General features: G+C 39.0%; 2 protein-coding genes across 2 annotated transcripts; one reads left to right on the top strand and one right to left on the bottom strand.

The window, feature by feature from the left end:
• The first annotated feature begins 36,077 nt into the window (after positions 1 to 36,077).
• Positions 36,078 to 37,563, top strand: LOC145167031 (Alpha-L RNA-binding motif/Ribosomal protein S4 family protein). The gene is made up of 5 exons (XM_079086111.1): positions 36,078 to 36,205; positions 36,479 to 36,629; positions 36,816 to 36,923; positions 37,000 to 37,074; positions 37,170 to 37,563. The coding sequence occupies exons 2-5, from the start codon at positions 36,496 to 36,498 to the stop codon at positions 37,399 to 37,401; spliced, it is 549 nt and encodes a 182-aa protein (XP_078942237.1). The 5' UTR covers positions 36,078 to 36,205; positions 36,479 to 36,495; the 3' UTR covers positions 37,402 to 37,563.
• A 693-nt stretch (positions 37,564 to 38,256) lies between these two features.
• On the bottom strand, positions 38,257 to 42,040 carry LOC145167032 (AUGMIN subunit 5-like). The gene is made up of 8 exons (XM_079086112.1): positions 41,236 to 42,040; positions 40,473 to 41,157; positions 40,216 to 40,392; positions 39,931 to 40,140; positions 39,527 to 39,866; positions 39,266 to 39,461; positions 38,681 to 38,813; positions 38,257 to 38,597 (listed from the first exon to the last, which is right to left on the bottom strand). Exons 1-8 carry the CDS (start codon positions 41,778 to 41,780, stop codon positions 38,469 to 38,471), a joined length of 2,415 nt encoding a protein of 804 aa, XP_078942238.1. The 5' UTR covers positions 41,781 to 42,040; the 3' UTR covers positions 38,257 to 38,468.
• Positions 42,041 to 72,089: the final 30,049 nt, after the last annotated feature.

A 72,089-nucleotide genomic window follows, 5' to 3' on the forward strand; every position in this document is an offset into this window, starting at 1 on the left:
TTTCTCATTCAGACGATTTCAACCAGATCTATCACTCTAAACTATAGATCTATCATCCCAAGGCTCAATAATTACGTAAAGCTTCGATCTTTAAGTTCATACATGATGCTATTGCTTCAAAACGCCAATACATGCTCTTCATGAAGGTTTTTGCTCATCAACCCTCATTTGGACCACTAAAGCTGAGACATCTAGACTCTAAGGACCTTAGGAGGTCCAGATCTGAGGTTTCCAACCACAACCAGGTCTCATTCGACTCATAGATTCAAAAGAATGGAAGCAAAGCCCTAAAACTCCCAAAATGAGATCTAGTACAAGGAATGAACAAGATGAGAACTTTGTACCTTCTCTTAGCAGCTGAAACACTCAATACCACAGATCCACTGCCTTCCTTTGTTCCCCATCAAGAAGCTCTTCATCCTTCTCCATAGAAATGCACCAAGAACCACAATATGAGCTTCTATCTCACTCTCTAGCTACAATAGCAAATAGGGTTTGCTCTCAGGGGAAGGTAGCCGCAATTGAGGCTATAAATGCCTTTAAGTAGGTCCCAAACCCGGGAAATTAGGGTTTCTCTGCCCAGCACCTACTCGACGAGTCCCTCCTCTGACTCGTCGAGTCCTTTCATTAAATCCACGCGGCAATCTCGACTCGACTCGGCGAGTTGGTCCCTCAACTCGTCGAGTCCCTCCTTAAATCTCAAGATTAACATACACAATAATGTCCCTGAAAATCCGGATGTTACAATTCTCCCCCACTTGAATTAGATTTCGCCCTCGAAATCGCTTCTCAACAACATATAGATCTAATCCAATAATCGAACAGCACCATCCAAAGGATCTCATACCACACAGCTATCTTTCTCTCTGGGCACCTGAATCCAACAGGAACTCCTCCCTGGAAAAGGACAGACTCACTTCCACTATGCTACCCCTCCTGACTCTCAAGAGTCTGGAAACTCTAGTATCTCGATACACAGCCAGACCGCTCTCTTCAGGTGTCACCTCGTTATTCGCTCCTCGAATAATAAACCCCGATAGCTCACTGCACCTCTGATTCTCTGGTGTGGACCGATAAAAACAATTCCATGCCCAAAACTGGCTACCGATCACTCGTCCCATACATGATAAACAACCCAGATCATATACCAAGGAATGGAAGGATCACATCACACCAGGGACTCATCCACTGTACTGCAATCAAATCCATCTGAACAACGAATCCTCAACACCCTGACCTCAAACACAGATAATGATCATGCTTGTTCTGAAGCGTCCTCCGACATCTAACAAACATAAACCTCAGCTCCCCTCTCAAAACTGAGCACCGGGTCCTCACCCGACCCAGCAGCTGAACCTCTAAAGGTTACCCCTTGCATGTCCCAAAACGTCTCGTCTACTTCCTTTCCACAACAACTATCTCGGCCCAGTGTGACACACATCAGTCACGGAGTTCGCTATACCTCAAGCGAATACTGAATTTGACTCACTCTCGATCTCTGTCGTCCACTACTCATTAGTTCCATGCGTTTCACGGTTTTCTCATACCAACGAATTGACCCACTCCGGTACAAGACACCATATGGAACAATACCCCCTTCCAAATGAAATGCATCTTTGAATCTGGAATCTCATTATGTCTACTCGATACACTACTAGAATCGAACTCAACTCGAGAGTCTGATCCGGCATAGAATTGGAACCACTCGTCCCAACGAACCACTCAACTCATGACTCATGACCCGCAACTCATGCGTTCTTCACTTATCCACTTCCCTTTGGTTGCGACAACCATTACTCAATTCAGAATATAACAACTCCCGACAATTATGGAGATCCCAGTCTCACCCCTGATTCGACCACCAGGCTCCCACAAAACTCAAATATTAGGGCTACCCAAGCCCAAAACTCCTCTGTCTCACGCTCTGATCAGAGAGTACTTCGTCGCAACATTCTCTTGCTGACTAGTGGGTACTACGGCTCCCCGCAGTATCACAACAACCTCTCACTGAATAGTGAGTACTACGGCTCCCCGCAGCATCACAGTAACCTCTCACTAAATAGTGAGTACTACGGCTCCTCGCAGCATCACCACAACCTCTCACTGAATAATGAGTACTACGGCTCCTCGCAGCATCACCACAACCTCTCACTGAATAGTGAGTACTATGGCTCCCCGTAGCATCACCACAACCTCTCAATGAATAGTGAGTACTACGGCTCCCCGCAGCATCACCACAACCTCTCACTGAATAGTGAGTACTACGGCTCCCCGCAGCATCACCACAACCTCTCACTGAATAGTGAGTACTACGGCTCCCCGCAGCATCACCACAACCTCTCACTGAATAGTGAGTACTACAGCTCCCCGTAGCATCACCACAACCTCTCACTGAATAGTGAGTACTACGGCTCCCCGTAGCATCACCACCCTTGCTCTTACCACTTCACAATCTCATCCTCAGGTCGACGCCACACTGCGATCATTAACTCATGCCCTGCGGACCAACCATAGGTGTACATACTTACCCAAATTATGCATTGCTATTTCTGACGACATCTGCCATAACAAAACACCTTTCCCTGCTGCAATCCACATTCTCGAATAATCCTGTTTGATGTCAACTAGCTGAAAGGGCTCCCACTGGAACCGTAGACACCTGATACACCACTCGTCATCCCATAACTCAAGTCTCAAAATAGTCCGAAATTTAGAACATCATACTCGGATACCTCGGTACACCATCACAAAACCTCATGATGTCCTGTCTCAACCACTGATCTCCTACTTACCGCATCATACACAGATACAACAATGCGTTCCTTTAGGATTCACCACTAATATTCATGCCACACACGGTCTTCGATCGACAGCCACCTGCCGTGGAGACACTCATCCATTCCTTAACACATACCACATGCACTATCTCGCTCTGCACTTCGCCTTGACCACCAATAACCCTGGTCTCAGGAATCCGCACCGCAGGTCTCTATATCCAGTTCTCCAACCACTCTTGAACAACCTCTAATCTCCTCAAAGGTACCCGGTTCTCCCCCACTCAGGGTTCGAACCATCACCAATTGGTTCACCAACAATCTATCCCACAGACTGTTTTTACCAGTAACATCGCACCTACCCTTGGAAGGTGATACACAATGCTCGATGATCTCCCCGATGGAGATCAAACAACTCCAACTACCCCGAATCTCAGATGAAATCCTCAGAAACTTCTCATCATGACTGCCTCTAGTCATTCAGAATCTCGTACCATCCCACTACCGGACATCTCAACTATCCAGTAGTAATACTGACCCTCAGTCTGAAAATAATGAACTAACATGCTCCTCATCCTCGACTCCTCAACTGACGTCCCATCACGTGAATTATCATAAGAGCAGAGACCTCATTTCCACACTCGATACCCATCATAGACAATAAGAGCCACCGCTCCGATATACTCCTCTTGACCGTCCGTTACTGCAGCTAACACATGCCCTACTATGCTCAAATAGGGTGTATCCTGGTCCTTGACCATCTCAGTCCCCACTGACAACCTACTCATGCTATATCCTTACCTCGCGGCAGACATACTGCCCAAATACTCTGATGAAAGATCGTAACCAAAACTACCCCACAGGGCTCACCCCAAACCTCGGAAACCGAAAATCTCAATATCTCTCCTGTTTCCCATTGGAACAGAAATAGCAGCGCTCAGGTCACAGAAAATGACATCTCCACTATCGTCCGGTCGCTCAGCCCAGACTGTATTCTCCAATAACGCACCATCCCTACTCATCCCTGAGTCTTGCGACTCCAACTGACATCTCACCAAAAATTCCTCGGAGCTAACTCGATTCCCCTTTCAAGGGATGCTCTACTAAAACTCGTTCATCATGGCCCTCTGGCCCCATACTCTTTCACATCTGATCTCAGTCTAGACAATCACCACAGAATAACCGGTAAACCAGAAGCACTAACCGCCATGAGTCAGCGTACTCGAACCATGTGGCCACCTCTTGATCTGCTATGAATCATGGTACCCAAACCACGTTGTCTCTTCTCAATCCGTTACGAATCATGGTACTCGAACCATGTTCTCCCTTCTCAATCCGCTACGAATCATGATACTCGAACCATGAAATCACCTCTCGTTCTGCTACAAATCATGGTACTCGAACCACGAAATCACCTCTCGTTCTGCTACAAATCATGGTACTCGAACCATGAATTCACCTCTCGATCTGCTACTTAGATCCTCCAGAATGTTCCCTGCATCGAGTATGGGTCCTCTGCTTCCAGTAGTATGGGCCCATACTACCTACCACATCTACCCATACTTTCTGCACGGACCATCCCCGAGTTCCTAAGTAGCTGCTCAACCTTCTCGATCACCAATCCTGTCACGTGTGTTCGCTCCTCTGCGAAATGATCTACTCTTGTCAGCGTACTCATCTGACTAGGGTCACCCTTTCCTAGGCTCTTCCTGGGTTCTCACACTTCTCCGCCATCAGCTGCTGAAGAACTCCTTATGATGCCAGCCATCTACCTCATGAATATCGTCATATTCACTTAGTAGGTGACTCCCATCATCAAGAGTTCCACAAAGCATGAAGCAAGCAGCATTCAAGCATCGAATAATTTCTACCAACATGTAAAACCACTCTAGGTTATTACCCACTTACTCTCCTCATACTCAAAGGATATCACCGAACTCAAGCAACTTTACCCCACGCGGGCATCTGACTACTCTCTCAGTAGACTCCTCAAATGCTCATCTAGGTATCTCTCCTAGATTACTCCTCTACTCAGATCCCTCTCTAAAAGGATTCCTGTTGGATACTCATACTCAACACATACTCGAAGGCACATCACATATAACAGCAACTCCTAGGCTAAGGCATCACAAATCAGGCCACTCTAGTCCTAAAATATGAATACCTAGCCTATCTCTAGCATGCATAGCATATCACATAATATCTCATAACACATAATGTAAGGGTATTTTAGGAAATCACCGTTCGGGCGCTGGCTGATCGTACACACTGCTCCGTTCTGATTTTCTCAAAAATCTTGTACTCTTTTTAGAAAAATTCTTTCTTTTATGAAAATTCCCTCAAATCCTCAGTTTGAGTTCAGATACGCCCGAAGGTGCATCCGAATCCCTCAAACCAAGGCTCTGATACCAACTTGTAACGACGTAAATTTTAAAACAATTTTTCATTTTTCAAACATAATAAATCTCATATAATATTCTCTTAATCTCATGTATCAATGTCATCACAATAAAACATATCCCAGAATCTCAACACAGAATCTTCTGCCAGTGTGTACAATTCATGCCGGCACCTTCCCGCGACCCTCGCTGATACTTGAAACACATATCACATAACACGGTAAGCATAAATGCTTAGTGAGTTCCTCAAAATACCACATACAATACATACGCCACTCGAGGCTACAGTACGACCCTCCGGTCGATGTGTCTCAGCGGGACCCTCCAGTCCCGTAGCTCGTTGGACACTCTGGTCCGGTCATAGCTCGTTGGACCCTTCGTTCCGGTCTGTATCGTTGGACCCTTCGGTTCGGTCTGTATCGTTGGACCCTTCGGTCCGGTCTATATCGTTGGACCCTCCGGTCCGGTCTATACAACACATTGCGTACACATAATCTCATACATACACATAGCACACAAGACCCTTCGATCTACACATAGATACCACTCTAGGTAATGAATAGTGAGAAGACTCACCTTGGCTAGCAGGTGAGCAAATAACCTCGCGCTCGGATCTCGAACTAGTCTCCTCCTAACACAAAGGATGGATATCTCTTATTATTACTCTTCTCACAACTCAGATAATCGAAGGCGGGTCTTTCTCTTTCTAACTCATTAAAGTGGGTAAAATACCATTTTACCCCCTCCAAGGTCTCCATCACATATGTTGACCAAAACCCCATGGTCAACAGAAGTCAAACTCGAGTCAACAGCCCAAGTTTGACCCGACGCGTCGAGTGCACTCCTGCGACTCGTCGAGTCCCCTCGTATCCTCAGAAGTCTCAAAAGTCCAGCTCAACTTGTCGAGTTGACCCCTAACTCGCCGAGTTATCGCACAATCAATCCATCGGGACAAACCCTGCCGACTCGTCGAGTCAGGTCATGGACTCGGCGAGTCCCTTTGATATGATTTCTCATTCAGACGATTTCAACTAGATCTATCACTCTAAACTATAGATCTATCATCCCAAGGCTCAATAATTACGTAAAGCTTCGATCTTTACGTTCATACATGATGCTATTGCTTCAAAACGCCAATACATGCTCTTCATGAAGGTTTTTGCTCATCAACCCTCATTTGGACCACTAAAGCTGAGACATCTAGACTCTAAGGACCTTAGGAGGTCCAGATCTGAGGTTTCCAACCACAACCAGGTCTCATTCGACTCATAGATTCAAAAGAATGGAAGCAAAGCCCTAAAACTCCCAAAATGAGATCTAGTACAAGGAATGAACAAGATGAGAACTTTGTACCTTCTCTTAGCAACTGAAACACTCAATACCACAGATCCACTGCCTTCCTTTGTTCCCCATCAAGAAGCTCTTCATCCTTCTCCATAGAAATGCACCAAGAACCACAATATGAGCTTCTCTCTCACTCTCTAGCTACAATAGCAAATAGGGTTTGCTCTCAGGGGAAGGTAGCCGCAATTGAGGCTATAAATGCCTTTAAATAGGTCCCAAACCCGGGAAATTAGGGTTTCTCTGCCCAGCACCTACTCGACGAGTCCCTCCTCTGACTCGTCGAGTCCATTCATTAAATCCACGCGGCAATCTCGACTCGACTCGGCAAGTTGGTCCCTCAAATCGTCGAGTCCCTCCTTAAATCTCAAGATTAACATACACAATAATGTCCCTGAAAATCCGGATGTTACACCAGGAGACTTTGATTATAACTACAGAATACGACCGACACTTATTGGTGTCGCCCGTTATTACTCACTAAATCCAATGAAATTGAATAACCTTGTTGTGACATCCCCATTTTCACGGCCAGAAAAGACCGATTTTGTTTATGCTTTATAGAAATCAGAGTACTTCTTTTAATAAAAATGTTGCGGAATTTGTTCCCAGAAAAAACATGATAAATGCGTTATCAAAGCATTTCCTAAGAAATGTATTTTATTCATTTTAAAACATTTGGGATGTCGTCGTCAATACAAAAACATAAGCATAAACAGAATTATTTATTTACACTAGTGATCTACATCCCTTTAATCTCTCAGTGTAAAGTAGCTTCATATCGACACGTGTGATACAAATAAGCTTGAGTGGGTCAGGTTGGGAAACCTGGTGAGTACATAGGGTTTTCAACCCACAATAATATAGTTAATTTGTTTCTTCACCTAATACATGTCAAACAATTAACCCGATTGCCCATCCCCATTTTCTTCATTTAGTATTCCCTAAAGAATTATCTTAAGGGTCATCTCCTATATCGTATTTACCTCTCATCTCTTTACATCACATTTCCTTATATGTTCGTTCCTAAGGACTTTTCCTGAGGATCATTGCCTACATCACATAATCAGTAATGATTCGGAGATTACCCCCTCAATACACACCTAGTAAGGGTTGGAGTATCATCACATGAATACGTATTTACAACATCGCCTGAACTCGTAATTCATAGTAAGGGTTAGAGTATCATCACATGAATACGTAGTTACAACATCGCCTGAACTCGTAATTCATCACCTACAGGTTATGAGCCTGCTGGTGTTTCCACGGGGTTGTCTAGAATAGTTTGTGGTCGCCATCTATACTCTGGTAGATGACTACATCTCCACATTGCCGGACAAGGTTATGGTATCTTTCATCCTACATCCCTAATTCATCATCACCTATCTATCCTCACCTAATTATCATCACCTATCTCTCATCATTTTATTTCATTACACACCAACTATTTCATCTACCCATGTCATACCCAACATATTTGTAGATATAAAATATATATACAGTTTAAATCATTTTAAAACATGTATAAAATCATTCATCCAACATAGACAGCAAGTATTCAGATAGTATGTATACATAGCATGTAATTTATATAAAATACTTCATATCTATGTGTAAGATGAAAGTAACTATGCACTCACTTGATAAGGTGGTGACTCGGTACTCGGACAGCGCTTCGTTTACTTTAAAATAATTTCCTTCGACGAAACCTAGTATTATTACCACTAGATTTTAGTCTAATATTTACCGTGACTAATTATTAGTCTTATTATTATTATTATAAAAACGTTTAAACAATACTTTCCAACCACTATGTACAGACAGGGGCCAGACATAAAACACCGGAGGGCAGGACCATTTTGGCATATAGCACTTCTGAAATCCAACAACCCTATGCGGCCCTTTAAACCAGATTCCCCGTACCGCGAGTAGTTAAAAAGATATTATAACGACACTTATATAATAATAGCTCAAATATTTATTATAAGTTTATAATAACAATACTAATTTTAAATATAAGTTATATTAAAATAGGGTAAGCATAACTTACTTACAAGGGGGTTTTAGCTAGGAGTCGGGCTCTGCAGGGGCAGAACTTCGTCGCTGAATCTTTCTAAGAAAGATTCGTGCAGCGCTTCAGCGCTCACCTTACTATACTAAAACTACAGAAAGAGAAGTCGAATCACGAGGGACCGAAATGCTCGGGGGATAAGAAGAGAAAGACTCTTGAATCAAGAGAATGATGCAAGAAATATGAGAGCCCAAGCCTCTTATTTATAGTAATTGAATTTACAAAAACTACCCTCCATAATTACTTAATGACCTTATAGTTATATAAACGACTAAACACCCCTTCATAATACTATTTTAAATAGATTTAACGATATTTGTACTAAACTAATGTCGAAAGTACTCAACACTAGTCTTATAATAACCGCATCGTCGATACCTTTCTAATGATATATACATTTGTATATATATGTATACATATATATGATTTATACTTTATTTTAATACGTAAATATGCTATTATAATTTGTAACTCGTTCATACGAACTCCATTTTTGACGTTCTTTATATCCACGCGTTGGTATTTACGAGTACTACAACTTTCATTTAGATGTCGTCGGCTAATTCTCATTCTATCTCAGATTTACAAAACTGTATCGAATTTATCGCGCTCGAAGAGTAGGGACCACGTTTCGTCCATATCTTCAACATACGAGCTCTACTCTCGACATTATTTATATCCACGCGTAGGTAAAAACAAGATCTAAAACTTTCATTTAGACTCCGTCGGCTAATTCTCGACTGATCTTAAATTTAACAGTAGGAGGAGATTATACTGTTAAATGTCCGCGTAAAATTCATAACTTCTACATACAGACTCCGTTTTCGTCTGTCTTTTTACCGTTGAGTTCCTATTAATGAGATCTTCAACTCTCATTTAGGTCGCGTAGGCCAAAAACCGCTCAAGCTAAAATTCGAGTTTCGGGCCGTGCACTGCTATGCCAAATCTTAGAAAATTCATAACTTCCTCATACGAAGTCAGATTTGGGCGTTCTTTTTTTTTTTGTATGTTCTCGGTTTAACATATACTACAAATTTTGGTTTAGATCACTAAGGCTAAAAAGTCTTCTACCGTAAATTCACTATTTACGTCTCCCAGTGTCGTGCCGGTTTTGCCGTAAAACTTCGACGGGCCATAACTTCTTCGTTATAACTCAGATTTCGGCGTTCTTTATATGTACGAAACCCTTGTAACATATATTGCAAATTGGTTAAGATTAATCCTTCTAAATAATCTTCCATAAAAAACTCATTTTTGATGCTCATCGTCTCTAAATTGACTAGTCCGGATCTGCGGGCGTTACACTTGTTTAACAACTTGATTTATGTTTACTTGAATAAAAGGTAAGCCTAACAGACGAAGAGAAGAGGGCTACGGGGCCCACTAATCGCGTATGTTATTATAGGCTGTCGAGTATGCGACGGACACGTTAGCTCATCACACATTATGATTGATTTGGACCTTACTAGCAATGCAAATGGGCCACTACGGCCCAATAGCATGTAAAAGCCATTGAGGGTCTATTAAGCATGTAATTGGGTCACCTGAGGCCCAATAAACATGTGTGATTATATTGGGCCCAATAATCATGATATTGGGCCACAAGGCCCAATAGCACAGATAGAAGGTATTTGGGCCCAGTCACTAAATCACTTATGTTTTGTCGAGTTTAAGTTTGTATTGTTGGTATTTGTTGTATGCTAAATGTTTATTTGCAATGTTAAAAAGATATCTTAACGTTTGATTTATAACGAGCTTTTCGATATATATATATATATATATATATATATATATATATATATATATATATATATATATATATATTTAAAGTCATGTGTTATAAACTTGATATTTTTAACCCAAACATTTATAATTGTTTATTTGGCCCAAAAACATTTAGATTGACCATTGTGGCCCTTTTTCTATAAAAATGGCACTTTTAGTCCCTTTTTATGAAAATTGACATTTTTGGTCCTTAAACCATTTTTCTTGACATTTTCCACCCAAACTTTATTTGAATAGAAATTTTAGTCCAAAACTATTGCATTTGACATTTCCAGCCTTTATTTGTAAAAAGTTTACATTTTTGGCCCAATTTCCGTAAGTTTTACAATTTTAACCCCAAAATCAAAAACTTTGCATTTTTAGTCCAATTTGGTAATAAAATCGTTTTCAACCCCTGAAATAGTTGATTTACGTTTTAGACTCATAGTTTGTTAAGTTTTACATTTCAGCCCCTCAAAACTTCATTTTTTTCGCAACCTTGGGCCCAAAACTCGTGAGGCCCAATTTAAAGCCCAATAAGCTAAAATTTATGTTTTTGGCCCTTTGGAAAGTATTATTTCCATAAAAATCAGCTTTTATACAAATATATACCTTATAACCCTCATAAAACCGATAATTATCCATTTACACCCAATCTTTATAATTTTTGCAAAAATGACACTTGTAAAGTTCCTTGGCTTTGTTTTTCACTTTTAAAACTTAAGGACCCTTAGATCTATGATGTATGTTGTTTATTATGTTTTTGTTTATGATTCTTTCACCCTTTTTGCTATAGATCTCGAAACATCACAAGTATTACACATTATCACAACCAAAAACTAAAGAAATCACACATAACATGCAAACACACATAGATCATCACATACTACTTGTATTCTCCCCAAAAACAAGTAAAAACCAAAAAACAAGGGGGTATGAACTCACCTTGCTTTGTTGCTCACGGTTTTGAAGAAGAAATGGAAAAGATTGATGAGATTCTCGGCCCTAACAATCTTCTTGAAGAGACCTTCGAATTTGAAGAGTTTTAGGGAGTATGATCAAGAATTTAAGGTGGTAGAAGAGTGATTAAGTTGTAGAAAGAAAGTATATTGACAAGATCTTACCACAAGTATGTATCTTGGAGTGATTTTTGGATGAAAACCTTCTTGAAATGCCCTAAATCTCGAAAATTAGGAAGGAAGAATGTAGGTGTTCTTGAGAGGATTTGGAAGTGAATTAAGTGTGTGTGTGTGTTGGTGTTCTCGGCCGAGAGTAGAAGAAGGAGAAGAGAGAGAGGGTGAGGTGACCATTATAGATGCATGTTGGTCCATGCATGGATGCATGGTGTGCAATAAGGAGGTGACACCTCCCAAAGTCAACCCTCCCCATTTACATCTTTTTTTTTTACTTGGGCTGAGAGAGAGAAGGGAAAGAAATGGCTTGGGCCTTTAGTGCTTGAGTCCCATAATATGAGGCCCAATTTGATGGTTTTCGGCCCATTAGGCCTTTGGAGTAGTTCACGGCCCAATCTTCCATAAAAGAATGGATTTGTGGCCCATTAGGATTTATTAGATTTGTTATGGCCCAACAAGGCCCATTAAGGTAAACCAATCCATTTTAGGCCCATTATGGCCCAAAATGTTAAGTTTCATGAAAGTGGGTTGAATTAGAGCCCAATTACGAGCTCTAAGCCCAAACTAGTCAAATTGGAGACTTATTGGTCCATTTGGCCCAATAAGAAAATCCTAGTCCTTATTGGACTTAAACCGGGATTTTTAGGGTTTCCAATCTTTTGTTGACTATTTGAAGTGTTTGTATAGAGTGTTTGATGGAATTTTGTTGTTATTGAATAAACATCATGTTTTCAAGTCATGGTTACAATTGTTGCCATTGATAATGCTTACATAAGGATAGAACTTCCTAGCCAAATTTGCTAGTTGTGACATCATCCCCCCGTTAAAGGGAATTTCATCCCGAAATTCTTTTTGGAGCTAGATTTGAGAATGCGAGAATAGGTGAGGGTACTTTTGCTTCGTCTGGTCTTCGCGTTCCCATGTGAATTCCGGTCCACGTTTGGCGTTCCACCGAACTTTCACAATCGGAATGCGACTTTGCTTAGTACTCTTCACTTCCCTGTCCATGATGTCAACTGGTTCCTCGATGAACATGAGATTCTCGTTGATTTCGATTTCTTCCAATTGGATGACGAGAGTTTCGTTGGATAAGCACTTCTTCAAATTGGAAACATGGAACACGGGGTGTACACTGCTGAGCTCGGTAGGTAGCTGCAGTCTATAAGCCACTGGACCAATTCGGGTGAGAATCTTGAATGGTCCAATGTACCGTGGGTTTAGTTTTCCCCGTTTTCCGAAACGAATCACCCCTTTCCAGGGAGAGACCTTTAGCAACACCCGATCCCCGACTTGAAACTACAAGGGCTTTCGCCGTTTATCAGCGTAGCTCTTTTGTCGGTCTCGTGATGCTTGAAGTCGAGCTCTGATTTGAACTATCTTCTCTGTCGTTTCGCGTATGATTTCTGGTCCTGTTAATGCATTGTTTGGTGTCTGTCCTCTTGCTAGCTGAGTGTCGCCTACCTCAGCCCAACACAACGGTGATCTACATTTACGACCATATAATGCTTCGAAAGGAGCAACTTTGATGCTTGTGTGATAACTGTTGTTGTACGTAGACTCAATTAGAGGTAAGTGGGTATCCCACGACCTTCCAAAGTCTATCACACATGCTCGAAGCATATCCTCAAGCGTTTGAATGGTTCGTTCACTTTGACCATCCGTCTGTCGGTGGTAAGCAGTGCTCATGTCGAGTTGTGTTCCCATAACCTTTTGAAGTGATTGCCAAAAGCGTGAAGTGAACCTACTATCTCGATCTGAGATGATAGATATTGGCACTCCATGGAGTCTCACAATTTCCTTGATGTAGATTCTTGTCAGTCGCTCCATCTTGTATGTCTCCTTTATTGGCAGGAAATGGGCGGATTTTGTCAACCTATCAACTATTACCCATATGGCATCCATTCCATCAGTTGTCTTGGGTAATTTGGTCACAAAGTCCATGGTAATCCTTTCCCATTGCCACTCGGGTATTACCGACTGTTGTAATAGCCCCGAGGGCTTTTGATACTCTACCTTCACTTTAGCACAAGTGAGGCACTTGCTAACATAAGTGGCAATCTCTGCCTTCATGTTAGGCCACCAATAATATTGCTTAATATCCAGGTACATCTTATCTGATCTCGGATGGATGGAATATTGTGTCTTATGAGCCTCATTCATGACTACCTCTCTGAATCCCCCAAGTTTAGGGACCCAAATTCGGTTCATGAAATAATATGTTCCATCCTCCTTGACTTCGAAGTTCTTTTCCATTCCACGTAACGCTTCGCTTGTTCTGTTTTCTGTCTTCATGGCATCGAACTGGGCTGCTTTGATTTGCGAGGACAGATGGGATTGAATGGTTATTGAGAGAGTTTTCACACGACGATTTGAGTATTCTTTCCGACTCAAGGCATCAGCTACCACGTTAGCCTTGCCTAGGTGGTACTTGATTTCACACTCATAATCGTTTAGCAGCTCAACCCATCTTCGCTGCTTCATGTTTAACTCCTTTTGATTTAAAATTTGTTGGAGACTCTTGTGGTCAGTGAAAATGGTGCACTTCGTACCATAAAGGTAGTGCCTCGAAATCTTCAAAGCAAAGACCACGGCTCCCAATTAGAGATCATGGGTGGTATAATTCACCTCATGTGTATTTAGTTGTCGGGATGCATAAGCTATCTGTTACGCCCCGATTCTCAGGTATTGTTTAAATAAGAATTTAATTGGTTTCAAGGCCTACTCGACGAGTTGGTTGCCCTACTCGTCGAGTAGCAGCGGGTTGGTTCGCGTATTTAGTGGCCTACTCGCTGAGTCCAAGAAGGGACTCGACGAGTAGGAGCTGGCAGATGAAACCCTAAATCCCGGGGTTTTGCACCATATTTAAAGAAGCATAAGCCTCCTTTGGCCTCTTTGCAGTCCATTGAGAGTCCAGAAGAACCCTAACTCGAGTGTGTGTGTATTCTTTGGAAATTTAAGCTTGGAGGAAGATTCTTGGTGAAGGAATCTCTTGGGAAGCAAGCTAGTTGAAGCAAGAGCTTGTGGGTTTCAAGTTCTGCATCAAAAAGGGCTCTCTTGAAGGTATTAAATCGTTTTTCCCTTGGCTCATTTTCTCCTAAACCCCTTTTGTGCACAAGTTTAGGAAAGGATTCTTGTGTCTAAGCCAAGATCTGAAGTTGTAACTTCAGATCTGGACTCCCCTCGGCTTCTAGATTCATAAAGCCATCAGCCTTGTCTAGTACGAGCCTTCTCTCAAGGATGTGACTTCATTGCAAGCTTAGTTGTGCCATTTTAGGGTCTTAAAGCCTTGCATGCACGTAAATTTTGCAACTTTACGTGATAAGCATGCCTAAGGAAGTTGGATATGCAATTTTGGGCCTGGGCATGGCTTAGAAAGTGTCTGCATGGTTAAAGGGTTGAAGAGACTCGGCGAGTCGCATAGTCGACTCGGCGAGTCATATGAAGATAGGCATTGAATTCGACGAGTTGGATGAACAACTCAATGAGTCCGATGAAGATTGTCGTAGACTCGACGAGTGGATGAACAACTCGGCGAGTCGGTTGAGGTTTCCCCAATTTATGCATGCGTGTGCAATCGTCGAGTCGCAAGAAGGAAAACTCGACGAGTGGCCTTAGAGTTCCAATCGCGAGCCTTAGAACTCGACGAGTCACTCCGGTGACTCGGCGAGTGGTCAGGTATTTCATGGAACTCGGCGAGTTAGGGTCAACATGGACTGTTGACCTTGAGTGATGACTTTGACTTTGACCAAAGGTTGACTAGTTTACTGATGGGGTACCTTGAGAGGTTGAGAACTTACAGTATGGTTATACTATGGTAATAAGTGGTGGAGTTTGTGGCAGTGATCTGAGGGTTGGAGTTTATCCAACGAGTCGACATCTGCAAGGTGAGTTATCCTCACTATATCAATAGGGTCTAAGGCACCAAGGTCGGCCCTTTAGTTGTTATTGTTATGGTATGCTACATGTGGTTATGACCTGTTAGATCGGAATCAGGATAGATAGTATGTTATGCTCTTATGATCCGTAGGAATTGATATGTTAGTGACCTGCTAGGTCGGTGCTCTAGTTACGAGAGATTGCTATGATTGGTGATCAGTGAGATAGATATGTTGATGCTTGTATATGCCAGTATATGTTAGTTATGCGCACATGGTTATTTGCTTGTTGCTTGGGTTGAGGCGGTCCTGCTTTGTGCTGAAGGCCAACATACCCTATGAGCGGTCCGGGGAGACTGTAGGCCCACGTGGCGGTCCAGTTATGCCGAAGGCTCGGGACAGATACAGATAGACTGTAGGCCCTGCAAGGCGGTCCAGTCAGGCCGATGGCCCAGTATGCATGTTGTTGATTGTCTGTTACTGATATGGTATTATTAGTGTGGGAATGGTATTTTTGGGGGTAGCTCACTAAGCCCTCGGGCTTATAATTTTCAGTTTATTGTTTCAGGTACTTCAGGAGATCATGGCAAGGCGAAGACATGACCGTACCGCTCCTCATCCTTATGATCTGGTTATTGGGACACTCTGATTGAATAATGATTGAAAACATTTTGTAAACAAATACTATCTGGTTTATTTATGATTGAAAAGTTTAAATTTGGCGTAAAATTTTTGGATGTTACATTATCACCTTCCCGCGCTGCATGAGTACACAGCCTAAACCCTGATTCGAAGCATCGCAGTAAACTACGAAGTCCTCAGTTCCCTCTGGTGAAGATAGTACTGGTGCACTACAGAGAGCTCGTTTCAGAGTTCGGAAGGCAACCTCCTGCTTTTCTGTCCATTCAAATGGTACGCCCTTCTGTGTAAGCAGGGTAAGTGGCTTGGCTGTTCTGGAGAAGTTCTGAATGAATCTTCTGTAATAGCCTGCGAGACCTAGAAATTGATGAATTTCTGTGGGTGTCGTTGGGACTACCCATCCTTCAATGGCTTTGATCTTAGAAGGGTCCACATATATCCCTTCTTGACTGAAAACATGACCTAAAAAGTTTACGCTACGGAGCCAGAACTCACACTTAGAGAGTTTTGCGTATAACTTTTCGGTCCGTAGGGTTTTCAAGATTTGCCGGAGATGTCGACTATGCTCCTCTTCGCTTCGAGAATAGACCAGGATATCGTCGATGAAAACGATGACAAAGTTGTCGAGGAATGGTCCATGAATGCGGCAGGGGAATTCGTTAGACCGAAGGGCATTACAACAAATTCATAATGTCCATAGCAGGTTCGGAAAGCGGTTTTGGGGATATCCTCTTCCCGGACCTTGAGTTGGTGGTAGCCGGATCACAGATCTATCTTAGAGAAGTAATTTGCTCCTTGGAGCTGGTCGAATAGATTGTCGATTCGTCGAAGTGGGTAGCGATTTTTGATAGTGAGCTTATTCAGTTCTCTATTATCGATACACATCCTAAAGGATCCGTCCTTCTTCTTAACAAAAAGGACCGAAGCTCCCCAGGGTAAGAAGCTAGGTCGGATGAATCCTTTGCTCAAGATTTCGCTGAGTTGGCTTGGCAGCTCTTGCATCTCCGCAGGAGCCAGCCTATAGGTTGATTTGGCAATGGGTGTAGCTCCTGGCACAAGGTCAATTCGGAACTCGACTTGTCTTTCTGGGGGTATTCCCGGAAGATCTTCAGGAAAGACACCCGGGAAATCGCAAGCCACTGGGATGTCTAGAATATTGACCTCTTCCTTGGACTTATCCTCTATGTGAGCCAAAAATGCGAAGTCCTTCTTTTTTAGATACTTTTGTGCCTTTATGCACGAGATGAGACGAAGGTTCGTATTGGGTTTGTCTCCGTATATAATTAGGGTTTCGTGGTTAGGGAGATGAAGGCGAACGGCCTTCTCGCGACACATAATTTCGGCATGATGGGGGCTCAACCAATCCATACCGATAATCACATCAAAACTCCTAATAGTTACAGGCATCAAGTTTATTTTGAAACGTGTGGTGATTTAAGGTTAGGGTACATCCTACGTAGATTTCCCCAGTTGATTATGTTTTCCCATTAGCCATTTCCACCGTAAAGGTTTCATTAAGCTTCTGGGGTTGTTGTTTTAGCAAATGTTTGAATTTATTACTCACAAAACTTCGCTCTGCCCCGGTATCAAACAGGATGCATGCATATGTGTGGTTAAGGAGAAACGTACCAGTGACAACAGCGGGATCCTGAACCGCTTCTCCTTGACCCATGGTCAGCACTCTCCCTGCTCCTCCATTCCCTTGGTTGTTGACATTGGGGAAGTTTCGACGGAAATGCCCAGTCCTTCCACATCCATAACAGGTGTGGCTAGCCCCAGCGTTGTTGTCGTTGTTGTTGTTGGTGTTATTGTTGTTGTTGCGGTTGTTGTTGTTTCCTTGTTGCTGGTTCTGGGGAGGATAGGTCCTACATTATTTTGTCGTGTGACCCTTTCGGTTGCAACTAGTACAATGCATCTCCATGCATTCACCATTGTGATGGAGATTGCACTTGTTGCACTTTGGGAGATTCCCGGAATACTGCTTAGGGGCACTTGGGGTGGATGAGGCTGGAGCATGTGGTGCGGAGGGAACTTGGGTGGTTGCAGCATGAAATGTCACTGTTTGTTGTTTCTTTGACGACTCTAGGCCTTGTCGTCCCTTCCTCTTGTTATTCTTTCCTTTCTTGTTGTCACTGTCCTTATTGCTTTCAGTTTCCCCTACCTTCTCGCCCTTCTTGTTGTTGTGGTCGTATAGCTTCTTGGCCAACCTCTTGGCACTGTCAAAGGTTATGGATTCGCAACAATCACGTTTCCTTGAATTGGAGGAGTTAATCCCCAGATGAATCATTCGATTTTCTTTCCTCCCGAAGTAATCATGCCAGGGCACAACAGGGATAGTTCGCTAAACCTCGATATGTAGGCATCGATGTCGGAGTTTCGGACAGTGAGATTCCATAAATCTTGCTCGATTTTCTGAACCTCGCCACACGGGCAGTATTCGGCCATTAGCATTTCCTTCAGTTCCGCTCTTGCCACTGCGGCTCGCATCTGGTTCAGCTGCTCGGTTGTGTCCTAGGCTAGGTCGCCGGTGTTTCGCAACCTCCTCACCATGAAGTGCTCGGTCAGCCGGCCCTCCATCCCTCCGATCATAGAATTCCCTCGCCATGCCATACGTGGGTCGCTGACCTTGCTGCCTACTCCATCTCCAAATGTCAACTCCCCATGGGGTGTAGGGCCATTAGGGCCCATCCGATGTGGTGGCACCCTAACTGGAAATGGTGGGTTGATGACTACAGACTCTGCGTCCGAGTCATCGTCACTACTGTCGCTAGATTCTTCCCCTCCAGAGTCAGCCACAGGCTCTGCAGGCCCGTCTTCGATCCCAACCTCCTGTTCCTCCTCAGACTCCTCTGCAGGTTCCTCTTCAGGTTCCTCCTCAGGTTCCTCCTCAAGCCATCCGTTATTCCCCTGATTAGGGAAATACGGATCTCCAGGAAGATGGATACCAGCCATACTGTCTGCAAGAGGGTATATAATTAAACCATTATTAATCCTAAGATATTTTTAGTTGTTATAAAATTGGATTGATGTTCTCCTCTTGTTTAGCAAGAGGGTATGCCTTAGGTTTACTGACCATCGCGATCGCCCCAGGGCATGTGATAGTTGTATTCTGAAGAAATGTAGTTGATCAGGCTACATTTATTCCTAATACAACTGTAAACAGTCCTGGCTTAACTGAGACGTCAGGTTTTCCCAATCATCTTCTTTGATTTGTTATTATGTTCATTTTTCTAAGTCGCACAAGTAAGAGTGTTTATTAGTATATTTTATTTGTTTTGTTCAGAGTTATTTAGTCCCTCTTTGGGTTTATAGTTGCATATCAATGTGTGGTTAGATATGTCAGTTCACTATAAACAGAGTTCTGATACCAACCTGTCACACCCCCGAACCAGACGGCGGAAACGTCCGAGGGCTCGTGTGACTTAAATTAAAATGTCATCACAATGAATATACATGAAACATAACATAAACATCACCATGCATTAATACATTACAACCGTCATTGTTCACATCCAGTACTACATTACATAATCCCAAAAATAAATTGTTTATCAAATGACATCACATAAAAGGCATTCAGACACATGCTTGATAATTCTTCATTCTAACGGTTACCTGAGAACACAAATTATTTTGAAAACGGTCAACATATATAATGTTGGTGAGTTCATAAGCAGGTTTGGTATGAAAATATTTTGTGTAGTTTGTAAAACCCAGAAGATCCGATATTTTCTGAAACGACAATTGTTTACGAAATAGGTGTGATGATCCATAAGTTTGTAAAGCCCAGTATCCAGCAATGTAAATCCGATCCCCCACAATTAACAAGAATGCCATTCCAAATGCCTTGCGAAACCCACAAGTAGAACCATAAAACTATGCTGACCATCTACACTCCTAGAAAGAGGAGGTGGTCATTTAGAGACCACAACTCATTGAAATCAAGGCTAAGGCAGCCTTAGCAATGTAAAGAACACAAAAAGAGCACTCAGGATAAGAGTAAAAAGGGCCAAGCACCTTGTGCGCCATGTCAATAAAAGAGAATCACCGCGCCACTCGCCTTAGGTTCATAATGCCTTTAATCGCAACCAGTAGTAGTAAACCAAGCGGAGTACGCGCTCCAAGAATCCATACAACCGAATCCACTAACTATATTGTTACCTATGTGCTATTTTGGACAGACTTACCGTCATGCAATATATGTTTCCACTCTCTACCATAACTGCATCATGGGGATGTAGGTTGTCACGATTAACACCAGTATGTTAAGATTATACGAGTAAACCCACATGGAATTAACTACGAATACTTACAAGCTTACTTTTCGTGTGCAACAGAGTCATGTCTTCTCATGAAGATAACCAGTACCCTGACGGTGCACCGGTCCTACGAATAGACTCCGCCACTTTCCAAGCCACTGTAACAGCTGCCGTGGCAGCCGCCATGGCATACTTCAATGCCAACAACACGAACGAAAATGGAAGCAGTATCGACAAATTCAACCGTAACAATAACCAAGGAAACCAACGAAAAACAACTCGCCAATGCACCCTAAAACCTAAACCTAAGCTCAAGAAACGAAAGTTCAGAAATGAAAAAGGATGCAGTTCGGCTCAGAGGCTTACTAAAAGACAACAAGCGGGATCAGTCCCTACCCTTACTAACCCTACTCCTCCCCCATAGAGACAATCATACCTTGGGAACAATCCACCCTGCAACAAGTGCAAATACCATCATTGGGGAGCCTGCCAGACATTTTGTTGCAAAAGGTGCAACAAGATGGGGCACACCTCCCGCTACTATAGGGCTCCGGCCCCATGCGTCACTCCAACCCTCAACCCAGAAGTAAGTCCCGTTTGTCACAAGTGCGGTGCAACAGGACATTGCAAGAGAGATTGTCCAACAGAGATGACTAACGAAGGAGTCGACAACTAGACAGGAAGAGACGGCAAGGAACCCTACCGCATTTTTTGGTACGTTCCACGATAAACTTTAGGCATCGAATTATCACAAAAAAATTTTGTCAATTAAAAATATAATCCAAAAACTATTTTCTCGTTAGAACAAATCCTGTAAATCACGTGAAGCTAGGGATCTTTATGAATGGACCATGATGGTTCCATATGAACGTTAGTATCATATATAGTTAGGATTCCACAAACTAAGAGCGTGCGATTTCGCCTTATTTTCTGTCCCTGGGCTGAATAGCGATTAGGACAGAACCCCGCAGCCAACCATCTCTAAAAATCCTAAGTATGTACGGTTAGGTCACATCCATCTATAGTGAAGAACCTGGCAGAATTCGAATTACAAATTCCCTTGCCTTATAACAGCACCCTCGTGTCTCCAGAACACCTAGCAGGCAGAAACGAGATAGAACCAATGGTAACAACAAAAACGAAACTAGCAACGATAATGTCACACCCCCGAAACAGACGGCGGAAACGTCCGAGGGCTCGTGTGACTTAAATTGAAATATCATCACAATGAATATACATGAAACATATCATAAACATCACCATGAATTAATACATTACAACCGTCATTGTTCACATCCAGTACATTGTTTACATTACATAATCCCAAAAATAAATTGTTTATCAAATGACATCACATAAAAGGCATTCAGACACATGTTTGATAATTCTTCATTCTAACGGTTACCTGAAAACACAAGTCATTTTGAAAACGGTCAACATATATAATGTTGGTGAGTTCATAAGCAGGTTTGGTATGAAAATGTTTTGTGTAGTTTGTAAAACCCAGAAGATCCGATATTTTCTGAAATGACAATTGTTTACGAAATAGGTGTGATGATCCATAAGTATATGCGTGAATGATTTCAAAGCGTGTAAAAGTAATATGTTTCTCATAATGAATTCTTGCATTATAGTTATCGAAAGTGAAAGTGAATAATGTTGTTCCCCCGGAAAACCCGATGTTTTTCGATATAAATAGTATGATCATTTTGTATTATTGTATCGTCACAACGAATAAATATGATTTCCCATGATTACTTAGATGGTATTGGATCTCTATGTGAGTCGTTATAACCAAGCATAATAATGATTATTTCTTCTGTCTTGGCATTATAGTGAAAGCCGGTATTGAATTTAAGATTTTGTCACCCTAGACTGGCCGAGTCTAACTGTAGCGAACAACTTAGGTGTGGGGGAGTCACCCCCGTATAGATCTATACACAAACTCTCGCTCTCCCTCCAGGAGACTTTGATTATAACTACAGACTACGACCGACACTTATTAGTGTCGCCCGTTATTACTCACTAAATCCAATGAAATTGAATAACCTTGTTTAACAACTTGATTTATGTTTACTTGAATAAAAGGTAAGTCTAACAGACGAAGAGAAGAGGGCTACGGGGGCCCACTAATCACGTATGTTATTATAGGCTGTCGAGTATGCGACGGACACGTTAACTCATGTGTTATAAACTTGATATTTTTAACCCAAACATTTATAATTGTTTATTTGGCCCAAAAACATTTAGATTGACCATTGTGGCCCTTTTTCTATAAAAATGGCACTTTTAGTCCCTTTTTATGAAAATTGACATTTTTGGTCCTTAAACCATTTTTCTTGACATTTTCCACCCAAACTTTATTTGAATAGAAATTTTAGTCCAAAACTATTGCATTTGACATTTCCAGCCTTTATTTGTAAAAAGTTTACATTTTTGGCCCAATTTCCGTAAGTTTTACAGTTTTAACCCCAAAATCAAAAACTTTGCATTTTTAGTCCAATTTGGTAATAAAATCGTTTTCAACCCCTGAAATAGTTGATTTACGTTTTAGACTCATATTTTGTTAAGTTTTACATTTCAGCCCCTCAAAACTTCATTTTTTTCGCAACCTTGGGCCCAAAACTCGTGAGGCCCAATTTAAAGCCCAATAAGCTAAAATTTATGTTTTTGGCCCTTTGGAAAGTATTATTTCCATAAAAATCAGCTTTTATACAAATATATACCTTATAACCCTCATAAAACCGATAATTATCCATTTACACCCAATCTTTGTAATTTTTGCAAAAATGACACTTGTAAAGTTCCTTGGCTTTGTTTTTCACTTTTAAAACTTAAGGACCCTTAGATCTATGATGTATGTTGTTTATTATGTTTTTGTTTATGATTCTTTCACCCTTTTTGCTATAGATCTCGAAACATCACAAGTATTACACATTATCACAACCAAAAACTAAAGAAATCACACATAACATGCAAACACACATAGATCATCACATACTACTTGTATTCTCCCCAAAAACAAGTAAAAACCAAAAAACAAGGGGGTATGAACTCACCTTGCTTTGTTGCTCACGGTTTTGAAGAAGAAATGGAAAAGATTGATGAGATTCTCGGCCCTAACAATCTTCTTGAAGAGACCTTCGAATTTGAAGAGTTTTAGGGAGTATGATCAAGAATTTAAGGTGGTAGAAGAGTGATTAAGTTGTAGAAAGAAAGTATATTGACAAGATCTTACCACAAGTATGTATCTTGGAGTGATTTTTGGATGAAAACCTTCTTGAAATGCCCTAAATCTCGAAAATTAGGAAGGAAGAATGTAGGTGTTCTTGAGAGGATTTGGAAGTGAATTAAGTGTGTGTGTATGTGTGTGTGTGTTGGTGTTGTCGGCCGAGAGTAGAAGAAGGAGAAGAGAGAGAGGGTGAGGTGACCATTATAGATGCATGTTGGTCCATGCATGGATGCATGGTTTGCAATAAGGAGGTGGCACCTCCCAAAGTCAACCCTCCCCATTTACATCTTTTTTTTACTTGGGCTGAGAGAGAGAAGGGAAAGAAATGGCTTGGGCCTTTAGTGCTTGAGTCCCATAATATGAGGCCCAATTTGATGGTTTTCGGCCCATTAGGCCTTTGGAGTAGTTCACGGCCCAATCTTGCATAAAAGAATGGATTTGTGGCCCATTAGGATTTATGAGATTTGTTATGGCCCAACAAGGCCCATTAAGGTAAACCAATCCATTTTAGGCCCATTATGGCCCAAAATGTTAAGTTTCATGAAAGTGGGTTGAATTAGAGCCCAATTACGAGCTCTAAGCCCAAACTAGTCAAATTGGAGACTTATTGGTCCATTTGGCCCAATAAGAAAATCCTAGTCCTTATTGGACTTAAACCGGGATTTTTAGGGTTTCCAATCTTTTGTTGACTATTTGAAGTGTTTGTATAGAGTGTTTGATGGAATTTTGTTGTTATTGAATAAACATCATGTTTTCAAGTCATGGTTACAATTGTTGCCATTGATAATGCTTACATAAGGATAGAACTTCCTAGCCAAATTTGCTAGTTGTGACAGATAAGAACACGAACATTAAAACACCTAACAAGCAGAAACAAGATAGACCCAATGGTAACAACGAAAACGAAACTAGCAACGATAAGAACACGAACATTAGAACACCTAACAAGCAGAAACAAGATAGACCCAATGGTAACAACAAAAACAAAACTAGCAACGATAAGAACACGAACATTAGAACACCTAACAAGCAGAAACAAGATAGACCCAATGGTAACAACGAAAACAAAACTAGCAACAATAAGAACATAAACATAGAACACCCGTCGTTCCTGGGAACCAATACTCCTCAAATCGACGTAACAGCAAGGAGTCCAATGTCATCAATTGGCACGGACAGACTTGATCCTCACCTTACAGCCTTCGAGCTCTGCAGACAGACGTTCGTCTTACTCAATCAGATAGCTAAACTCTTTCAGCCAGTAACGACGAATCCTTAGCAACCAGACACCTAAGTCCTGGTGTAAGAAATACCACACCCTTTCCCTAGCCCCAATAAAGATGGAAAATCAATAAACAAAAGGCATCAAGGGAATCCGAAAGGTTTCCAACCTTTCTCCAGAGATTCCCAAGGATTCCCTTGGAAACCTCAACCAAGTGGTAAACATGGATAGAATCACCCCGACTCCTGGAACCACCCCAATAACCGAACACCCGATACTACCTATCACGGTCACAAGAACAAATAGTATCTGATCACAAGATTGACATAATAGATAAAGGAAACATCAGACCCAGCCCCTAACCAAAGGAAGCACCTATCTAACTCATAAGGAAGAAAGACGAAACTACCATAGGCACCACCGACTACGAATAAGCCAAACAAACCCATCCTTAAGGATCGATACTCCCTACCCCCGAATCGGAGACATGTTCAACCAACAACGAGGACTGGCAGAGGCCGACCTACCATTAGCTCAGGAAAACTATAGGAAGAAAACTCCCAAGATAATCTAAGACTCATAAGGTTAACTACACCACACGCAAACTCAACCTCGGTGACCATAGTACCAACTCTTAGGGCGCAGAAAACCCTACTTCTAGGACACCAGGATCCCGATCTCTAAGAAACGAGTCAAAAGTCCTCGCCAAGATAGGCCTGATAACTCATAGTCACCGATTAACCAAAGGACCCAGTTTCGGACATTTCAATGTGTTCAACACTCACAAGTGTCAGACCACCGAAACTCTAGAAATCCCACCTGACGAGGTCAATGTAAACAAGAACCCACATCCCGAAGAGAAGCATGTGTAATGGACATTGACAAAGTTTGGGATACCCACTTGCTTCTAATCGAGTATTCATATAACAACAACTACCACTGGAGCATAGAAGTTGCACCCCTCAGGGCCCTATGTGGCCAGAGGTGCAGATCATCCTCTGTTGAGCTGAGGTGGGAGATACTCAGCCAGCTATACGAAAAACGCCCAATAGCACACTCACTAAAAACGAGATTATTTTAGAAACCACGGAAAGGATAGTCCAAACCCGAACACGACCCCAACCATAGTAACGCCGACAAAAGAGCTATGATGATAACATCTTAAAACCTTGAAATCCCAAGTAGGGAATCGGGGTATTATTTAAGAGCTCCCCTCGGGGAAAAATGACTCGAGCTGAAGGGAAAGGTAAACTAAATCCCCGATGCATCAGATCATTCGGAATCCTTGCACGAATCGGCCCGGCAGCCTACGAACTCTAACTACCCTCCGAGTTTAGTGACGTACACCCTGTATTCCATGTGTCGAACCTAGGAGGTGTCTATCGGACAAAACCCTCCCAGTTCCAATAGACAAGATTAAAGCGAACTAGAACCTCCTAATAATTGATCAGCCTATCAAGGCAATGAACGGGAAAGTTAAGTACACAAAACAAGGCCTCATCCCGATTGTGAAGGTTCGAGAGAATGCTAGACGTGAGTAGGAATTCACTTGGGAACGCGAAGACCAGATAAATCAAAAGTACCCTCACCTATTTCCATAATCATGACCTTATCCTTCGAAAGAATTTCGGGACGAAATTCCCTCTAACGGGGGGATGATGTCACAACTAGAAGTTTGGCTAGGAAATTTCGTCCTCATGTAAGCAATAACTATTGTGAGACTTGTGCTAACACATTAAAAGTGTACTTTATGGTTCCTAATGGACCATGGAAGGATAGAGTGCAAATCTCTCCATGTAACTCAAGTCTCTCCCAAATCTCTCCAAGTATGTGAAATCTCTCCCAATTCTCTCCAAGTATGTGAAATCTCTCCCAAATCTCTCCAAGTATGTGAAATCTCTCCCAAATCTCTCCAAGTATGTGAAATCGCTCCCAAATCTCTGCAAGTATGTGAAATCTCTCCCAAATCTCTCCAAGTATGTGAAATCTCTCCCAAATCTCTCCAAGTATGTGAAATCTCTCCCAAATCTCTCCAAGTATGTGAATCTCTCCCAAATCTCTCCAAACATGTGAATCTCTCCCAAATCTCTCCAAGTATGTGAAATCTCTCCTAAATCTCTCCAAGTATGTGAAATCTCTCCCAAATCTCTCTATGTACTTTCCTTAGTCGAAAACAGCCCAAAACCGAAGGAGCAAACCCAAAAGGACCCTCTTGGTCCGGAAGCCTCTTGGTCCGGACTCCTCTTGGTCCGGAACCCTCTTGGTCCGGAACCTTCTTAGTCGGGAATGCCTTCTAAGGAACCAAGAGGACTCGCATCTTCGGAACCCCTCCCTAGCTTCGGATCTCGCATGCTCCGGAAGGTTAAGGCTTGCTTCGGAACCTCGCTCCGGAAGACCTCACCTCGCGCCGTTTCGGAATTGGGAGCCGGCTTCGCACATCCGGACCAGACCTCCGGACTTCGCCTCCTGACTCCGGATCAGAAGATGCGCTTCGGAATTCGTCTTGCTGACTCCGGAAATTGTTGTATGGCTTCGGAAATTCCCTCCTTGCTCCGGAACTTGGATCATGACTCCGGAATCCTTCCTAAGCACTTCGGACCCTCGCAGGAGCAAGGATACACTCCGTATTTCTGTCATTTTCGGACTTTTTCATCAGTTTAGGATATTTTGACGTTAGGAATTCCTCCAAACTCGTGTTTTTCATATTTTAGACCCCTTAAACCCCTAATTTATGCCAAAATTGATTATTTTAAACATATTTATATAAAATAATAACCAAGATTTTTAAGGGATTCTAAGAAGATAAGGGTTGACTTTATGATGTGATGCAAATTCTTCATTTCCCATGCAATCCTAGTTAAACACAAAATATCCATGGGTAACCAAGCATTGTACACCAGTCCTCCAAGCAAGTGTCATGTCACCCTTATCCCCTCCTTCTTGAATACGTGAACTCCCTCCTTTCCTCCCCATAATTCTACTTCTCACTTTCACATCCAGTAAACTTCTAAGAGTACTCTCAACTCCTTCAAGCTTCAAGTCCCACTCCTTCAAGGAAAATTCCCAGATTTTTGTAAGTGTTTCATCTTCTTTGACTAATGATTCCCCACATTATTCCTAAGATTTCATTATATTTACACATAAAGTTATTCTTAGGATATTCTAAAAGTTCAAAGAACCTTTCAAGTGTTGGAGCTTGGAAGCTCCTTAACACTTCATCAAATCACCCACAAAACTAACTCAAGGTGAGCTTCATACCCCTAATTTTTCGAGATTTCTATTGTTTTTGGGGGAGAATACAATTCAAAGTCTTGTGTAAATCATGATCTATTTGCTTTTTTTGTATGCATGCCATCTTACATGTGCTTAAGTATGAAAACCCTTATAAATAGACCAAAAACTCGAGATTTTGGTTAAGTCTCAAGAGTTTGGATTATATCTCACAAATCACGTTTGGAATCAAGAACTAGTATGTTACCAAGTATAAGTCACAAAATTTTATAACAACAACTATAAAGATTTGCTTTAAGAATTACTTAAACAAGTTGTGGGGCAAAATATTTTGAAAGTGATTAAATTATGGAAATAATAATATTTTGGATCACTTTTAGCCAAACATAAATACAAGGGTTATCTTGGAACAATACGTCATACTCATGACTTTTTACCAGATCAACCAAACTGTTTGTGATTATTTATAAATATTTAATATAAATAATTTTATCAAGAAAAGTATACGAAAATAGAGTTTTCATGACAAAATAATTTGCATGTCATAAACTGTTGTCGTAAAACCTTCAGGAACATAAGTAATGTTCTACATGTCTTAAAACAGAAAATGCGTGTCATAAACTGCAGTTATAAATTTACACAAATTATAACTTGACACTTTTTCTCTTGACTAATATGGGCCTGAGCCGACAATTTATAGAAACGAAAGACCGTTTTTGCCAATTCCGATAATGTTGGGTCATTTTGATAAACGTTCAAAGTGGCTTATTTTTCAATAAACGAAAAGGAACGAAGATGAGCACCCAGTTAACGATATGGAACGAGAACGATATTTCTATTCAATGAGTACGAATCTCATTATTTATCTAACAAATAATGGATCTCTAACGATTGCTCAAAAAGTTGTTAATATTCTAGTCAGACAAATCTCAGAAGTACCTAAATATAAAAATATTAGTGTACATCTAAAGTCCTGTAAGGAGTTATAGCCAGAGTCTCCTGGAGGGAGAGCGGGAATTTGTGTATAGATCTATACGGGGTTGACACCCCGCACCTTCGCTGTTCGCTACAGCTAGACATGCCAGTCTAGGGTGACAAATGTCTTTTCCAAAACAAGGGCGCCTGAGAAACGTCAAAACAGGTTTTCGTCATATTAGTATGGTTATAACGACTCACTAGAATATGTTATGTTATCTAGAAATTTATGCAAAGAAAAACCTCATAAATAAATTTTGGCAAGTTGTGTTGACTGTACTATACATGATAAGTGATGGTCCGCATTTGTTGCGTTGACTGTCCTTTTTCATTGCGTAGAATGTCCACAATCACCATGTTGATTCTTTCACCTAACAAGTATAGAGTCTAAATACTGCTATTTTACAAATTAAAAAGCGTAGGACTTTATGGAAAACGTTTGTAAACGATTTTGAAAACGATAAACTAACCCACACATGTACACAGTTGGAAATAGAAATTACGAATATTTTATAGCAGAAAATATAGGATTTTCTGGAGAAAACGATTTTCTACGATTTTGATAACGATAAACTAGAACGCACACTCAATTTTACTCGATAAGAAGAACAAGATTTTCAACCATATTCTCTTTTTGAAAATAAGGGATTCTCTAGAAACGGTTGACTATTACTATTCAAAAGAACTATTCTCGAACACAGCTCGCCTTTATAAATTTCACTACTTTTCAAAATCATTCCTTATAAGGATAAACAAAAGTAACGACATGCACACATAATATCCATGATTTTCAAAGCAAGGCTTCAAACGATTTCATAGAAAATATCGGATTTTCTGAAAGTACAATAAGAACGATTCTAAACAAGTGTAAACGATTTTATACAAAAATGCTTATGAACTCACCAACTTTTTAGTTGACGCTTTTCAAAACGACTTGTATTCTCAGGGATCTAGTAAGCAGGTAACAAGGGACGCGGATGCAGGACTATTTAGCTATAGTTTGGAATATTCTGCGTATGTCTCTTTTGTATAACTCGAAGAACAAATACAATATGTAAACAATGTGAGTTTTTTTATCTCAATGTATGATGTTTGGATTGTTCTGTTTCATTTATATATTCAATTGTTATGATACTGCACAATGAAGTCACCCGCCTCCGTACGTTCCCGCCGTCTGGTCCGGGGGTGTGACACGAACTATTCAATGATAAAACTAGTTGATTATTAGTGCATTGCACGGGCGGTTTTGAACTAGTGTCCGATGTGGCACGGACAACACCTGCCTTTCCCGCACGCAGTAGAAATTTTTTCGATTTTTTTTACCTATTGTGCCACTATGTAAAAAAATCCGGCAACACCTAAAAAAATGGCAACTATGTAACAAACATGTCAATCTATTGAATCAACTAAGCCCAAATAATTAGTAGCCCAAAGACATTTCAATTTTAATCCAACTAATGTTAGCCCAAAGAAAATAGAATATTGGGAAATAGCCTAAATAAAACAATTATCCAATTGTCAATTGGAAAACTCCAATCGGCTGAATCAAAAAGAAAAAAAAAACAGAACGAGGTCTTCAGTCTTCACCTTGCTTCTGTTCACTCCCACTCTTCTTCTGTTCTGCTCTCGACGACTTCCCTTCCCAAATCGATTACTCAGAAGGCTTCCCAAATCGGTGCTTCTTGTTGGCCTAAGGTGCAAAAATCGATTCCTAAATCTGAAGGCTTCCTTAAATTCGACTAGACAGCTCCAATCCAAGTTCCAAGCCTTAATTAAGCAAGTAAGTATTTCTAATTTTCTATGGTTTTCGAAATTGCTATTATTAATTGCTATGTTACTATAGAATTTATATTCATATAAATTATTGTTTGTTTAGTTGTAACTTTTATGTGTTTATTGAAGTTATTGGATGATCAGGTTAAATTGTTATGTTTTTATAGGTTAAAGTAAATGGTTTTTTTTACCAAAAGACCAAGACTTAATCGTAATGAAAGTGGTGAAGGATGTTTCCAAACACCAATAGCCGATCAATCAATCCCTTCAGTTTTTAATTCTAATTCAGCTCCACAAACATCAATCACCAATCAATCAATCCCTTCGGGTTCTAATGCAACTCAACAAACATCATGCTCTAATAAACCTAATCATAATGTTGATTTGAAAGATCTTCCAAAGGACCCGGCAGATAGGCCAATGATTACAAGTTACAAAGCAAATGTAAGAGATGATGTAAGAAGAGCATATTTGCTTCAAGGACCTTGTCAAATAAGGCTTAATAAGCTTCCAAAAAAATTGGTGATAGATTAAGAAGATTCGTTCCTTCATGGTTTGAGGAGTTTGATTGGTTGGAATATATTGTGAAAAAGAATAAAGCATATTGTTTATATTGTTATGTGTGTGGAGACCTCATGAATCAAAGAGGAGGGAGAGATGCATTTGTTTCCCAATGTTTTGATACTTGGAATAAAAAAGATGCATTTCGGACTCATGTGGGTGGTGTTGATAGTTTTCACAACAAAACAAGAGAAAAGTGTGAGTTTTTAATAAGGGAAAAACAAGCTATCAATGTAGTCTTGAGGAGGCAAACCGAAGCGGAGGACCATATATATAAAGCTCGATTACGTGTTTCTATTATTATTGTTAGACTTCTATTTAAAACCGGTTTACCGTTTCGTGGTCATGACGAGTTGGTTAACTCGCAAAATAAAGGGCTTTACAATTAAGTGTTAAAAGCCATTTGAGAGACTAATGAAGAAATTTTCAAAAATACTTTAGAAAATGCTCCTAAAAACAATCAATTAATTTTCCCTAAAATTCAAAAATAACTTGTGCAATGTTTTGCACAAGAGGTAGTTTTGAGTATTCGCCAAGAGATTGATCAAGATGTATTTGCTTTATTCGTTAATGAATCTAGTGATGTCTCGAAAGAAGAACAAATGGCTATTGTTTTGCAATATGTCGATAGTCTTGGCTTTGTGAAGGAAAGATTCATTGGAGCTGTGCACGTGAAGGATACATTCTCTTTGACACTCAAAAACGCCATAAATGAAGTACTTACAAGTAATAAGTTGAGTTTTAGTCAGGTGATTTACTCTTTATTTTCTTGATATTTCAATTTAATTTAATTTTCTTTATATTTTATATTATATATATTTTTTAATTTTTTTAATAGATAAGAGGACAAGGTTACGATGGGGCTAGCAATATGCGAGGGGAATTCAATGGTTTGAAAGCTTTGATATTACAAGAGAATGACACAGTTTTTTATGTACATTGTTTTGCATACTGATGACGTGCCTAAGCTGGCACGGAAGAGTCGCGCCTGGCCAAGGAGCCTGGGGCACTGGTAGAGCCAGGCTCAGCAGGCTCAGCTCCCGCCAGCACCCCTAAAGAGCATGGCGCTCAGGCGAAAGGCTCGCGCCCGCCAGGGACGCTCCCAATATCAAGACAAAAGATACACTCAGGCAAAAGGCTCGCGCCCGCCAGGGACGCTCTCAATACCAAGACAAAAGATACGGTCAGGCGACAAGGCACAGGGTCAGACCATTATTGTCGGAGCCAATGATAGCGCTCTAAGGGAAAGAGGCGCACGATCCTCCAATCAACGCCTCTGACCTTGTCTCCTCAAAAGCGATCCTGTCTCGTACGGACGAACAGGGTCGCTAGGTATAAAAGGGCATGCTCAGGAGCTTAAGGGGTAAGCTATCTTCTTCCAGTAACACTCACACAAAGTGACCGCAAGTGTAGAAAGATGTTTTTCGAAGATGAAGCTCTTGAAGACCGACTTACGCAACAAAATTGGCGATGAATTTTTGAACGACGCGTTCCTTTGATATGTTGAGAACGAAGCACTTGTGAAAGTTGAGAATTAAAAAGTAATGGAACCGTTTCAAAAGATGATGAGACGAAGAGGACAAATTTAAATTGTAATAGATCGTTGTTATGTTTTTAACTTTTTATGTAATGGATTACTTTTTTATTAGATGTAATGAAAAAATGTCGGTTTTATATTATGTTTGGTCGAAAAAAAAATTCGGCAACCCTACAACCAATTCCTACGTCCGCCCCTGGTGCATTGATACCTTATTATTTGATAAAAATTGTATATTATATTTAACCCTATATATTTAAAAGTACAATTGCCACTTATAACTTATTTTTTTCTCTTTTCAAAATGGTTTTTAAGACATTTAAAAAAAACAAACTCAAGGTAGGTCATTTATTTTTTATTTTTTTAAGGTAGTTCCTAATTTTTATGGTATTATATATTATAAATGAAATTGAAATTTTAGGTAGGTCATAGGACCTACCTTCTTCTTTATTAGATACGCCCATGATTCAAACACTGCCCACTAAATAACTCGAGCTCAAAACTCGGTCTGAGCTCAACTTGAGTTTTAATTCCAAACTCGAGCTCAAGCTCAATAAAGTAATCAAGACTTTCGAGCTTGGTTCAACTCGACTTGATTAACTATTAAGAAAATAAAATTAAAATAGAAATGTGATTAAGCTCGTAAGCTTAACTCAACTCGGCTTTATAATATGTAATATGAATAAAACAAAAGGTTAAATGTGTAAATATAACAATGATCGATTAAGCTACCGTGCTTCAGGAGTTGAGTATTTAACACTCAAGCTTGGGTTGGTACTATGCTTGAGTAGCTCGAGCTTAACTCGAACTGAACTGAGTCGATTTCGAGTCTTTCGAATTGGTCTCGAGAATCTCACGAATTGGCCTGACACTGTTACAACCCTAGTTATCAATAACTTAGAATGACTATTTATATGATGAATATGTCTTTTTTTTTAAAAACCACAAAAAATCATAAAACAAAAAGAAAATGCAGCCAATGGGAAGTCGGACTAGATACAATCAATTCGAAATACACGAAGTAAAGGACGTAAATACAATGAGTTCGAATTATATGTACGTTTAATTTAAATTTTGATAAAGTAAAGGGAGAATTTCATATACATGTATATTCATAATTACGTCTATATCTTTGTAAAACTTCAAATTACATGTATATCCTATTAAAATCTATAAACTTACAAATATACCAAAATACTTAATTTAATCATTTTTAATATATATTTAAAAATTAAAAACAATATGTTTAAATTAGATTATAACTTAATTACTAAGTACCCATTTGGAATCCTTCATATAACCGGTCTTCTTATTCATGACATGATTCTTTGTCACATCATATTCTGTTAAATGATTAGCAAAACCCGGTGATTATATATTACTAGTCGCTTGGTAAACAATATATATTTCATCTCCTACAATTGATTTAGAAGACCTACGATTTTCTTCACTAAACAATTTTGTTATTTCTCTAGTTCTTCAATTACAGGTAAAATCATGAAAAAACTAATTTCAATGTGAGTGTCAATATTTTGTAATGATTAATGAAGTAAATAAATCGAAATTAACAATATGAAGAAGAGTTTATTGTAATGTTATAAGTTAACTATTTTTTTAATAACAAAAAATCAATATAAAGAAGGTGTTTTTATTTTTTAATACATTAAATATAATTAAATTAAGTATTTGAGTATATATGTGAGTTGAAAATTTAAATATCCTCTATCTTTGTGAGTTATTTGACTGACTAGACAGAAAGAAGGTCAACCCTTAGACCGACCGACGTTTTGATTTTTTTATGGGTTGGAGGGAAACACGTATGTGTGGACCTTACAGGGGTATCCCCTCTCGTGGGCTTGAGGGCTCACAGTGGGACAGACTGCTTTAAAAATGCTACCAGCAAGGTCACCAAACATGAGAAATCGTGCATGGAAAATCAACACGTGTTCATACTATTTGCATTTGATACGTTTGGTTTCCTCGCGCCGGATGCGATTGAGTTTTTTTAAGAGTGTACAACGGATCATGCATACCAATGTTATATCCCCTAGATCTATAGATGTAGTCTTTAAAATAATTGACTTTACCATACAAAAAGACTTAGCGACACAGCTTGTTGTCCGTTTATCATCTAACTCGTTGTACAATGATAATTAAGTTTTATTAAAAATATATAACATAATTTTGAATTGTTATTATATATATATATATATATATATATATATATATATATATATATATATATATATATATGCCTATTCTAATAAATAAATAGGTTTATTCTTATATTGACAAGTGTCATAGTATTATAACTCCTCATTAATATTATATGTCACTTATAATGTCAATTGTCAACATATTAGTTATCAATTTCAAATTTCAAATTTTCAACTCTAATTATATTAAATTAATAGTTGATTCTTCATTTTAAATTACAAATTTTAAATTTTTTCACTCTAACTATATTAAATTAATAACATTAAATTAAAAAATAAAATAAAATTAATACAGATTATAAGGTGATATAACTTCACGTATTTATTTAAATCAACGATTATAATTATATATTACTAGAAAAATCTTTTAAATAATAAATGATTAATAATTTTGATTTTTTAATATGAAAGTTTAATTAATTTTATAATCGTGGTTCTCACGGGTTATAAACTAATGTGCGTGTGTGTGTGTGTGTGTGTATATATATATATACTAGGTTACAACTCGTGGGAACCACGGATAAAAAATTTATAAAACATTTATATTATTAATAAGAGTTAAGTTTGTTTAAAACTTTTTGTATTGATTATTTAAAATTGGAGGACTAAATCGGGTATCTATTTCAAACGTATCAAATTAAATTTAAATAGAGATCATATACAATAAATACCATAAAAATCGGATATTAAATGCTGATTTATTTTGAAATTTAAATAGATATCATATACCATAAATACCATAAAAATCGGATATTAAATGCTGATTTATTTTGACTTGGACATTATAGAAAGTGAAATTAAAGAGGGGCAAAAACGGTATTTAACATCGGATGAAATTAATGTTTTTGAAGGGGCGCGTGACAATTTACTTTCGTTTATTAGTTAGGGATATATATATATATATATATATATATATATATATATATATATATATATATATATAATTTTATAAAAAAATAAACGTAATTATAAAAATTTTACAAAGATATATTCTGCTGATTAAACATAAATTGAATGTAAAACTGGTTAGTTTATATTAAACTGAATAATTCTTTATACATCGTTCCCCTTTGTGCCCTAATACCCTTTTGACACAAACACACATCTCATACGATTTTTTTCTGGTTATCACCTCAGGCCACTCCATCGCTTTCCTCCTCCTGCGCGCCACTCCATCTCCTTCCTCCGCTAGCGCCGCCGACTGTAAGTTCTCTTCTCCATCTATGAATTCGATTTCTATCATCCGAAATCAATTTTCTTCTCCACCTCCGGCAATAAATAAACATGAAAGGTGATTTCGAATATGATTATCAACACATTCACAGATTCGGTGCCAATTTGGGGCCTTGTCTGCATATTTACAGATGTGGTCTAGGGTTTAAGTTTAATCGTGTTCGTATTCAACTTTCAATCCACCGTTTCTTCGCTTTGATTCGCTCTTCTATCCCTTTTGTAATTTAACCACCGATTGTTCAGTGTAAGTCGAAAACAAGATGAGGAAGCTCAAGTTTCATGAGAAGAAGCTACTGAAGAAAGTTAATTTCTTGGAATGGAAGAGAGAAGGCGGACACAGAGAAGCTCATGTCATGCATCGCTACCATGTTACTGGTCGTGACGACTACAAGAAGTAAGAACCCTAACCCTAACCCTAACCATCTCCTTTCAATTTCTAAATTTTCAATTCCTGCGCTTCAATTAGGTCAATCAGTTTTCTGTTTTTTGATATTTCAATTAGCAAATTCATTTGAATATCTGAAGTCAATTTCAACCAATTCATACTAATCAACATGTTCGTTCTTCTGGGTAAAACTAGGTACTCGAGTTTGTGTAGAATGACACAAAAACTCGTAAACATTTTGAAGCAGATGGATCCTAGAGATCCTTACAGAATCGAGATGACAGATGCCCTTCTTGAAAAACTGTGAGTTTATTCATATTCTTTTATTCTTTCTATTAAAATATATTTATTCAAATATATTTATATGATTAAAATGTAGATACAACATGGGTGTGATTCCTTCTCAAAAAAGCTTAGCATTATGTGACAAATTATCCGTTTCGTCGTTTTGTAGGTAAATATATAATTTCAAAATATATATATTTTCTATTTTCATAATAAGAAAAAATAGAAATAGAGTTATAATATTTGTTGATTGTGTTATTAAAGACGTAGGCTTGCGACTGTTTTGGTGAGATTGAAATTTGCTGAACATTTGAAAGAGGCTGTGACTTATATAGAACAGGGACATGTGAGAGTGGGCCCGGATACTGTTACAGATCCTGCTTTTTTGGTAACAAGAAATATGGAAGATTTTATAACGTGGGTTGATACATCCAAAATTAAAAGAAAGGTTATGGTGTATAATGATAAGCTTGATGATTATGATGCAATGGTTTGAATTTGATTCGAATCTTAATGGTTAATGGGTTTGTGACATTTTTGTTTATGGTTTTTTGATTGTTAAGTAGATTTTTATGTGTATTGTATTTTTTCGGCTATATGAAAGAATAACAATGTACTTTCTTTTTAATTATTATTATAATGTTGTACTTTTGTTTTATTATTATTATTATTTTTTTAAGTTGATAGTAATGTGTGACATGTTTATTTGAATGATGATAAAATGAGGCAAACTAATTGGTCATTTATACAATGTTATTGTCCATAGGATGCCTTTATGTAATCTATTTGTTTTGTTAGAGTAAATTACATTTTTGGTAACTAAATATAACATTTTTTTTTCAATTTTGGTCCTAAAAAAATTTCTAGTTTTGGTATTTATTTGATGTTCTTGTAATTTTGCTTTGTTTTATTTGTATACAAATGATTTTTTCAAATTTGGGCTACAAAAAGTTTTCTTGCAATTTTGGTTTTCATTTGAGGTTTTTGTTACAAGCTTGAGTCAATGTTCTTAGTGGAAATGAATATTTTTGGTCCTTTAATATAACTTAGTAATGCAAATTTGATTTGATATGTAGCCATTTTGGTTAAAAAAAACTTATTTTTGCAACTTTGGTCTACAATGTAGTTGTTTTCTTGCAACAAGGACCAAAAACATTACAAAAGCCATAAATAAGGACCAAAATTATAACAAAAAACATTTTAGCATCCACACAAATTAGACATCTAATCATACAATCCTTAATGTAGTGAATTTTATGAGTTGGAAGGATGTATAAAATCCTCAAAACAAATAACACTCTTAAATTGAAACATTTTTCTTTCACCAAAACATAGCCTAAGAAACAAAGGATGAAAGAAAAACAATCCAAGATTTTCTATTTTCCTTCTTAATAAAACACAAATCACACATTACAAGTAAAATACAACCCAAACATCTAACCCTAACACTCAAATCCCTCCCTAAAACATCAAAATAATCAAGAACACATACACATATTTTATAACAAGACACAAACACAATATATAATATATATACAAAACTAAATAAAAATAAACAAACACTCACAAAAGTTCCTTGTCATAAAAAGCAAGAAGTTGTTTGACATGATTATTCCAAGCCGCCACATTTTGCCCATCAACCGTCACCCAATCAACAACCGTAGATCCCGGTTGTTCCCACCACTCTTCCAACTACACATCACAATTTCATATTTAAATATTTCATTTATTAATTAATTGTATTAAAAAAAAAATTCAATTTTCTTTTTACTTACCAATCCAGACACGTATTTACAATCTTCAAGACTCTTCTGAGCATTCACAACTCCATTCCTTAACTCGGGCAACCACTTTTCCATAATCGTCTTCTCTTGTTCAGAAGCCAAATCTAGACAATAGCTTGTTGTCCTGCAAAAGGAATGGAATCAGAAAATGGAATCGGAATCAAAAGAACGGAGTATAATTCCGTATAATTCATCAACATGGAATTTGAAGGATTCTGATAGAATTAAATTCCGTTTATTTTGCAGAGGAATGGAATTGTGGATTCCGATTCCATCGGAATCACTGATTCCAATTCTGTCATAATCGCTGATTCTGGTTCCACCTTCAGATATCACTAAGTTCTGTTTATTTGGTAGCGGAATGGAATCATAGATTCTGATTCCAACAGAATCACAGATTCAGATGGAATCAGAATCACTGATTCCGATTCCATCAAATCACTGATTCCGATTCTTTCAGAATCACTGCTTCTAGTTCGACCTTCAGATATAATTATATTCCGATAATTTTGAAGAGGAATAGAATCACGGATTCCGATTCCATCGGAATCACAGATTCCGGTTCCACTCTCATACCTTTCGTATTCTTGTTGATTGTGATAAGCATGGTTTAGTAACGCATGACCACTTTCCACAAGATCCCTCCTTATATGAACCAAATTGATAGCCTTTGCTAAGTCCTCCAAAACACAAGCTTCCGAACCCCGCAATTTCAAACAAAATTCCATCGATTCCAACACCGATGCCAAGCCGGCATCCGAACCTTCCAACCCTAAAATTAACCAAGGGTATTTTAGTAATTTCACATCACTCCAACACACACACACACACACACACCTGCAGGATATTGAAGGGCGGCGGAAACACGACAAATGGAAGGAATAGCAGAGGGGTCTCGGGCACCTGCCCGGGCAGTCAAAAGGGCAGCATTCTTTTCTGCAGCAATGACAGCATCAGGTCCAGTAGAGCCACTCATTGACTCCACCAGTGCTTGTGGGGTTGATGGAAGCATGTAAAGGGTATTATCGGGATTTCTATAAAAAGCCGAAACTTCTTGATCAATCAAATCTTTTGCAGCATTTGATATCTCCATCACAACTTTACAAGCTGGAATAATTGTACTCGATGCATAGTCTCTTGCAGCTAACGGTTGTTGACTCCAAAATGCAGCAGCATCCTACAACATTGTCAAAAAGACATAAATACCCTCCTCATAGAAAAAGTAAAACTTATCTTATTACATTGTTTGCTTTAAGTAGAGCACTGTAGATGGATTTGAGTTCTAATCTTCTAGCATCAAACTCTTCGATTTTCTTCCATTTTTTCTTTAAAGAATCTTCAGCTTCTTTTCTTTCTTCACATAACATGTTTAATCTTTGTACTTCAGACATTAATGTTGTCAAACTTGCTTTCAATCCAGAAGCTTCTCTTTCTTTCTCCCAAACCTCCAGCTGTATAAAAACAAATGGATAAAATAACAAATTAAAATAAAAAAATAAATATAGCTATTAATAATTTAATATTACCTCTAATTGTCTGAGACTACTCATGGTTTGTGAGGTTCCTCCAACATTAAGAGAATGTGAAGGGTCAAAGTCAACACTTCCATATAAACGTTTCAAAAGCTTTTGACATATGCTTCTAGCTTCTGCAGCTTTATTGAGTTCATCTTCTGTAGCAACAAATTGTTGAACATGTGCTTTCTGTGAACAAAAAAAGATAGATTTCATTATAAAGAAGTGAGTAGTTTAAGGAAGAGAAAGAAAGAAAGAAAGATAAATACCTGTCTTTCAAGAAGTTGATTTTGAGTTCCTTTTGAAGGCATATCAACTCCAAGTTTCCCATTTCCATAAACTTGAAAGGGTAATGGTGAGTTTACATCAGGAGAAGAATCATGCATTACTCTATTGTTTTCATATTTGTATCTTAACATATCTGCATCAGCTCTAATGTCAATTTTCTCTATTTCTTTTGTGATTAATGATTTCAACCTGTGTGTGTAAGTGGTTATGGCAAGAAGTAAGTGCTGAGGGCTTTTCAGACAATTGACAATTACATCTAGCACTTCATTGGGTATATCTCCATCAACATCGACACCTAATTTTGCAGCTTCCATTTGAGGATTTTGATGGATACCATTTCCTTCGTATGCAGGAAAAGATGAGCGAATCTTGTCAATCATTTGTATTGCGAGAGATTCACATGCCTTGCGGATGTTTCTTTCCCTGTTTGTTTCAATTAGAATTACATCGTCTGCAGGTTTTGACCCTTTTACAGTGGAATAAACGTCTTCCTTTTCGTTGTTCATTTGGAAGCTTGTGACAACTTCCATGGAGGAATCTGTGTCTAGTCTCTGAGCATTCTTGACTTGATTAACATATAGGCGAAGTCGCTTATGGTATTCAGAAAATATCATCGCTGCTTCATCGCATTGTTGATCATACGCATCCAACATCACCTGTTTATGCCTGGAATAAGAATGATAATAAATGTTTGATCTTTGGACTATAGAATATTCAATAAGTCGATGGTTTTGGATCCCAAACCTGTAATTCGATCGTTCATCAAGCATTCGTTTGCGTTCAGCCTCCTCACGAGAAACCTCCAACATTCGAGCTTTCAACTCCTTCCGCTGGCGTCTCACCATATGCCTCAACCTCTCCACCTCCTTCTCCGCCGATTCTCTCTCCTGCAAAGCTGTCTCTCGACTATTACTCTCCCCAACAATGGAACTCCCGGCTACTTTCTCCTTCCTCCTTCCTCCTCTACTCCGTCGTCCAGACTCACCACTTTTCGCCGTCTCTACACCACCATCAGCACCGGAGGCAGCGTTTGCGTTTTCCTTTCCGCCGTGAACAAGTATGTTGCGCCGGATATTATCAACGGTCTTCTCAGATTTAACCCTGTTCAGTAAAAAACTCCAAACAGGAATCATATTCCCACGGCAAACCCTACGAATTGCATCAGATGAAGGCATTGATGCTTTACTTGAAGCAATGTAAGGGCCTAGTGGTCTATATCCCATTTCCTTCTGAAGCCAATCTAATATGGCATCTGGTTGCGCTACAGAGCTCGTTGAAGAGCTCTGCATTGTTGCGAGAAACCAAAAAGGGAAACAGAATTAGGGTAGTGAAACACCAAATTGGATGAACTGACACTGAATTTGAACACTTGGTATCTTCGATTTGAATGAATTAGTTTGGTGGTGAAAGTAAAACCCTAGGATTTGGTTTGAAGTGGGGGGAAGTACTGTAGAAAGAAAGAAGTAGATCTACAGATTTTGGTGGGTTTGGCCGGCAGTCTACCGAACTGGATAAAAAAACAGTTCTTTTTTCTTGAATACAAACATGAAGCCGAATGTATGTTTAAAACAGAGGATAATTTATTAATGAGTAATCTAATCTAATATAAACGAATAATTTAATAAAAATAACTAATTTTATAAATTTTTAAAAAATGACTATTGTTTTCAGAGCATTATGAGAAGTAATATGTATTTCGAACTATAGGGTGGTAGATGAATCTTCGATTTTGGAATATCTTATATTCTGGGCTCAGAAAGTCAATTCTGGAGTATGATAGTTAATATTGTACATATAATTGACATTTCGGATACACGGACACACATTCCAGACAAAAAAAAAAGATATTTTGTCCCTACATAAAATGGTATTCCATTTAGTTAGTCACTTACTTTAAATCATCCATAATTCTCTATTATAACTGCTAGACGACGAGCTCAGACAGTGAACACGAAGAAAACTTTACCAACTTGCATGTTTACCTGCACAACCTTGGTCGGATGAACACTCATAGTTTCACGAACATCAAAACCGATGTTATGGATCATCTCCAACTTTGTTTTGTTGCTATTGGATATGTGGTAAAAATAATTTGGTTTCATATTTTAATTGTTTATTTGAATTTTATAACGTTTATACAACTAATATTTTGTTTTCCCAAATATATACAGTTCCATGCATTCATAGTTTGCTTGCTATCTGTCATCTTTATAGATATTTTCCGTCTAAGAGGGGCAGCGACAAATCTTTATAGATATTTTCCGTCTAAGAGGGGCCCCTGAAGAGGGAACTACCAAAAGACATTGTTTATAGTGGTTGATATGGACGGAAACAACCGGACTCTGCCTATAACATTTGGTATGGGCATGGAAAATAAGGTCCACTCTTGTACCTGGTTCCTAATGAGGTTGAAGGAAGTTCTCAGGGAGGCTAAGGAAGTATCGTTTATAACCAATATAGACGGTGGCATTACTTCTTGCATATGTCATGTATTCCTTAATTCTTATCATGTGTATTGTTGTAATAGTGTGGCAATATATATGCGCACAAGAGTTGGTGGAAAACAGAACATTAGAACCTTTGTTCTGGCGTACATGCAAATCATATACCATTTCTGATTTTCAACAAACATTTCATCGGCTAACCCATGATACATGTGAGGTGCTTGCCAATATCGGTCATGCGAAATGGAAAAGACCCTATTTCCCTAACATCCGTTAGAATGTACTCAATATAGATATTCAAAATTTCCATCATGGTGTTATCGGTTTGTAACACCCTTGTTCGAGTAATTTCATCTTTGAACCTTAGTAAGAAAATTGTTTGCAAAGTTGGTCCCTTGGCACTTAAATGAAAAACGCGGAGCTGGGTGTGTACGTTGGGCATACCCAAGCATACATTGGGCGTATGTGGTTGTTCTCCAAACGCTAATTTTTAGGGTTTGATCCCTATTTAAGCATCATTATCTCATTGAGACCCCTTCTTTCATCAGCCTCCATTGCCCACTTCGTCCCTTTCAAACATTAATCCATTTTGTGAGCATCTTTGAGCCTTAGTGTGTGTTTTTGGTGTTCTTAAAGGAAAGAGAAGGAAAGGAAATCATATTAGAAGCTCAAAGCATTTTGGATCCAAAAGTGTTTCACCCTCAAGCATCTTTTGGAGGTATAAAAGTCTGAAACTTGATGAGTTAATTGATTAGATCTTGTTAGCCTTGTGTTTATGTTCATTTTGGTCCCATAAGCTTGGTGTTCATCAGTATGGATTACTCATAACAAAAGAGCTATCCTTTCAGATGTTTTTAGGTGTTAGGAACCATAAAAATGTGATCTTGGCCCTTCTATTCCTTCCATGCAAGAGTTGTGATGTCTTAATGGATCATTGAGTTAAGGTTTTAGATTTTGGGCTTTGTCTAGCCATGGAAAGTCATAAAGGTGGAAACTTTATGACTTAAGCTGTTGTCGTGAGTGTAGATCTGAGTTTGGATGGAAAGGACTTAAGTAATGAGCTCTTATTATGAAGATTGGATTTAGATGTAGTGCGTTGGGCGTACCAATGGGTTCACTGCGCGTACTGCTTTAGAGGCCCGTGGTTTTGATTGGTTTGCGTTTATGCCCAGCGTAACAACTGAGTACGCAGGGCGTACTTAGCTACTTGACATTCCCTTGACTTTTTTTTGACTTGTTGACTTTGACTTTGACTTGGGGTTTGACCAACTTTGACTTAGGGGCATTTTGGGTATTTTTAGTCTAGGTCACTATTTGTTGTATAAGTGACCTGTAGAGTTGACATTTGAAGCAACGTTCTTTTCTGCTATCTTTTCAGACTGTGAGGTGAGGTTCCTCACTGTACTTGCAGGTCGAAGGTGTTGGATTAGGTGTTTAAGCCCATAACTATAATCGATATGTACTTGACCCGAGAGTAGCATGGTCCATTTCGGGTTGCCTTCATCAGGACAATTTGATAGGATGGATATTTGAGTAAGAAGTTATTTGTGATTTATTAATATATTATAAGTATAATATATTAATTGAAGAATCATATTATTTAATTAGTATTGATCAAGAATTAATTTGGAATTAATTTAGTGATCAAAAGAGACTAATTAAATATATGGGGATTAATTTTGTAAATCAATGTTTCTTATAGTGTGGGCCAATTGTTATTTAGGATGGGCCAAACAAATATGGTGGTCCGTGGATAGTCCATGGAGGTTTGACCCATGGAGCCTAAGTAATATGAAAGGTCATGGGCATTAGGGTTTGCATGGATGTAACCCTAGACTTTGCCACACTATAAAAGGATCCCCTTAGCACCCAAAATCGGCACCCTAGTGTTCTATGAGTTCATTGAGGCGATTTTGTGCTTCATAACTTCTCTCTCAATATTCTCCAATTGTTCATGATGTTTGTGACTTGTTTGAGGTGCAACACTTGAGACACTAAGCTCTTAAAAGGCCAATGACTACAAGCTTCAACAAAGAGGTAATCTTCTAACTTACTTTTATGATTTATATGTCAATTGTATGCTAGTTGTAGGCTTAAAGCTTTGGAAACAATATTGTATGTATAATTAGAGAAAACATAGATCCAAAGCTTTTAGGGTTGTATGTGCACCATAGGATGTTGTAGTATACCAAAACCCAACAGAAGGCACCAATGTTGACCCAATAGATTGTTATTCTGTTTTAGAATGTTGTTATGTGGTAATGATCTATTATGATCTGCATGATTATCTGCTACTGTTATATGTTTTATCAATTGCATATGTCGACATAATGCAATGTGGGTTGAGGCTTCACTGCTATGTGTATAAGCCAACAGACCGGGGCATTCCACTCTGATGACTGATTGGGCCGAGTCAATCCATTCCGATGACTGTGGGCCGGGGGTAATCCAACCCGATGGCTGAGGACCCGAGGGTAATCTGGTCCGATGATAGTGGACCCATCATGCATGTTTGTATATGATCTGTTACGTGGGGTATTTTGGGGAGACTCACTAAGCTTTGGCTTACAGTTTATGTGTTATGTTTCAGGTACTTCATATGATCGGGGTAAAGCAAAGACGTGATCGTACACATATTCCAGCTTTTATGAGAATTAATTTTTGGGATACTTTGATTTCTGGTTTTTGACTTTTGGAAACTAAGTTTTGTAAACATTTGTGGTTTGTGGGTTGATTCTGAAAAATGAAAATTTTACCTTGATTTTGGGATGTTATAAGTTGGTATCAGAGCCCTGGTTTGAGCGAATTGGATAAGCACTCGTGTGAATCTAGACTCAAACTAAGGATCTGTAAGGTTTTCAAAAAATTAATTTCCAGATTATTTTCATAGAAAGAATTGTTCTCAAAATTGTTTTCAAGGATAACCAGAGAAGGATGAGATGTGTACGATCAGTCGAAGCAAGAAGTGTACCCCGAGATACCCACACTATTATTTGTTGATGATGTTTATGATAGAACTGCATGCTAGTTGTAGGTTAGGGATCTTCAGGAAGTGCATAATAGAATTGCCTGAATTATGATGCCTTATTCTTATAGAGTTTTTCTGCTCGAATGTTGCTTGCTTGTTGCTTGTAGGACTATTTCAGGTGTGAATTAACTACTAATTAAATACGTTAAGTCACATGTTGCATGGGTTAAATAATCTTATAGTGAATGATTTGGTCCTATTGCGCATCTCTTGTCTGACTATAACCGTTGTAGGGTTGAATCCTAAAAACTAAGATTATTTAGGTTATGTTGCATATGATTGTACTCATGAAGTAGTTAACTGGCACCAATTGAGGTCTTTTGGCCGCTGATGGAAGGGTGTGGCGAGGATCCTAGGATAGCCTAGGGAGCGTGTAGTACTCATGGTGCGCTATTTAGCGGGTGTTGGAAGTATCGTTATGGGTGAGTGTGTGTGTGTGACAGGCTAGCTAACGAATGATTAGCCACTCTCGAGAGAGCGAGGATATAATATATGCATATCCTATTTGTTGGAATTGTTTTCGGGTAATTTGTGATGATCCATTGAGACAAATACGGGTATGTGTGGAAGGTAGTATGGGCCTGTACCACTGAAAGCACAGGACCCGTACGCGTAGCAAGGAAGTCATAAACCCCGAGGGTTTAGTCTCTCTGTGATGGTTGATGTGGTATGAAATTGTGGCCTTTCTGATATATTATGGTTCATTTTCAGTATGGTGTTCGCGAGAAGATCTGGTTCAGGATTTGGAGTCGGTGGCCAGGATAGGCTTGGGTTGACTTATGATCAGATGCCGGAGATGATTTCCACTGCGGTTTCACAGATATTGCAGGAAGAGTTGTCTGGCATCATGGATCAGATCATTGTCAAGTTCGAGGAGCGAACTGCAACCTTGAAGACTGTGGGAGGGACTATTGAGGTGACTGCTGGGGGAGATCTTGATGTGGGCACATGACTCGGAAAGAGAAAGAGGGCTCTTTATGCGATGGGCGAAGAGTTCGAGGCTGCTAACTTGGGTATTGGAAGTCAAGGGGGCTTTGATATCTGTGGGAAGTATGGTGGAACCCATGTGTTTGCTTGACACAAGTTCAAATGTTACAAGTGTGGAGAGAAAGGGCATGTCGTTTGCGACTGCAAGAAGAATCGGATGTGTTTCCACTGTCACCAGCCAGTTTATCTCAAACTTGATTGTTCGGCATGGGTAGCGGAGGGAGTGTAAGCCCAGATACCCACCGTTCGGTAGGAGGTCAAGGTTGAAACACAAGAAATCACAGGTATGGGATTTTGATCCTCGGTTTAATCTTGAATGGATAGACATTCGTATAGTTAGCTTGTTAGAACTATTATGTTAGTATCTGTAAGTTTAATGGGCCAGGGTTTCGGCCTTCAGGGTGTTTCTTAAATCATAGAGCATGAGGATCGTTCGTGAAGGTGTAACACCCTATTCCGTATCGTTTCCTAATTCGGGGTTATAGCCCAAATATCGGTTATCATCATGCTTAGGGCCTTTAGGGAAGAGAGATTTAGTCCCATTTGGGTGTGGGTAATGTAATTTAGATGATCTGGGAGTTCGGTTTGTGTTTTGGAGCCAAGGGGTATATTGGTAAAGTGTCACTTCGGGCTTTTATGGAAATTGGATTTTTAGTTCGGGAAGTTTTAAGTATGAGTTGATAGAAGCGTAGAGCTTCTCGTTACCTTTCTGTTGATATAAGGATCGTCGGAAATGGAATTATAACGAAGAAGTTATGGCCCTCAAAAGTTGGTAGTGTTTAAGGCTAACCTTAGTACGCGGGGCGTACATACGGAGTACACTCGACGTACTAGGGAGAAGGATCGCGGGCATCAGTAGGAGTACGCTGGGCATACTCCAGTTTCATGCAAACCCTAATTTAGGGTCTTGGACCCTATCTAAGCTCCTTAACTCAACACCAAACCCTATTATCCTCAGACTCCATCCCTTTAAACCCCAGATTTGAAACCCTAAGAGCTTGTGGTGATTTTTGAGCTTGAAAAGTGATTTGTAGTGAAGAAGAAGAAGAGGAACACTTGGAGGAGTGGCTTGAGCTTGTAGTTCCAGGATTACCTTCTCATTTGCAAGCTTTTTAAGGTAAAAAGCTCATACCTTGATGATTATCTATGTTAGATCTACTTTATGGTGTTTCTTGGACATTTTTAAGTCTTTTGAAGTAAAGATGAGCTTTTGATCTACTCTAGAAGTAACGGGTGATAGATCTAAGCTCCAATAAGGTCCCTTGTTCATAAAAATGCAAACTTTATGGAAGATTTTGGTTCATGCAAGTATTAAGACCCTATTTAATCTCATTTTTAAGTGTTGAGTCCCATTAAGAGCTTAATGTTGATTTTTGAGCTTCTGACGAGTACGTTGGGCGTACATGGGGGTACGCTCATCGTAATGCTGGAATTCTGCATCAATCTCTTGTACATCGTGCTTCATGGCTTAGTACGCGGGACGTACGTCTCGAGTACGTAGGGCGTACTCCCTTGGATGGTTATTTGGGCCTTTTAGTGTTTAGGCCTTGTTGGGCCATTGGAATTCTGACTTTGGGCCATGGTAAGTCTGTGGGCTTTCTTGGTATTGGTCCCATGATAGTTTTTAGGCCCAATTAGGAAGTTGGGCCATTTTGGCCTTTGGGTTATCATTTTGGGATTTGGGCTTTTTGTGCTTTTGGGCTGGGCCTTGGTTTTGAGCCAAGTAAGAAAAGGTTAAAATGGTCTTTTACCCTTTAGGAAGTTGGTTTATCGAGTGGGCGTCATATTTTGGGTTATCGGGGTAATTATTGATTAAGATTATATTTATTGTTAGTTGGCGCAAGGTTATCCGCTTCAGCGACCCGAGCAGTTATTTGATTATCAGCGGATTGAGGTGAGTCTCCTCACTATACTCGTGGGTCGAAGGCACCAATGACGGCCCACTAGGTTCTGTTATGCTAGTTGTCTTTGTGAGTCTTTCATGGTCTGTTGGGCTAGGCCCATTTGTATGCTGGGCTAGGCCCATTGTATATCGGGCTAGGCCTATTTGTATATTGGGCTAGGCCCATTGTATGTTATGTAGGTGCTAACTGTCTTTGTGACTTTTGCATTTGTATGATCGGGCTAGCCCCATTATGGTGGGTTGGGCCCAATATACGGGTTGGGCCCAATGTGACGGCTAGGCCCAATGATATGTATGGTATGCGGTATTTTGGGGAACTCACTAAGATTTGGGCTTACGGTTTTTATTGTTATGGTTTCAAGTACTTCCGGTTCGAAAGGGAAGGGCCCGACTTGATCGCAGCGCATCCACCCATGTTTCCGCATTGTGATGATTTTGGGATTGTACTCTGATAACTGTTTTTTTATAAAGTACTTTTGAATATTTAGAAAAAGGATAATGAATGTTGACTTAAAGATAATTAATGTTTTGGTTGAATTAAAAATGAATTTTTTACCTCATAATTTTTGGGACGTTACAAGTTGATATCAGAGCCTTAGTTTGAGAGATTCAGGCACACTCTCGGGTATGTCTTAACTCAAACTGAGGAATTGAGAATCTTTTGAAAGAAAATGAGTTTCTAAAAAGATTTTGAAAAAAAAGATTAAATTTGTAAAAGGATTTTATAAAGACAAAGGGGGCGTGATGCGTGCAATCGGTCGAGCTCAAGTAAGTGATTCCCAGAATACCCATACATGATGTTATGATTATATGTTATGAGAATTGCATGCTAGGATGAGGCTAGGGATACTTTCAGTAATTGCATGATAGATTGGTGTTAGGCATGTCAAACCCAACAAATAAAGGGGTATGGTATACTCCAAAAGAACACTACTATATTGCACTAAAAGGTAGTACAAAGCAAGTAGGGTCGATCCACAGAGACACGGGACAACCAGTCTATACCTCTTTGCGCAATGTACTTTGGTCACCAACAGTAAAGAGGGGGGTTTTGAATGCAATGATTAAATCAAACAATTAAAGACACAAGAATCAGCTAAATGAATGAATTAAATTCAGAAATTGTAAGGACTCCAACTCAATGTATGACAACTTAGCAATGTGATTCAAAGATGAATATATACTTGCTCAATTCTATCTAAGTTGGTACTTGAAAGTGTTAACAAGCTCTAACACTTCCCATTCACCACATTAATTATCCAAAACAAGCTCTTTGATTAACCCTAACCTTACTAACCTGTGACATCCCTAATTTCACGGCCAGAAAAGACCGATTTCGTTTATGCTTTTTAAAATAAAATCAGAGTAATCATTTGATTAAAAGTGTTGCGGAATTTATTCCCAGAAAAACATGATAAATATGTTATCAAATCATTTCCGAAGAAATGTATTTTATTCATTTAAACCATTGGGATGTCATTGTCAATACAAAAACATACGCATAAACAAAACTTACATTCATTTACACTAGTGATCTACTTTTCTTTTAATCTCTCAGTGTAAAGCAACTTCGTATCGATACCTGTGATACAAATAAACTGAGTGGGTCAGGCTTGGGAGCCTGGTGAGCATATAGGGTTTTCAACCCACAATAAATAAATTTATTATGTTTACACATCAAACAATCAACCCAATTACCCAACCCCATTATCTTCTTTATTTCTTAAGGATTTACCCTAAGAATTATCTACCACTCATTCCTAAGGAATTTTCCTAAGGAATAGGCACGAAGTTCATCGCTGCCCGAGGTTTATACTGTTGGATTAGTGTCTAAGTCCATAACTATTTTGGTATGTACTTGACCCGATTATGAGCATGGTCCTTTTGGGTTGCCTTCACCATAGCAATATGTAGGATGAATTAAGGAGAGAAAGGTTTATTAATATATTATAAGAATAATATATTAAAGGAGAAATCATATAGTTTAATTAATATTAGTCAAGAATTAATTAAGAATTAATTTTGTGGCTAAAAGAGATTAATTAAACTTAGGGGACTGGATTTGTAATTATAAGATAATTACGATTGGGCTATGGATCACCTAATAATATATAGGTTGGACGAATTCTATGGGAAGCCCATTAGAAATCGTCCAAGGGATATGTTAAAGGAGTCCATGGGCTGCTTAGGGCCTAAGCAGCCAGATTAGGGTTTCCTAGTTGTAAACCCTAATAGCCTACATGTATATAAAGGACCCTTAAGCCCCAAAAACGTGGACAAGTAATCCTTTAGGGTTTCCAGCCGTTTTGGTGCCTCCTCTCTCCTCCCTCTTCATCCAAGTTGCTTAGTGGTGTTTGTGACTCCATTAGAGGTGCAACACTTGAGGCATTAAGCTTTCTGAAGCCAATCAAAGCAAGGATTGAATGTTATTGCTATATAACAATCAAAGGTAATTACTAAACCCTTATTTCAGTTCTTATTTGATAGATCTAGGGTTTGTAAGTCTTGGATTCATTGCATGTATAATAGAGAAACCTAGATCCAAGCATTAGGGTTTGTATGAGCACATAGGATTGTTCTTATGCTTAAAACCCATCATATACTACAAGCACTAACGAACGTCGATCCCCACGTACTGATCCTATACAATGATCTTACAAGATCTATCCTAAAGGATCGATATGAACAACAAACTGACGAAGCTGCTTCGAAAATTCCCTAGTAGCAAATGAGGATCGATAAAGACATCAAATGAGGGGAATGGAATAAGTTTCCCCACGAACCTTTGTTCGTAAAAGAAAGAACCACAAGATAATTAAGTCAGGGGTAGTTATCAATGCCTAGCCGTAGTCCGAATATCGTGAGGTATTTTACCCCCAGACTCACCCTATCCAACATCGAACTTTGCCTAGCAGTGATCCGAATATCGTGAGGTATTTTACCCCCAGACTCACCCTATCCAACATCGAACTTTGCCTAGCAGTGATCTGAATATCGTGAGGTATTTTACCCCCAAACTCACCCTATCCAGCATCATAACCCCAGACATACCTAGTAGTGGTCTATTACCGACACACTTCATTAGGCAGTTTACGAATTTCCCTCAATTACTTCGTGAAAGGAAACGCTGACACATGAAGCTCGTCCGAACACTTCATAAAAGAAACGAAGACTCCAAAGCTCTTTAAAATAAAAAGTATAGGGAAAAATACTAATAAAGTACTCCCGTACGCTCCCGTACCCCGACACGTAATAATGTCAAAAAGAAGAACTATCGGATGAACACATAGTTCAAAAATACCTGATGAACACATAGTTCAAAAACATATAATGAACACTTAGTTCAAAAATACCTACAGGTTACGAGTCTGCTAACGTTCCACTGGACTATCTAGAATAGTCTGTGGTCGTTGTCTATACTCTGCTAGATGACTAGATCATCTTAAACATCGATACCTCTCATCAATTTTTATTTCATCACACATCATCTAATTCATCTACCCATGTTTTACCCAACATATTTGTAGATAAAAATACATATACAGTTTAATTTATTTAAAAACCTGTATAAATCATTCATTCACCATCCATCTCAAATAAATAAACAATCTATATTCACATAGCATGTATTTTATATAAAATACTTCATATCTATGTGTAAGATGAAAGTGACTATACACTCACTTGATAAGACGATAATCGGGCAGCACTTCGTTTCTTAAAACGATCGTTTCCAATAAAACCGAGATGTTTTATTGAAAACCGGGCCCTGCAAGGGTGGAGCTTCAAACCGAAAAGATAAATTTCTCGGGCTTCTCGGGCACTTCGGGGCGTGTTTCGGGCGTTGGAAATAATCCCGGGGCTTCGGGGGAGGTTGAAATAGTGGAAATATGAAATTCGGGGTGAAAAATGCCAAATTTCTAAATCTAGCCGGGAGATCTCGCAACCCCCCCTTTTATAGGGTGCGAGACCGAAGATCGATGGATGAGAAAGCTCCACGCGGCAGCAGATGCGAAGCTTGGATCTGGAGGGGAGGCAGCTGGCGCGCTTCGGATAGAGACACGCGTCGGTCTCGGATTGGGCCACGCTTCGGATGCGAGAGATCGCCACCGAGGCCATACGCGTCAACATCTGATTGGACCGAACCTCGGACTCGAGAAGAACGCGACACACGGGTCGGACACGGGGAAGACACGAGGCGGCTTCTGATTGGCCGAGCCTTCGGTGCGAGGATGGTGCGACACGCCTCGCTAGGTGGCCTCGGATGACTCAGCAAATCGGACACGTGGCATTCTACGAGCGAGGGTGACGTGGCCTATTCCGGACCATGCGAAATTTCTCGGATTTTGGGATTTTCTTGATTTTTGAGCCAAAACTTCTAAAATCCATAACTTTCGCATACGGGCTCCGTTTTTGACGTTCTTTATATGCACGCGTAGGTAAAATTACACTCTACAACTTTCGTTTAGACTTCGTCGGCTAATTTTGAATTTAATTTTAATATTATTATTTTTAACAGATCGGGACAGGAAATCCGTTAAAATTTCATAACTTCTTCATCCGACGTCCGTTTTCGTCTGTCTTTTTACCGTTGTACTACTATTGAAGAGACCTTCGATCCTCGTTTAGGTTGTGTCGGCTAAAAATCACTCGATCTAAAATTCGAGTTTTTAGCTGTCTACTGCTAAGCTGAAACTTAGAAAAATCATAACTTCCTCATATGAAGTCAGATTTGGACGTTCTTTTTATATATACTCTCGGTTCAACGAACACTACGACTTTCATTTAGATCACCAAGGCTAAAAAGTAGTTTATCAAAAACTCACTTTTTACGTCATTCGGCACCGTGCCGATTTTGTCGCGGAACTTCGACAACTCATAACTTCTTCGTTATAACTCGGATTTCGGTATTCTTTATATAGCCGGAATCCTTGTCACGACCACTACAACTTTCTTAATAGATATCGGCTTTATCTAATATTTATTTTCGACGCTCATTTTTATTCTTAATTAATTAAATCCTAATAATTAAGCATAAAACACATAATTCACATAATAATCACATAATTCCTCTTCATTTCTCCAAAATAAGTTACAAAGGTTGACCTAGACTATTTCATCATCATTAATGCCTATCCTGGAAACACGATCGTTACATAACCTAATCTAAACAAGCTCTTAGAATTAGATTAAAAGATTGCATTAAACTTTATGTGAATGTTCCCAACAACACCCAATACTCCTTACAAGCTCGAGAGTGTAAAAATGTGTGAATAAGATTTACACTAAATTCATTCAATGGAAATTAGTTTAGTGCTTGTTACTTGGTCCAATTCACAAAACAATTACGGATTTTGCAATTGGATAACTTGAATGACCTAACCCTAATTCAAATGGCCAATAAGAATCACAATTAGAATCAAACATTTGATTAAAGCAAAATCAAATTCACTATATAGAATTAAAAGCAAACATCAAGTCATATGATTGAAATCACAACTAAGAAGTCAAAACATGAAGTTGGAGAATCTAGGGTTCTGGCCACACATGACTAGAACAAGATTAACAAGTCTAGAAAGGAAATTAAAGTGCTAAAGTGCTTACAAATATGAAATTAAAATGTTTCCAAATGATCTTCTTCAAGCTACAAACTAAAAACTTCTTCTAAGAGTCGTCCTTGGTCTCCAGGAGTGAATGAGAGTCCGTCCGATGGCTCAAAATCCCGAAATTAGATCATAAAAGAAAACTGCCTCGGAAGTTATACGACAGACACGGCCCCGTGTCAAATTGTGAAGGAATGACACAGCCCCGTGTCACTCAAAAGGAAAATTTTCTAATCCGTAGCCAATCTTCGATGATAAACCATTTGACACGACCCGTGTCAAAAGAGATACGACCGTGTCAACTCTTCTGTGACGAATTCTTGTTTTCTTCAATTTTGCTTCAAAAAATCCTAATGTTTGCTCCCGACCCTTTTTCACCATTCCAATTCATCTCCAACCTCCAGAACCACCTGAAATGACATAAAAAGTGTGGAAATAAAGTGTGCCAAGTTTTGTCCCAAAAACAAGTAAAATGCATGGATTATTACAAAATTGAAATGCAAAAGAGTGAATTAAACATGCTTCAATGGTGCATAAAATGCACCTAACAATTGACCTGATATGTGATGCCTTGTAGCCTAGGATGCATTAAATATCAATCCCTTCTAGGGTGAGACCTTCAATAAAACACGGTTACCAACCTGGAATTCCAAAGGTTTCCTTCTCTTGTCTGCGTAGCTTTTCTGTCGGTCTCTAGAGGCTTTCAATCGTTCACGAATATGAACAATCTTCTCTGTCGTTTCCTGAATGATTCCTGGACCTGTGAGAGTGCTGTCAGGAACTCGTCCTTTAGCTAACTGTGTGTCACTCACTTCAGCCCAACACAGAGGGGATCTGCACTTTTGGCCATAGAGGGCTTCAAATGGAGCAGCCTTTATGCTTGTGTAATAACTGTTATTGTAGGAGAACTCGACAAGGGGTAAATGAGTATCCCATGCCTTTCCTAAGTCTATCACACAGGCTCGCAACATATCTTCCAGAGTTTGTATATCCCTCTCACTTTGTCCATCGGTTTGCTGATGGTAGGCTGTACTCATGTCCAACCTAGTTCCTAGGGAACCTTGTAGCGACTGCCAAAACCTTTAAGTGAATCTACTATCTCTATCAGAGATAATGGATATGGGAACACCATGCAATCGTACAATCTCCCTAATGTAGGTTCTCGTTAGTTTCTCCATTTTGTCAGTTTCTTTGATAGGCAGGAAGTTTGCGCATTTTGTAAACCTGTCTATGATCACCCAAATGGTATCGAGACCACCCGTTGTCTTGGGAAACTTGGTTATGAAGTCCATTGTGATCCGCTCCCACTTCCATTCCAGTATCTCCGGTTGTTGTAGTAAACCTGAGGGTTTCTGGTATTCGACCTTAACCTTGGCGCAAGTAAGGCACTTGCTCACGAAGGTAGCAATCTCTGCTTTCATGTTAGGCCACCAGTATAACTTTTTGAGATCCAAATACATCTTATCTGAACCTGGGTGGACGGAATATCGAGTGTTGTGCGCTTCAGTCATGACCAAGTCTCTGAAACCACCGTGCCTCGGTGTCCAGATCCGATCCATGAGATACAAGGCTTCGCCACCATTGACTTCCAAGTTTTTATCCATCCCTCTAAGGGATTCACCCGCCACATTTTCAGGCTTCAAGGATTCAAGCTGAGCCTCCTTAATTTGTGTGGACAGATGTGATTGGATAGTCATAGTCAATGATTTGACTCTACGACCAGAGTATTCTTTCCGACTTAGGGCGTCAGCTACTACGTTGGCTTTACAGGGATGATAACGAATTTCGCATTCGTAGTCATTGAGTAGCTCAACCCACCGTCGTTGTCTCATGTTGAGCTCCTTCTGGTCGAATATATGTTGAAGGCTTTTGTGGTTTGCAAAGATAATGCTTTTTATACCATACAGGTAGTGTCTCCAGATCTTCAGATCAAATACCACTGCTCCTAGCTCAAGATCATGTGTGGTGTAGTTTACTTCGTATGTCTTTAGCTGTCTTGAGGCATAGACAATGACCTTTCCTCGTTGCATAAGAACATAGCCAAGCCCTTTGTTGGATGCATCGCAATAAACCACGAAGTCTTCTATCCCTTCTAGGAGGGTTAGTATCGGTACGCTGCATAAGGCTCGCTTTAGCATTTGGAACGCTTTCTCCTGTCTCTCTTCCCAGTTAAAGGTCACACCTTTCTGGGTCAATGTAGTAAGTGGTTTCGCGATCCTAGAGAAGTTCTGAATAAACCTGTGATAGTAGCCAGCGAGACCTAGAAATTGACGAATTTCAGTAGGCGTCTTTGGAGCTGACCAGTTCTCAATGGCCTTAATTTTGGAAGGATCCCCGTGAATTCCCTTTTCGCTAACCACGTGACCCAAGAATTCGACTCTTCGAATCCAAAATTCTCACTTAGAGAACTTCGCATAGAGCTTCTCCGATCGTAGTGTTTCTAAGACCTTACGTAGGTGTTGACTATGCTCCTCCTTACTTCGAGAGTAGATAAGTATGTCACCGATGAATACAATGACGAACTGATCCAAGTAAGGACGGCACACCCTATTTATTAAGTCCATGAATACTGTCGGCGCATTGGTTAATCCGAATGGCATCACTACAAACTCATAGTGTCCATAACGAGTTCGGAAGGCTGTCTTGGGAACATCTTCCTCTAACACTCGTAACTGGTGATAGCCGGATCTCAGATCAATCTTTGAAAAGTAATTCACCCCTTGTATTTGGTCGAACAAGTCGTCTATGCGAGGTAGAGGGTATCAGTTCTTGACGGTCAGTTTGTTTAGTTCTCTGTAGTCGATGCACATACGGAACGATCCGTCTTTCTTCTTCACGAACAAGACCGGTGCTCCCTAGGGCGAGAAGCTTGGTCTAATAAAGCCCTTTCTGAGCAGTTTGTTCAGTTGAACGGATAGTTCCTGCATCTCGGCTGGTGCTAGACGATAAGGCGATTTGGCTACTGGGGTAGCCCCTGGAACTAAGTCGATTCTGAACTTGACTTGACGTTGTGGAGGTAATCCTGGTAGTTCTTCTGGAAAGATGTCGGGAAAGTTGCGTACTTCTGGGATGTTCTTTATGTCTTTCGTCTCTTGGCTCATATCAACTACATGAGCAAGGAATGTATAACATTCCTTTCGTAAGTACTTCTGGGCTTGTATACTTGAAATGATTCTAAGGTTCGTGCCTGGTTTTTCGCCATAGATAACTAGGGTTTCGTTAGACGGTAGATTAAGACGAACGGCCTTCTCATAACACATGATGTCAGCACGATGAAGGCTCAACCAATCCATGCCGATAATGACGTCGAAACTTTTAATTGAGACAGGCATGAGGTCGATTGGAAATGAATGACTATCTAGAGTTAGTGTACATCCTATGTATATACAGCTAGTGCTCTTAGTTTTTTCGTTAGCCATTTCTACAGTGAATGGTTCCTTCAGTGCGCGTGATTGTTGTTTAAGTAAGTGTGCAAATTTTTGGTTCACGAAACTCCTCTCCGCTCCACTATCAAATAGTATGCATGCATAAGAGTTGTCGAGGAGAAACGTACCAGTGACCACTGTAGGGTCTGCCACCACTTCCTCATGGCCTATCGCCAAAAACCTTCCCACTTCGCCAGTGTTCCCTGCCTTCGGGCAGTTCCTCTTGAAGTGTCCCACATCACCACACCCGTAGCAGGCCTGGCCTGCTCCAGCACCAGGGACCTGGGTGATTGGCCTAGTCGGAGCTTTGCAGAAACGGGCAGTGTGCCCCTTCCTGTTGTAGTTTACACACTGCATTTCTCGGCAGGGTCCATTGTGGTGGAAGCTGCACTTGTTGCACTTGGGCAAGCTTCCCGCATACTGCTTCACCGGCGCAGTGGCAGTAGGTGCTATCGCGGCATGAACAGCCACAACTTGCTACTTTTTGGCAGAGTTCTGTGTCGCGTTGTTCTTCTTCTTGTTGTCCCAAAAATTTTGTTTGTTGTTGGCGGTTTTGGATAGTTCTGGGATGGCAAGGGTTGTTGTTGTTGTCGGTGTGCGGACTCCGTGATCGATGAGCCGCTGTGCCAATCGCTTGGCACTGTCGAAGGTAGTGGGGTTTGAAGCTAAGAAATTCCCCAGGAATGGAGGCACCAGCCCCCAAATATACCTCTCGACCTTCTTTCCCTCAGTAAGGACCATTCTTGGACATAGAGCCACTAGATCACTAAACCTGGCGGTGTAGGCAACTATGTCGGAGCCCTTCATGGTTAGGTTCCAGAGTTCTTGTTCAAGTTTCTGAACCTCGCCCCTCGGGCAGTATTCCTCAATCATAAACTCCTTAAGAGCTTCCCAGCCCATTGCATTAGCCACTATCAAGGTAAGTGACTTGACATGGCTATTCCAACATGTTAGGGCTCTGTCCGCGAAGGTGCAGACAACAAATTTTACTTTGCTCCCTTCCGGACAGGAGCAGATCTCAAAGATCGACTCCGTCTTTTCGAACCATTACGAGAGAGCAATGATCGCACCGCTGCCGTTGAAGGCTCTGGGTTTGCAGTTGGTGAAGTCCTTAAATGAATACTCTCTAGAGCACACGAGAGCATCACCTTGAGTGGAATGCACAGCTGTTCCACTCCCGCTAGTACCGGTGGTGTTGAATTGAGCTAGGGCTGCCATAACAGCCGCAACCACTGCAGCTTGGATAGCTGCTGGATCGTATTGTGGAGGAGGTAGTGGTGGTTGATTTGGATTTATTGGAGTAGTGCGTCTGTTTGATCTACGAGGAGGCATCTTGTAGCTATAAGTTCACAAAGATGAAGGAAATTGTAAGCATTCAATAGTGAGAAAATGAGAGTGGCCCATGGACTAAATCACCATAGCCCAACAAAACAGATGAGAGTAAGATTGAAATAGAGATCTAACAATAGAAGAGTGAAAGCATTTGGATAAAGATTTCCCATGAGATTAGATGTCTGTCAATATCATTGGTATTTAAAGACGTAATAAGCTTGGAAAAAATGACCTTGGAGTAGGTCTTACATCACACCAAAATTTAGAAAAATTTTGATAGCACAAAGACGTAACAGACTGAAAGCTCAAGGTCTTAACATAAACAGGAAATTGATGGGTTTCAAGCAATACATCAATCTTATGGTGTACATGCAAACCCTAATAGCTTTGGATCTAGTTTGTCTAATGAACATGCAACTGATAATCCAAAGCCATAAACCCTAAATCTAATAAACTATAACTGAAATTAGGGTTTAGATCTTACCTTTGATTGTTATATAGAAATAACAATTAATCCTTGGCTTCAGAAAGCTTAGTGCCTCAAGTGTTGCACCTCTAATGGAGTCACAAACACCACTAAGCAACTTGGATGAAGAGGGAGGAGATAGGAGGCACCAAAAACGACTGGAAACCCTAAAGGATTAGTTGTCCACGTTTTTGGGGCTTAGGGGCTCCTTAAATAGGTAGGCTATTAGGGTTATCTATCAAGGAAACCCTAATTTGACTGCTTAAGCTCTAAGCAGCCCATGGACCCCTTCTGGAACATGCCTTGGACGATTTCTAATGGGCTTCCCCATAGAATTCGTCCAACCTATTATTCCAAGGTGATCCATAGCCCAATTATGTAATTATCTTATAATTACACGATAAGTCCCTTAAGTTTAATTAATCTCTTTTAGCCACAAAATTAATTCTTAATTAATTCTTGACTAATATCAATTAAACATTATGATTTCTCCTTTAATATATTATTCTTATAATATATTAATAAATCATAATTAAACCTTTCTCTCCTTAATTCATCCTACATATTGCTATGGTGAAGGCAACCCAAAAGGACCATGCTCATAATCGGGTCAAGTACATACCAAAATAGTTATGGACTTAGACACTAATCCAACAGTCTCCCACTTGGATAAGCCTAATAACTATTTTGCATGACTTCAGAACCTAATGAGCAATCGTAGCTTTCAAAAGCCGCTGTCAACTCTGATCTTATCAGATACGCGTGTCCTTTAGATAAGGGATCATATATTCCTCCATTCTCAAGATATCGTATAGACACAAGACATGAAATTTCGATCATTCTCTCTATACTGTTTCCCGACTTTTGATTTATGACGACTGACAACAGACTACAATTGAACACATCAACTTAGTCCCGGCTTGGCCAAGCGCTTAGGGTGTCATCACTAAATCATCGAGGGGCCCACAGATATCGCTTTTATCCCACTTTGGGTAAAATGAATGGATAAACTTCGACTCAAATGCTCGCTTGCATTTACTGATCGAATCACACACAACAATAAGTTTTATAACACCAAGTTACTGGTGCGTTTTCTTATTATCAATGCACAACCGACCAACAAATAACAACTCACACATCTCGGTTTCAAGAATATACAATGTTATCGTCTCACAATTACTCATGATAAAAACCATGAAGTGATTCAAGTGAGCGTGGGTTTGATCCAATACTCTAATCTTATTAAAACACTCATGAACTCTGCAGCAAACTTGTGCTATGTCCAAACACTTAGACAATCTACAGACAGATTCATGACAGTCTTCCTTCATACCTACTTCCAACGTATGACCGACTGTGGAGGTTCGAATAACCCAGTTATTATGGAAGTCAAAACATGCAAAACGAAACACAACGATAATACTTAATCCTATATGGACCCAAAACTTTTGAGCGTAAATAAAACACTTTTATTTAAACACCATATTGATTACTCATTATTCATTGCTTACTGTTTCAGAAAATCAACTTATTACTTGAATTACAACAATAATTGTCCCATGCTCCAAGCATGCACACTTTGTTTCCTATGGTCCATGCTTTGTGAAATAGATCAATTGAAAACTTTTCCAATGATGCTCATTTCACAATTCCTAATCCTCATCGTTAGTGTAAGAACACAAGGTTCTTGCCACTACTAGAATACGTTAGATTCTAACATTTTATGCAACAATCCTTTCGCAAAGTTATAGAACAAAAGTCACCAGGACTTGGCTAATGAAATTACAAGGTCTCTATCAGAAATTGTTACAAACAATTCTATAGATGTGATGTCTCTCACTCAAAGTACATTCCTTTGAACATCCTTTTACATAAAGTTTTCTAATCTAGACATAAATTCTCAATTTCCAACTCCCAATATGGAAACATTTCCATATTTGCCATATGACAACTCATTCTAAATAGAATCTTATCTATTCATAATAATGTCGATATGGTCCATCCAATACTATACTTCCAACTACTCACAAGCAACAAATCCTTGGCGAACCTTAGATCATCCTTTGATAGTTGTTTAATTATTTAGTCAAATCCAGTTCTAGTCCCTTTTCCCTCTTAATGCCCTAGGCATTTGGGAAATTTTAGAATGGTCAAATATTATAGCATTTGCAATCGATCCTATACCCTAAGCGTATGGGACATGATGCATAATGTCTTACATAAAGATATGATACTTTATCAATCTTCTGCCATAATATTTTATGTGTCACGTTCTCACAATTCGAACTATGAAGAGGGATGCCGTAATCATAATCGAAATTTGAGAACACAGTATGTATCCTTTGACTAAATTTATTAAAATTTCTCAATCTAAGCTTTAGATATTGAAACAAAGTATAATATTCTCTCCCTTAATTATAGCGAAACAATATTTCAACCCTTGCGACTTTGCAAAGTATAACTCTTGTTTTATATAATTAATATCGCTAACTTGCAACACTTACCATAATAATCATGCTCCCACTATCATGATGATCATTTTCTTACCAGCATAACACTTATGCTCCCACTATCATATGTGTGTCTAGACAAATTCAGAACTTATGTTACTAAGTCCCAAATGTTTAGACTAATTGCCAAATCTCACAATTCGAATTATGAAGAGGGATGCCGTAATCATAATCGAATTTGAGAATACAATTTTCACAATTTGCTATCTTCTTAAAATCTCTCTTAGTGAAAGCATTTCCTCACAATCATTTTCATGAAGGAGGGGAACCTTATGTCACTTAGATTTTATGGTGTATGTATTCCTATTCATGTGAATTTGCCAAAACGACGGTTTGTGACAAATCAAAAAACATATGGACTGAACTTTCTCAATCTTGATTTCTTGCCTCATGGTAACACGAGTGCCCACCATGTCTTCCAAGTAGTTTAGCAACTCACCCTTACATATCAATGTACCTTCTATTGATCAAGGTGCTTGCCTTTATGCATACAAATGAGAACTCATAGAACTCAAATGCATAATTAACTTAACTGGAATGGCGCAGAAAACAAAATTATGTCATCCACGATAGGTTACAAACCTCAAGTCGTGCGCTAGTGATGATCAATTAGGTTTATTCTTGATTTATTCTTGGAACTTTTCAAGACCATTAAGACTCCCACTGACTCCTTGACATATAAGGTTCTCTTGTCAAGAAACATTTCTTGACAACCAAATTTTCAAGAGTTAGTGTAGCTTCTTATCAAGCTTAACACTTCACACAATTGGTCTTAGTTGGTCTTTGACTTATCCAAGACATCACAACTTACCAATTTCAAATGTGCAAGAATATGAAAACTTTTCCAAATTCCACATTTGATGAGTGTCATAAACCTTCTTAAGACTTGTCACTCAAGTCACAATCTTAGAGTATGACTCTAAGACTTGATTTTGGAACGAAGTATGATTGACTTCTTGATTTAACCATTTTTCACAATTCTCGATTCCTCTTCTTAGACATACAAATGTACTAAGACTCACTTAGAGGATCAATTAAGGTATGGTTCTTAATCATTAAGACTTATCATAAAACACAATAAAAGGTACTCTCCCTTCTTCTTAGAATAGAGAAACTTTTATCTTTCTGCCTACTTGATTCTTCTTATTCGTTCTGCTATTCATTGAAACTCTTTCAATCAACTCTGAATTACACTTAATCTTATAAGTGTAATCATATTTACTAAACTTTAGTAAACCATGACGAATATCTTTATCACCCTTGTGGTGGACTTGATCAACGCGCAACCTAGTGCACTCGATCTCCTAGTCCTTCACTTGACACTTTGTCAAAGAATTAGTCTAATTTCCAAGTATGAAGTTTCTTATTCATCACGCAACCAGGTTGTATGATTCCAAGTTTCTTTCCAATTGAAACTTGGGCGATGAGAAACTCTCCCTATTTGGTAAATTTTCGACATTTCCACAAATAACATAATCAAGAATTAAACTCATCATTGCTAATAATAGATATATTCAAACATCAATTTTTCATACACGCCATTGCAAGGATAAATAAGTAAGATAAAATCAAATTTTATTTTATTGCGGAAAAATTTGTCCTTACAACGCAATTCAACTGAAAACTATGCTATTACATGTTCCTAAGCAATCTATTCTAACTCCAAGTAGTAGCTCAAGAATCCAATCTTCAAGCAATGCGATCGAAATCCATTTCTTCACGATTAGATTCAGCTCACTTCTTCCCTTAAGCTTCCTCTCTTTTCTTCGATCATACAAAACATCAAAATGTAATCTTATCATATCATGTATTAGGATCTAGAATAGGAACTTAAAAGAGTTAGATGGTGGATTTTACCTGAAGTAGAGCCATACGTCTTGACTCTCCCATCTCTTAGATCTCTCAGGTAGTTAGGGCAACTTCGTCTCCAATGCCCCTTCTCTTGGCAGTAAAAGCAAATGGACTCCTTTGGTACATAGCAAGGGACAATCTCAGTCTTTTCTGGACTTCCAATGTAGCCAGTGTCCAATGAAGTATGGGAGTTTGATCGACCAGTGCGCCTAATCATTGCTGATTCAGCAGCAACAAGCAAATAGGTCAAATCAATGAGGGTCACGTCGTGAACCATCGTATAGTACTCTCTTACAAACTCACTATACGAATCAGGAAGTGACTGAAGAACCCAGTCAACAGCCAACTCGCCTGAAATCTCGACACCCAACATCCTTAACCTGTCAATGTGTGACTTTATCTCTAAGACATGTGCACACACAAGTTTCCCATCTTCGTGTTTACTTGCCAAAAGGGCTTGAGTGAGCTTGAACTTTTCAAGCCTTCGAACTTGTGGGTTAGGGAGAACAATTTGAGGAGGTGGAGGAAGTGAAGCATGACTCTCATTTCCTTGATCATATCTTGGAACGTCATCTTCATTTGGAAAGCTTGTTCCAATGGATTTGGGAAGACCATTGTTAGATTCAGACATCTACAAAACGGGAGAAATTCAAGTCAAGTTGATTAGAATCCTTGATGTAACACCCAAATGAAACATCAAGGCTAGGATCCAACACAATACTCTAGAACCTAGAAGAGGGATGTCGTAATCTAGTTGCAGAATATTTGAAGGTAGGTAAATGACGATTTACCAATTTCCACCATGAAAAACGAAAAAGAAATTTAAGTTTTAAATGAATTGAAACTCCTAGATCTTTTGAGATTCCTTGAACTTTTCAATGGCATGTTTAATCTCGATTATGCCCTTCAAATTTGCGACTGGGATGCCGAGGATCACAAACAAGGTGTGAATAACCATACGAATCTACATGATGCACTCAATGATACTATCACCTAATCAATGTGCCGGTTAACCACACACGCTCCATTGATCTATGATAAACATCGAGTCACCCTTCACTACCAATGTCAACCCCAAATTAGTGTGTCGGTTAACTACGCACGCTCCACTAACGTTTGACAAGGGTGTGAAGTGTAATTCCATGGATTAGCATACAATTTCACATTTTGCCTAAAGTAACTATGATTTGGGAATTTATAAAAGCATTTAGTTACTTTGTACTTCATTATACTTATAATGGAAGGTTTCGTCCTATCCTACCCGTTCGGCTAACGACCCTCCACTAGTCAAGAGTGCGGTGGGTAAGAGTGGATACCCATTCAATCGCCATTTTATAGGCAATTTCCTTAAACACCCCTTATAGACCAGCTTCGTGAATGAGGCCTACTAACGGTAAGACTGACTGTTTACTCATAGATATATATAATATTAGACTTTTAATGTTATATATAGTATAGGGTGTATTTTACACTTTTAAAATACTAGGTGGTCTAATTTAATAAATTATACTTTTAATTTAGTTAAATGTAAACCAAAACTTTATGGACTTATTAACTCTCTTTTAATTATACACTTTAATTAATTAATAAAACCATAAGGGTGTAATTTGAACCTTTTCAAAATACGAGGGTTTTAGAATTTAACATTTCAAATTTAATCTTTTAATCAACTTTTAAATTCCAAAACTTGAGGGAAAGTTTTGAACTTTTCAAAACATTAGGGTTTAGAATTTAAATATTTCAAAAATTAACTTTTAATAAAAAATTTAAATTCCAAAACTTGAGGACAAGTTTTGAAACCTTTCAAAACATTAGGGTTCACCTATTCAAATTTCAAAAACTAAACTTTTAAGTTCAAATTTAAACTATAAAACCTAAAGGGGAAAATTGAAACTTTTTCACAAGATAATTCAAATCTAAATTACAAATAATCAATCTTTATCTAATAAAACAAAAGATTATCTAAATTTTGACAATTATCTTCTATTTTGGCAAAGATAATCTCCAAATATTGATAAAAATCGGATTTTATTAATAAAAAACGTTTTAGGTAATTATCCACAGCCAAAACAGGTCAAAATCCCGAAATCAGCTCCATCTGACTCGCTGACTCGTCGAGTCAGGCTTGGACTCGTCGAGTTCACTATGGACTCGGCGAGTCACCCAGTTGACTCAGCGAGTCAAGTCGAAAAACCTCAAAAATTTCGATTTTCAGCCAATTTTCGATTAAATACACATCAAATTCACTAACAAACAGCCCTAGGCTCTGATACCACTGATGGGTTTCAAGCAATACATCAATCTTATGGTGTACATGCAAACCCTAATAGCTTTGGATCTAGTTTGTCTAATGAACATGCAACTGATAATCCAAAGCCATAAACCCTAAATCTAATAAATTATAACTGAAATTAGGGTTTAGATCTTACCTTTGATTGTTATATAGAAATAACAATTAATCCTTGGCTTCAGAAAGCTTAGTGCCTCAAGTGTTGCACCTCTAATGGAGTCACAAACACCACTAAGCAACTTGGATGAAGAGGGAGGAGATAGGAGGCACCAAAAACGACTGGAAACCCTAAAGGATTAGTTGTCCACGTTTTTGGGGCTTAGGGGCTCCTTAAATAGGTAGGCTATTAGGGTTATCTATCAAGGTAACCCTAATTTGACTGCTTAAGCTCTAAGCAGCCCATGGACCCCTTCTGGAACATGCCTTGGACGATTTCTAATGGGCTTCCCCATAGAATTCGTCCAACCTATTATTCCAAGGTGATCCATAGCCCAATTATGTAATTATCTTATAATTACACGATAAGTCCCTTAAGTTTAATTAATCTCTTTTAGCCACAAAATTAATTCATAATTAATTCTTGACTAATATCAATTAAACATTATGATTTCTCCTTTAATATATTATTCTTATAATATATTAATAAATCATAATTAAACCTTTCTCTCCTTAATTTATCCTACATATTGCTATGGTGAAGGCAACCCAAAAGGACCATGCTCATAATCGGGTCACGTACATACCAAAATAGTTATGGACTTAGACACTAATCCAACAGAAATTACTACTAGAGTCTATACGTAGAGCTAATTTATATCCAAAAGAGAGAGTAGAGTAGGCTCTACTCGCGAGGAGGGTTGTCCTGGTTGGTACTTGACTCTGCCCTGGATTCAGCCAACTGCTATTCCGTTTCCCATACACGCCTTTGCAGAACCACTTGGTTCTGACGAAGATCCCTAACTTCAAATTGGAAGGCATTAAGCTCTACCTGTAGGGCATCAGTGCGAGTCCTTTCTAAGTTCTGGTCATCGGTCAGATGACGTAGACGAACTGTGTTGACTCTGGAGTTTGCACGGATCTCCATGACTTGGTCTAAGTTTGCTCTTCCCTGCTCAGCATTGCGAGCAACTCGACGCACCAAGATAGGAAGGAATCTGTCTGCTGAGCCTCCCTCATTCAACTTATAGTAACTACGATCTCCGTTGTAAGGAGGTGGTTGTCCCTGCTCGTGGCTCCATCTGCCCAAGTTCACCGCCCACAGAGGCGTCGGGCCTTGAAAAGCCGGACGAGGGTTAGGATTTTCAACAACTTGGGGTGGATTATAGACCTCGGGGTCTGAGTCCGAGTCTTCTTGGAAATCCTCTTCGTTCTCTTCATCAGAATTCTCTTCAGAGTCTTCTTTTGATGGGACCACCGAGTTTTCTTCTTCGGGCTCTGCATCAAGCCATCCACCATGCCCTTGATCGGGAAAGTACGAGTCGCCAGGGAGATGGAATCCATCCATGTTATCTAAGCGAGAAAAGGGGTGTAAGAAACATATGATAGACGTACTACTATAGATAATTATAAGATGATCCTTACCAGTTACTTCAATACTTGCGTAGTGCATACCAGTCATATGTAACCAAGATAGAATAGACATTTGAATAAGCGACCCTAACTCTAAGTCCACAACCAAACAAGGAACATGAAGTAAAGCAAAGATCACCGATTCTAAGTCTATGACACCTTACTCATATATAACCTTAGCATATCCTCTCAACAACTATTGACCTACTAGTAAAGACCTTTTAGTTTTCACACAAGTAATTATAGTATCACAAAATACTCCTATAGTATTTTAAGTTTATGTTATGTTCTAAAGTTTTCATTGTAGTAGTGTTGGTAAGTTTTTAGACTTGCTGCAACACCACAACCATTCCTAGGCACATGCTAATCACTTCTCGGAAAGATATAGTTGATCAGGCTATATCACTCCCAGATCTGATTATATGTCCCCAAGCCTACTTGTGCTGTCCAACAACCACAATACTTTTGTTCTGTTCTAGTATGACACTGATCCTAGTATGAATGCTTGTATGAATACTTTACTAAAATATTTTATTATTTTAAAAGTATTAACTCTTGGTCAGAGTGTTTTTAATCCCGATGTGTTTATAGTTGTATATCTTTTATGGGTTGATATACTCAATTCACTATAAACAAAGCTCTGATACCAATCTGTCACACCCCCAAACCAGAACGGCGGAAACGTTCGGGGGCGGAGGACGTCATGTACAGTATCATAACAATGCATAATAGTAAAACAAGCAACAACATTATTCATTGCATTAATAATATAATTTAATACAAGTGTGTTCTGTGTAAAGTTTGAAAGACACCAAAATATGAATCAAAATAAAAGACGAGTCTTGAACATGCTCCGTCTTCTCAAAACCTGGTCATCGGTACCTGTCTACTAGTGACCTGAGAATACAAGTTATTTTGAAAGAGTAGATCAACATTTAAGCTGGTGAGTTCATAAGTATTTTTGTGTCAAATGTTTTCATTAGTTTGATGAAAATGTTTGTAAGTGTTTTGATGTAAATGTTTGTAAGGAATCAACCACAAGAAAAAGGTATGTCATCCCACTAAGTTTTATATTACAAGTACCCCATGGTATGTTAGTTAGGATGAGAACCTTGGAAAAATCATATTTGCATGTATAATAGAGAAAAAATAGATCCAAGGTTTCTAGGGTTGCATGTACACCATAAGAGTGTTAGAATGCTCAAAACCCATCAGTATTGAGGCAAGACTGTTGTGAATGGGTCTGTAGTTTGTCTAGGACATAGCTGTAGTGCTCATGAGTGCTCCTAGAATAAGATTCGAGTATTGGATTCAACCCATGCTCATTTGAATCACTTCATGGATTTTATCACGAGTGATCATGAGACGATAATATCTTATATTCTTGAAACGGAGACATATGAGTTATAGTTGCGAGTCGGTTGCACATTGAAATATGTAAACGCACCAGTAACTTGGATGTTATAAAACATATTGTTGTGTGTAATTTGATGAGTAAGTACAAGCGAGCATTTGGGTCGAAGTTTATCCGTTCCTTTTATCCCATGTCGATAAAAGCGATATCTGTAGGCCCCTCGATGATTTAGTGATGACATCAGGCTTGGACTGATTTGATTTGTTCAATTAGTCGGTTGTCATAAATCGGAAATCGGGAAACAACAGATGGACATAGAGAGTGATTATAATCCATGTCTCAGTCCATATGATATCTATAATGGAGGAATATATGATCCCTTATCTAATGGACACGTTATTGACTAGATCAAAGTTCGACAGCGGCTTTTAAGAGCTACGATTGCTAGTCGGGTTGTAGTCATGCTTGCAATGATAGTTATTAGACTTATCCAAGTGGGAGACTGTTGGATTAGTGTCTAAGTCCATAACTATTATTGGTATGTACTTGGCCCGAGAGTAGCATGGTCCATTTGGGTTGCATGGCATCGGAACAATTTGGATAGACTTTTGTGAGAAGAGGATATTTATGATTTATTAATATATTATAAGTTTTAATATATTAATATGAAATCATATTATTTAATTAGTATTGATCGATAATTAGTTTGGAATTAATTTTGTGATCAAAAGAGACTAATTAAATAAATGGGGATTGATTTGGTAAATCATTCATTCTTATAAAGTGGGCTTATGATCCATAGTTCTTCATGTTGGGATAAACCAATGAGGTGACCCATGGATACTCCATGGAGGCTGAAACCCATGGATCATGAGGAATGTGGTAAGTCATGAGTTACATGGTGTAACCCTAATGTGCACACTATATAAGAAGCCTCATAGTTCATGAAATGGCACCCTTTAAAGTGATAAGAAGTGAGGGCTAGCCGATTTGATAAGCAAGTATTCATCTCTCAAGTTATTCCAATTGTTGGTGGTGTTGTTTGATTCCACTTGAGGTGCAAAACTTGGGGCACTAATGTCACACCCCCAGCCATCGACGGAAACACCGGGTAGTGTAACGTCATTCTTCGTATCACAGTTATATAACATACATTGAACAGTACTAAGAAAATACATACCTTTATTGATAATTGAAAGTTACATAACGGTTTTTCTAGAACCTATTACATAATATCCGACTATGGCATACTTCTTAATGAACAGAAAGGTAATAGTAAAACTTCTTCTGTTCGAATACATACCCACTTTTCAAGTTCCTGAAAACACATGCATTTTAAAATACGTCAACATAAAGTTGGTGAGTCCACAAGTTTTGACTCCATAAAATAATACCTTTTTCCACGCAAAGTATAGTTTGAAAGTATCATTTTGACTCTCCAACATTTAGTAGGTATATTAGGTATAATAGTTTACTTATCAATTAAGTGTTATACCTAAACATTCCTTAAACCTAAGGTATAAGTAGGGGGAAACTTATACCTAACATTAATACTTGTATACGACAAAGTATAATGCTTCTAACAATTTGCTACCATGAGCCTGTAACCGCTGCTATGACATAATACCTCTGATAAAACACACTCATGATTTACCATGAGAAACAAACACACTCATGATTTACCAAGAGAACAACACCGTATGCTTCATCGACGCCGGAACAATAACAAGTAAAAGGATAGTTCATCACTCACTTTTGGTTAACTGTAGCTAACAGTCACAAGTGGGGTGGTCAACCCGTATACTAATTATACTCGACTTCCTCGCTCACACGGGATTAACGGTTACAGTTCAGAGGATTTCCGCTAAGATCCCCAATCTTAGTTGATGAATATAATTACTCATGTAGACTTCGACGGCTTCCTATAGCTCTAACAACAAAAGCATTTTCATGTCTAAAACCCTAAGTTACTAGACTATGCTTTTAAACATTACTCCTAACTTCATAACATTTAGGCAGTATAACATCTATATCTTGAAGTAAAACCAGGTTTTATCTTGACCTAAAACCAATAATAACAACATATAACGTTCCTAGTTTTATCTTGACATAAAACTATCAATAACAATATACAACATACTAAGTTTTATCTTAACATAAAACTAACAATAACAACATATAACATACCAAGTTTTATCTTGACATAAAACCAATAATAGCAACATACTTTATAACTTAACATATAGAACTTCCGAATATAACTTCGGAACTATATCGCACACAACATATATATAGAATCCTAAGTATAACTCAAGATCTACATTAGTAAAATAACATGCCGACAGGTTGATAATAGTTGTATATATTCAAAATATTATATTTAGAACAACTATACCCGGCTAATATAACTATATACTATCATATAGACATAATAATAACGTATATATAATATTTAGCATGCGTTTTCCCCCGAAATATTAGAAAGTGGGGCCGTGAAACTCACCCTAGTAGCGTGATTTTATGTAATCTAAGCAGAAACGGTCAGCGTAGAAGGTCGTCGGGGCTCGGGATGCAAGATGGCCTCAACAAAGGAGAGAGGAGAAAGAAGTTTAGGTGTAAGAATGGCTGAAGTCGGACTTACTATTTATAGTAAGGATTTTGGATCCCCACGTCATGGGTTTTATAAGGCCCACGTCGTGACTTTGGATCTTATCCCCGTAGACTTTCCATTTGCGTCCCTAGCTTCGGAAGGTGGCCATGTGACTCATCACGTCGTGGGATATCTTTGCTCACGTTGTGAGTTTGGATCTTATCCCCTCATAGCCTCGTCACACAC

This window comes from Lactuca virosa, chromosome 3 (genome assembly GCF_052849685.1).
Source record: "Lactuca virosa cultivar CGN04683 chromosome 3, Lactuca_virosa_CGN04683_v6, whole genome shotgun sequence".
NCBI lineage: Eukaryota > Viridiplantae > Streptophyta > Magnoliopsida > Asterales > Asteraceae > Lactuca > Lactuca virosa.

Coding starts and splice junctions, on each gene's coding strand:
- LOC145167032 (XM_079086112.1), bottom strand. CDS start 41,780: ATGCAGAGCTCTTCAACGAGCTCTGTAGCGCAACCAGATGCCATATTA. Junction 39,867..39,930: donor CTCTACTTAAAGCAAACAAT/GTAATAAGATAA, acceptor ACAATGTTGTAG/GATGCTGCTGCATTTTGGAG. Junction 39,462..39,526: donor CGCCCTTCAATATCCTGCAG/GTGTGTGTGTGT, acceptor GGTTAATTTTAG/GGTTGGAAGGTTCGGATGCC.
- LOC145167031 (XM_079086111.1), top strand. CDS start 36,496: ATGAGGAAGCTCAAGTTTCATGAGAAGAAGCTACTGAAGAAAGTTAAT. Junction 36,630..36,815: donor GGTCGTGACGACTACAAGAA/GTAAGAACCCTA, acceptor GGGTAAAACTAG/GTACTCGAGTTTGTGTAGAA. Junction 37,075..37,169: donor TCCGTTTCGTCGTTTTGTAG/GTAAATATATAA, acceptor GTGTTATTAAAG/ACGTAGGCTTGCGACTGTTT.